Here is a 72,089-nt window from a genome sequence, read left to right on the forward strand (position 1 = left end):
TTCAAAGTGAGAGGGGAAAAGTTTAGGGGGGATATGCGTGGAAAGTTCTTTACGCAGAGCGTGGTGGGTACCTGGAACGTGTTGCCAGCGGAAATGGTAGACGTGGGCATGATAGCGTCTTTTAATATGTATCTGGACAGATACATGAATGGGCAGGAAGCAAAGAGATGCAGACCCTTATAAAATAGGCGACATGTTTAGATAGAGGATCTGGATCGGCGCAGGCTTGGAGGGCCGAAGGGCCTGTTCCTGTGCTGTACTTTTCTTTGTTCTTTGTTATTTGTTCAACTGATGGAATTCCAGTGGCTTATCCAGACCAGGAATTAATGTGAATTAAAGATTGCCGGGAATCAGAGCTACACCCAGGAAAGTGATGGAGGTTGTCATAACACAGGGGTTGGGGGTGGTGAGGTGCGGGCTGTTCACGGGAGAGCTGAAACAGGAGGGGAATTAGTAGAGTGGGGGCTTTTACAGGACAAAGAGCGTATTAAGAAAGGGGGGAGTGTTTACAGTGGGGGCTGGGGGGAGAATTAGAGGGGAATAATCAAAGAGAGAATAAGTTATGTTAAAAATATATATATATATATTCATTTTATAAAAAAGAAAAGAGGCACAGTGGCGCAGTGGTTAGCACCACAGCCTCACAGCTCCAGCGACCCGGGTTCGATTCCGGGTACTGCCTGTGTGGAGTTTGCAAGTTCTCCCTGTGTCTGCGTGGGTTTTCTCCGGGTGCTCCGGTTTCCTCCCACAAGCCAAAAGACTTGCAGGTTGATAGGTAAATTGGCCATTATAAATTGTCACTAGTATAGGTAGGTGGTAGGGAAATATAGGGACAGGTGGGGATGTTTGGTAGAAATATGGGATTAGTGTAGGATTAGTATAAATGGGTGGTTGATGTTCGGCACAGACTCGGTGGGCCGAAGGGCCTGTTTCAGTGCTGTACCTCTAATCTAATCTGCTGGTGTTCCTGACTCATTGCAGTTACTGCCCCCTCTCACAATCTCCATCTGCTGGTGTCCCTGTCTCACTGCAGTTGTTGTCCCCCCTCTCACCATCTCCATCTGCTGGTGTCCCCGGCTCATTGCATTTACTGTTCCCCTCTCACCATCTCCATCTGCTGTGTCCCTGTACCACTGCAGTTACTGTCCCCCTCCCCCCGCCTCACCATCTCCATCTGCTGGTGACCCTGTCTCACTGCAGCTATTGTCGCCCCTCTCATCATCTCCATCTTTTGGTGTCCCTGTCTCACTGTAGTTGCTGTCCCTCTCTCACCATCTCCATCTGCTGGTGCCCCTGCCTCACTGCAGCTACTGTCGCCCCTCTCATCATCTCCATCTGTTTGTGTCCCTGCATCACTGCAGTTACTGTCCCTCTCTCACCATCTCCATCTGGTGGTGTCCCTGTCTCACTGCAGTTACTGTCCCTCCTCTCACCACCTTCATCTGCTGGTGTCCCTGTCATGAGGGTGCGATGGCTCCCACAGTGGCATAGCCTGTTGGATGTTTAAAATGGAGGGTACTGTTTCTGGACGCTTCCAGTTGCATAGACGACCACATGTTCAGGGAGTGTCACCAGCTACAGAAAGTGATCTCCTGGGATTTGAACTTGTGCCATGGCAGGAGACACTGTTTCGCATCCGTGAGGCTCAGAACCATTTAGATAGCATGTTTAGAGATGCGTTCACACTGTAGGTGAAGAGAGTGCAGGCAGAGAGGGGATGGGTGACAACCAGAGAGACTAGGAGTACCAGGCAGGTAGTCCAGGTGTTCGCTGAGTCGATCTCGCTCACTGATAGATTTCCCACTTTGCATACAGGTGAAGATGATGGTTCCTCATGGTTTTGCAACCACAGCTAAGTCCGTGAAACCACGGACAGCTCAGCTGCACAGGACAGGAGGAAGAGAGGTGAAACAGTGGAAGTTGTAGGGGATTCAATAATTAGGTGAACAGACAGGCATGTCTGCGACCATAGATGTGACTCCAGGATGGTATGTTGTCTCCCTTGGTGACAGCATCAAGGATGTCACTGTGCAACTTCAGGGTGGGTGAACAGCCAGAGTTCATGGACCACATCTCTACGAAAGACAGATAGAAAGAGGAGTGAAGGCCTGGAAACAGATTTTAGGGAGATAGGAAAGCTATTAAAAAGCAAGACTTCAAAAGGAGTCAGTTCATGATTACTCCCAGTGCTGCATGCTAGTGAGTACAGAAATAGGAGTGTGGAGCAAATGAAGGTGTGGCTGGAAAGGTGGTTCAGGTGGGAGGACTTTAAATTCTTGAGGCATCAGTACTCGTTCTGGGCAGGTGGAAACTCGACAAGAAGGATGGATTATACCTTAGCAGGACTGAGACCAATATTCTCGCAGGACGATTTGCTGGTGATGCAGGCGAGGTTTGATACTAGCTTGGCAGAGGATGGGAACCTGAGAGGGATTTCAGATAGGAGAAGACGAAGCTGGTAATTGTAGTAACAAAGGAAGTAAGCGAAAGGGCAAGGCAGCAGAAACAAAGGGCAGCATCAAATCGGGTCAAAATATGGGGAAACAAGTTATAAAAGGCCAAATGTAAGGCACTCTGTCGACTGCATATAGCATTCGCATTAAGTTAGAATCTATGAATTGATGGTACATTAATTACCAAGGATGTTCTTTAACGGACATGTGGCTGCAGTTGACCAAAGCTGTGAACTGAAATTTCAATTTTATTTACCATTTAGGAAGGATAGGAAAAAGGAAAAGGATGTGGGGCTGTATTGGTAATGAAGGATGAGATGCTGCATTAGTTCAATTCTGCAATGCATAGTCACAAATAGCTATTTTAATCACTTAATTGAAAGTCCACAGTTAAAGAAGCAGCCATATCCCACAATGAAGAAAAGCAGCTTTGAGAGAGATTCTCCACAAAGTTAAAGGGGACATCCACAATCCACAGTGAAATAGAGCAGCCCTGAGGGAAACATCCACACATTGGGTGTTAAATTGCTGAATGGTCACAGTCGAGTGAAGGACATCACTGAAACAATATGAGACGAGAGAAATAATAGATGATGTTTGAAAGAACAACCTCATTGCTAGGAAAATAAGCTTCTAATTTCCATGAGTTAATTGATGTGATTAGAATAGTCCATTCTTAGCAGTTTTCCAGTTCAACTTCAGAAACATATGTATTTTATTAGAATAGGGATGGAACTCGATGTCGTAATCTGTTTGTTCAAATTTTTTTTAAAGTTGCAATTTCAATTTCCCCGTGGAGATCCCACAGGGTATAAATTATAGGCTCTGGGAATGTATCACCTCAGAGTTTAATATAGAGAGATTGCCTGCAGTACAAAGGGAGAGATCATTTCATACAGAAAATGCTTGAAACACTGACCAGTATCAGGAAAATATATTACCTGATCCTTGCCATCATTGGTGTTCCTGGTAAGTGATTATTATCATTGAAGTTGTGTAAAACTGTGTGTGAACTGGTCTATATTTCTTCTCTGATAAAGAATGTTATTTGGTGATCTAGTGGGCAGCGATATACAGACAACCGATCACTGATATCATTTTCTTATGTCAAATATCCTGCATTATCGCTGCGGTTTTATTGTAATCCCTCAACTGATAATAAAGCTCTGATTGTAACTGATAGGCTCTCTGAATTGTCAAGTTATTGCATTTAGTGGAAAATCGTGTAATGTTAACTTAGATATCACTGAAACCAAACATTTAAAAGAAGGTATTATTGGAACTATTAGTCACTGTAGAATTATACTGAGTGTGGGTCAATAACAGGAGCGAAACATCTGATTCCAGTGTTCATGTACTATTGGGAGTATCTGTCATTGTGGAATTGTGCGGAGTGTTGGTCATGAACTGGAGTGGGACACCTGATCCCAGTGAGCATGTTTTACTGTAATGACTGCAATTGTCCAATCCGTTTCAATTTTGAAATATTTGCTTCAGATGATAGATTTCTCTATGGAGATGCCTTTGGGTCTTGCGAATTGATTGCCAAGCGGAAGATGTTTACTGAGGTCTTCTAATCCATGTATAAATTTAAATGTATTGATATTTCTCTGTTTCCTTTTGAACTGTTCTGACTGAAACAGATTTAACTATTTACCGACAATTAAACCGCGGGTCAGCACTGATACAGCATTCTAATACTGTAATAATGAATTACTCACAAGCTGAGTATAGTTACTGTAAACACTATTTATTTTACTGCTGATAAATACCTTCACCGAACATAGTCCTGCGAAGCTGTGGGTCACGTGTGCTGAAGCCAATTACCTAATAATGGCACAGGATAAATATTGGGCTGTGTTTGATGAATCGTCCACTGCTGTAACAGATTAAGATTTGACGGATCAGTTCATATCTCAGTTTCAGAATCTCACCAGATGTAACCTGTACCAATCTCTGTCCTTGGTTCAGTGAGTTGTGTCCCTGTGAGGAAATACCTATAGCTAATGAACATACATATCCGGTTTTCATAATACAGAGATCAGAGCAAGGGAGGTAAATAATAACTTCGTAAAATATGAATGGTGAAATAAACAGTACACTTCTCTCAGCTCTGGTATTATCTGATTAAAAATAATTGCACCATCTCGAGTGCATCAGTATCCTTTTAGTAACATGGAGAATAGAACAACTCACAGTACGCTAAGTTTTGTAAAACCTTGGTTCTATTTCAGTATAAGATCAGCTCTTTGTTTTTTTTTAAATTCCAATCCTCTGGAATTGAGCTCCTGTGATTGTTTTGTATTTTACGGGCCCGGTAACATGTGTTGCTACTTTAAATGATTTGAGAATCTGTCCCCTGAACCTCTTTCCCCTTTGACCCCATTCAGACTCTTGTCGTCCAAACATTATTTCAGATGCTTATTTATCAGAACAAAATTAAGCAGCTCACACTTTGCACTCCTCAAAATAATTAGGCATTTAAATGCCCTTTGTGCAACTTTATCATTTCTTATTAATAATGTTTTTAGGTATTTGGTTGAATTCTTACTCGGTATTAACGGTACTCTGTATTTGGACTTGGCTGGAAACGGTGAAATTGTGCTTCTGCTTCCCACATCCATATGGTTTATTTAAATGTTGAAGGACAGTATTTGCAGTGCTGATCTTTGTGGAAAACCACTTCCCAACTTCTGCCAGTCTGACAAAATACCTTTAACCCTTATTCCATGTTTTCTGTTTTTGTAGTCAGATTGATGTCCATTCTGCTACTTGTCCCCTAAATTCACTTGCTCTCTGATTAGTCATCAGTCTGACACATGGTCCCTTATTGAAGACCTTTCGAAAATTAAAGGGCATTACATCAACTGTATTACATGCATCTAAACTTTCTGACATTATTCAAAAATCCAATAAGGTTGGTCAAGTATGACCTTCATTTTGGAATATGTGCTCTTTTTTATTCAGGTGTTTCCAGGTGTTTATCCGTTACATCTCGGAAAAGGGATTCCAGAAACCTCTGTGCCACTGACGCTAACTGTTATATTGTTATTTGGACATGATCTGCCGTACGTGTGAAATATAACAGCCACATTAACTGTCCACCAGTCCTCCGAGACTATTTCCTGACCTGATGATTATTAATGAGCCGATAATAATGCCTTTTGTGCTTCTTCCCTATCTTTTTAGTATGTTTGGACACAAAGAATCCGAACCATAGACTTTTCCCACTCTTTGATTACTTTATCGAATATTTACTACTTTCTAACTTAAATGTTGCGAGATTTATTTTATTGGAATTTATTCACTATTATTGGACAGTTATTTCTTCCCCTCAGAGACCTATCTTCCCCTTCTTCAGGCTCTGAATCCTCATTCACTGGCTCATGTTGCCCTGAGTGTCCCCAAAACACATGAGACTTCCGATCTTCTGAGATCACAGATGTGCTCCTGAAATCCATTTCCATGTTTGTCCATGTCAGTTTGTCCTGGCTGCTCCAAAGTCCAGTAAATGCGAGCTGTCCCTAAACTCAGTGGATGGGATCATTCCCGACAGACGCGATGGGCTGGGTCCTGTGCAGGAGGCAGGATTCCCGGATTCGGCCTGAAATGTCACCCCTCACTCCTCCCCCTCCCCCGCCGCCGCCCCCAGGACCGACCCTCCTGTCTTTTAGTGTAAAGTTTAACGAGACGGAATCCCCATCCCATTAAAGGCTTTACAGGGCCGTGGGTTGCATAATCACAGGGCTGGCAGCTCAGCAGTAACGGCAGCACCACCGGGAGCCGTGGCCACTACCGGTACTAGAAACAGAAGAGCAGCAGTAGGCCATTCGGCCCTTCGGGCCTTCCCCACCATTCAGTACGATCATGGCAGATAATCCACTTCAATGCCTTTTTTACACACTATCCCGATATCTCCTTATGTCATTCGTATTTCGAAATCCCACAATTTCTGCTTTAAACATACTCAATGACCAAGGTTCCACAGCCCTCTCAGGCAGGAAATTCCAAAGATTCACAACCTTCTGAGTAAAGGAATTTCGACTCATCTATCTCCTAAATGATGTCCTTCTTATTTTGAAATTGTGTCTCCTGGTTCTGGACTCCCCACCCCGGGGGAAAAAAACATTACTTGCAACTACCCTGTCTGTCCCTTTATGTATTTTTTTAGGTTTGAATGAGATCACCTCTCATTCCTCGAAACTCGAGAGAATACTCGCCCAGTTTCTGCAATTACTCTTCATAGGACAGTCCCGCCATCCTGGGAACAAGTCTGGTGAACCTTCGTTGCACTCCCCCTATGGCAATAAGATCCTTCCTCGGGTAAGTGGACCAAAGTGCACACAATAATATTGGTGCGGTCTAACCAAGGTTCTATACAATTGAAGCAAGACTTCACTATTCCTGCACTCAAATCCTCTTGTGATAAAGCCGAACATGCAATTAGCCTTCTTAATTGCGTGATGCACCTGCATGTTAGCTTTCAGTGACTTATTGACAAACATATGGAGGTCCCTTTGTACGTCTGCACTTTCGAATCTGTTGCCATTGAAGATAAACTCTGCACATCTGCTGCTCCTGCCAAAATGGAGAACCTCACACTTTTCCACATTATATTCTATCTGCCAATTTCTTGCCCACTCTGTAGGTCGGATCAAATCCCCTTCAAGCCAATTAGCACATTCCTCACAAAGCACATTCAAAACCTAGTTTTGTGTCATCCACCCACTTGAAAATATTACATTTGGCCCCCACATCCAAATCATTAAGATTCATTGTGAACAGCTGGAGCCCGAGTACTGATCCCTGTGGTACTTCACTATTTGCAGCCTGCCAATGGGAGCCTGCCAATGCCAATGACACGTTTATTCCGACTCTGTTTTCAGCCTGTTAACTAATCCTTAATCCATGTCAATATATTGCCTCCTATTCCACGTGCTTTAATTTTGCTATCAATCTGCTGTGGGTAACGTTTTCAAAAGCCTTCGGAAAATTCAAGTATACCAGGTCCACCGACTCCCATTTCTCAATTCTGCTGATAAACCGTTCAAAAAGCTCCAACCGGCTCGTCAAACATGATTTCCCATTCATGAAACCATGTTGACCATGCCCAATCAGATAATTATTATCCGAGTCTCCATTTATCACATCCTGTACAATAGATTTTTATATTTTCCCTAACTACTGATGTAAGGCTAACAGGTCTATAATTCCCTGTTTTCTGTCTCCCTCCCTTCGAAAATAGTGTTGTGACATTTGCGACCTTCAAATATGCAGGAACCTTCAGCCCCATTCATTTCTCCAATACAGCCGTCATACTCACACTAATTTCCATCATATTCCCTTTCTCCCGAGTCCCTTGGATCTCTAATTTTGGGAAATTTCTTATATCTTCCTCAGTGAAGAAAGGCACAAAGAAATCATTTAGCTTCTCTGCAATTTCTTTGTTCCAATGATAAATTTTGCTGACACGGCCTGCAATGGACCCACATTTGACTGAGACAAACGTTTCCTTTTTAAGGACATAGAGGCTTTTGCCGTGCATTACTTTGTTTGTTTTTTGACTATTATATTCATATTCTATTCCGTCTCTCTTTATTAGTTTTTGTTCCTACTTTTATGTATTCTCAAATCTTCCCATCCCACTGGTTTAATACTATTTCTGGCAACTTTATAGGCATTTTAGTTTAATCTTATACAACCATTAACTTCCTTTGTTAGCCACTGTTGACTGCCTTTACATTTGTTTTTATTTTGAACCTTGAAGGAATATACGGTTGCTATAAACTATGAAATATTTATTTGAAGACTATCCATTGCGTTTGTACTGTCAGACCTTTTAATGTATTTTCCCAAACCACGGCAGCCAATTTGCCCCTCATAGCTTCATAATTTCCTTTGTTCAAAATTAACACCCTGGCTTCAAGTTGTACTAACTCACTTTCAAACATAACGTAAAATTATATCATATATGGTCATTCATCGTGGAAGCATCTTTACCAACAAAATTATTAATTAGCCCTTTATGGTTACCTAATAATAGATCTAAAATAGCCTGTTCTCTGGTCTGTTCCACAACATATTGCTCTAGAAAACCATTCCTAACACTCCAACGACTCGTCCTCCACAGCATTAGTGTTCATTAGATTAACCCTGTCTATCTGCAGATTGAAGTCACCCATAATCACTGCATTACCCATGCTAGATATTTCTAGTCTCCTGATTAACACCTTGACTCACACTGTCACGACTGCCTGTTGGCCGATAAGCAACTTCTACCAATGTTTGCTACCTCTTTCTGTTTCGCAGCTCCACCCAAACACCACATTTTGTTTTGACGATCTGAGACCATCCCTTACTAAGATACTAATCCCATCCCATATTATCAGCGCTAAACCACCTCCTTTGCCTGCTTTCCTTTCCTTTCCAAATGTTGAATCTCTTTGAATCTTCAGTCCCTGGTCTTGGTCACCCGATAGCCACTAATGACAATGCGATCATACCCATTTACCTGTATCTGTGCCTTTAAATAACCTACCTTGTTTCGAATGCTGCTGGCATTCAGGTAGTGTGTCCTTAACCTTGGATTCTTAATATTATTCTGCATTCAAAAACTAGTTGAGGCTTGCCTTTGTTTCGCCTACCTTCTAATGCTCTGTTGTCTACTTTTCTACATCATGTTTTAAGCTCTAGTTTCTTCCAATTTGAGCTATGCCTCCGGTTCCCATCCCACTGACAAGATTGTTTAAACACTCCCCAGCAGCGCTGCCCAATCTCCCTGTCAGGATATTAGTTGCAGTCCTGTGAAGCTGTAGCCCCGTTAATAGGCCACTCAAGGACCTCAGTTGGCCTCTGGGTGTGAAGGCATCATTTGGCCTATCCAGCTCCCGGGAGAATCAGAACCTGCATTCCTGATTCTGCCTGGATTCTCCAAACCCGCGCAATGAAACCCGACCTCGGGAGGAGAACAGGCTCCAGCACAATGAGCCCGATTCCCACCTCGTTTCCTTCCAGCATCTTTTGCTAGTAGATTCCGAGGGTCCCATTTGAAATTGATTGGTTTTGTGTCATTCGCTCACCATTTCCACTGGGACTCCACTCGTTGTCAGTGACTCTGGCATGGGAATCAAAACCAACCCCGTTTTGTGATCCTGACCCCTGTGCAGGAACTCTGTCGTAAATTAATGGTGTGTGGACCTCGGGTGTAAAAATTCCTATATTGCACACTCAAATAATGTCTCTGGAAGACTGTAAGTGTAAAGCTGTGCTTCATTTGCTTAGAATACGGGGACCATTCTTTGTTCCCTTCCTTCACATTTTTCCCGTTAGTTTGCTGACTGTACTGCTGCCTTTTTACTTCCTTTGCCTTGAACTGGAACATTTGCGCAAATTTTTCTCACAATGCCAACTGTCCCTGGGCTTCTCATAGCCGTCTCTGACACTTCCCTTTCCTTCCTCGACCATACTGCCTCTATTTCATGGATTGCCTATCCACGAATATCTACAATAATCCCACTAACTCCCACAGCTACCTTGATTACCTTTCCTCCCATCCCACTTCCTAGAAAGACTCTGTGCCATTCTCCCAATTTCTCGATCTCTATTCCATCTGTTCCGAGGATGTTACCTTTCACACCAGTGCTTCAGAAATGTCGTCATTATTCGTCATCCAAGGATTACCCTCCACTGTGGTTAATAGGAACTTTCATCATGTTTATCCTATTTTCCGTGTTACTGCCTTCACCCATTCCCCTCCCAGCCAAAGCCATCATAATGTTCCCCTTGCCCTCACTTTCCTCCCCACTCGCCTCCGCAATGAACACACCATCCTCCAACATTTCCACCATATCCGGTTAAGTCCAGCACTAAACATATATTTCGCTCCCCTTCTACCACCATGTTCCCTGCACCCTGGTCCACTCCTCAATTACCCACAATATCAGATGATTTTCCCTGTCACATTCCCATGCAAGAGGTATCCAGGGCCCCACACAATCCTTCCCGGTGAAATAATGTGCTGAACTATTTACCATTTAGTAATAGTATTCAGTACGCATGGTGAAATCAACTGGACATTGGGACAGGAGCAAATGCAGATTGGATGATTGCATTGCATGACTACTCCGTTCAGTCTGCAAGTGTATCCCTGAGCTTCCAGTCACTTATCACTTTAATTCTACACCCTCCTCCACTCTGACCTCTCGACAGCTGACCCCCACCCCACCCACCCACCCCCCCGCCCCCCATCCTCTTCCACTGCAGCTCAAGTTCGAATAGGTGTTTTATCGCATCTCGAGTTCAACACTGAGATTAAAATATTCAGATAATAAACACTTTCTCGGACAGCCTGTGCTGTTATTGAGGGATGGTTACACCTGAGTCAGTCATAGTGAAGGTGATGTAGGGATTCTCTATTAATAAACAGCTGCTGGGTTTATCCACCATTCTGAGTCACTTTTTCTGGCTCGTCTTTGCCAGATTTTCGAGGTTCCTCCCTCCTCCTGTAATCTGCTGTAACCATTTAAGCCACCCACGTTTTAATCCTTTCCTTTTCCTTTGTCCCATTCGCCATATGTTTTTTTGCCATTGTATCATTCCTGCCCTCCAACTGATCACTGACCTTCCCCGTTGTTCTTTCCACTCCCATACCCGACTTTTCACAGACTCGATCATTTCTTTAAAACCGTTAATCTCTAATATCGGCCAGTACTGGAGAAAACCTATCAGTTTGAATCGTTAACTCCCTTGCTGTATCCACAAATGTTGTTTGCCCTGCTGAGTGTTTTATTTAATTCTTCCACGGGATGAGTGTGCTGCTGGTAAGGCCAGCATTGATTGGCCATCCCTTATTTCCTTTGACAACTGAGTTATTTGCCAGATCAGTTCAGAGGGAAGCTCAGAGTCAACTCGATTGCGCTTGGCCTGGAGTCATATGTAGTCCAGGCCAAGTAAGGATGGCAGATTTCCTTCCCTACAGGACATTGGTGAAGCAGATAATTTTGACAATAAAAATGCTGGTGTCACTATTACTGAGACTAACCTTCAATTCTTGCTTTTTGTTGATTTGCTGACTGTATTAATTAAATTGAATCTGAATTCAACTAACTGCCATGGTGGGATTTGTATCCGTGTCCCCGGGGCATTAGCCTGTTCCTCCTGATTACTAGCTTACTGGCACTACAACACATTTTCCTCTTCAATATTGTCCTATTTCCAATCAGATTTACAGCAGTGTCAATATTTTGTTTTTACTTTGGTATAGATATTAAAGAGTGAATGACGTAGGTGAGGTTAGGTGTTCTGAACTACATACCCTAACTTTTTAATCCTTGACAGTACACCACCTGATGTCACACCAACAGGCTTTGCTTCCAATTGGGCAGGAAGGAGTCTGGACCTGATCTTCGGAACAGGGTTGTTCAAATACTGACTCCGGGGAATGGGAGGAGCTGCCTGACATTGGGGTCTCCGAAGGTTAACTCTAGAGCGAGGTGGAGTCTTGAAATTTCCGATCACTGGGTTGCCAATACTGAAAGCAGGGGAGGGGACTCCTATCCTGAAGTGTGATCCCAGGCCAGGGAAGGATGGGTCCTGTAGATTATGTTATCCAAGAGACGACATATGGTCTGATCAAGAGAGAGGGGTCCAATCCTGGAGGGAATTCTGATCCTGGAAGGGCGGGTCTAATTCCAGGAGAGGGGTCTAATCTCGCCGTTCAGGGTCCAGCTCTGGTGGGGGTCGATTAGAATGGCCAAACCCGGCTTTCTTTGTACATGGGGTTCCACATGCAAATGTTCCCTTTGATAACAGGGAAAGCGGGCCAGCCAGAGTTAAACCTGTCAAACACAAAAAATCAGAAATTTCCAGCATGAGTAAAGTATTCCAATTGCTAACCTGCCTCCTTGGAACGTGGGTCTGCCCGTCCCCTGTCACAGCTTCATTAAAACCAGAAGTGGACGGGTCAGAGGTGGGTTGTGATCGGAGTTGAGATTTTTAAAATTTTAACCTCCAACACGCCAGCAACTCACTTATCTAAGGTGATAAAATCCTGCCCTTACTGTCTGAAAAATGTTAATCATTAATTTTCAGTCATTATTCCCTGGTCTCTCTTCCAGTTAATTTAGTGGCGATTGTGATCCTGGCTCGGGGAAAATGCCAACTCCTCCACCTGCACAACTCGCTACCTGGTGGCCTTGGGAACGGCAGATCTACTGGTCATTATCACTGAGGTCATACTGTTGTGGATCAGTACTTATTATTTCCCAAGTTCCTTCCTGAAAATCACCCCTGTGTGTAGTGTTAACATTGTCCTGTCAGGTGCAGCGCTGGACTGTTCTGTCTGTTTCACCGTCACTTTCACCTTTGATCGATTTGTGGCCATTTGTTGGCTGAAGCACAAAACAAAATATTGCAATGAGAAAACTGCGGCTGTGGTTCTAGCAACAACTTGCATTCTGCTCTCTTCACAAAACATCCCTACTACTTTATCCTTGAACGTCTATGGATAATGGAAAACGTACCGTGGTTCTGTGCTATAAAAGCAAGCTGTTATACTGAGCCCGGATGGGTGCGATTTGACTGGTTTAATACGCTTTTAACCCCATTGCTCCCATTCACTTTAATTGTGTTGCTCAATGCTCTGACAGTCAGACACATTTTAGTATTTAGCGGGGGTATCAGATGGGGATCTGTTCCCGGGGGTCGGGTGTGTATTAAGATGGTACCCTGTTCCTCGGGGATATTTGCATGGGGGTCTTTTAATAGGGGGGTATTTAGATGTGAGTCTGTTCCTGGGGTGGGGGGATGCAGATGGGGGTCTGTTCACGGTGAGTATTTAGATTGGGTTCTTTAACAGGGGATATTGAGATGGGGGCCTGGTCTGAGGGGGGATAATGGGGGTCTTTTGACAGGGGGTATTTAGCTGGGAGACTGTTCCCGGGGGGTATTCAGATATGAGCCTGTTTCCAGTGGGGTATTTAGATGGGAGTCTGTTTATGGGGTGTATTTAGATGGGGGTCTTTTAACAGGGGTGTATTTAGATGGGAGCCTGCTCCGGGGGGGTGGACACGGGGGGTCGACGGGTGTCTTTTAATAGGGGCTATTTAGCCGGGAGTCTGTTCCCGGGGGTTATTTAGATGGGAGCCTGTTCCCATGGGGTATGTAGATGGGGGATCTTTTAACAGTGGGGTATTTAGCTGGGAACGCGTTGCAGGGGGTATTTAGGTTGGGATCTTTTAACAAGTCTGTATTCAGACAGGAGCCTTTTCTCAGGTGGGTATATAGATGGGGGTCTTTTATCAGTGGGGTATTTAGATGGGAGCCTGCTCCCGGGGGGAATTTAGATGGGAGTCCATTCACTGGGAGTACTTAGATGGGGGTATTTTAACAGGGGGAATTTAAATGGGAGCCTGCTCCTGGGGGGGGGGGGGGGTGTTAATTGGATGGGGGTCTATTAACAGGGGGTATTTAGTTGGGATTTGTTCCCAGGAGGGTATTTGGAAGAGACTGTACTCCCAGGGGGCATTTCGATGGAAGTCTGTAATTGGGGGGCAGGGCGAGTAGTAATTAGATGGATTCTGTTTTTACGGGGGGGAGGTGGTATATAGACGGGAGTCTGTTCCTGGGGAGAGGTATTTAGAAGGGAGACTGCTCCCAGGGGGTAATTACATGGGAGTTTGCTCTTATGGCGTATTTATATGGGAGCATATACCCCAGGGGGGAATTAGGTGGGTGTATGTTCATGGGAGGTATTTAGATTGGCATCTTTTAACAGGGGGTATTTAGATGGAAACCTGTTTCCGGGCGGAATTTAGATGGGAATCTGTTCCGGGGTCGGGGGGTATTTAGATCGGGGTCTGTTTCTGGGGGTATTTGATCGGAGTCAGTTCACTGTGGGTTTTTAGATGGGGGTCTTTTCACAGAGGGTATTTAGATGGGAGACTGTTCTCTGGGGGAGGTATTTAGATGGGAGATGCTCCCAGAGGGTATTTAGTTGGGAGACTGTTCCTGGGGTGGGGGGGCGGGAGGCGGGGAGCAATTAGATGGGTTGTGTTTTACCAGGGGTGTATTTAGGTGGGAGTCTGTTCACAGTGGGGTATTTAGATGAGAGCCTGCTCCAGGGTGGGTAATTAGAAGGGAGCCTGTTCCTGGGGGGGACATGTACATGGGAGACTGCTCCTATGGGGTAATTAGATGGGAGTCTGTTCCTGGGGGGTGTTTAAATAGCAGTATGTTCACGGTGGTTATGAAGGTGCGGGTCTTTTAACAGAGTGTATTTAGCTGGAAGTCTGTTCCCGGGGTGGTATTTAGATGGGAGTTGTTCCAGGGGGGCGGGGGAATTACATCAGAGTCTGCACCGAGGGGGTATTTAGATGGCAGTCTGTTCTTGGGGGGGAAGCATTTAGATGGGAGTCTAATACCGTGCGGGTGTGGCGGGGGGTATTTAGATGTGAGCCTGTTCCCGGGGGGTAATTACATGTGAGCCTGTTCCCTGGGGTGGGGGCATTTAGATGGGAGTCTGCTTCCAGGGGGTAATTAGATGGGAGTCTGTTCCTGGGGGGGGAATATTTCGATGGGAGTCTGTTACCATGGTGGGGGGGAGTTATTAAGATGGGGACCTGTTCCCGGAGGGGGGGGAGTATTTAGATGGGAGTCTGCTCCCAGGCGGTAATTAGATGGGAGTCTGTTCCTGGGGGGGAATATTTAGATGGGAGTCTGTTACCTTGGGGAGGGGGGTGGGGGAGGTATTCAGATGGGAGACTGTTCCCGGGGGGTATTTAGATGGGAGTCTGTTCCCGGGAGGTATTTAGATGGCAGCCTGTTCCCAGGGTGGTACTCAGATGGGAGCTTGTTCCTGGGTTTTATTTTAGATGGGAGCCTGTTTCCTGGGGGGTATTTAGATGGGAGCCTGCTCCAGTGGGGTATTTAGATGGGAGCCTGTTCCTGGGGTTTATTTAGATGGGACTCTGTTCCCTTGGGGGTATTCAGAAGGGAGTCTGTTCCCAGGGGGTATTTTGATGGGAGTCTGTTCCTCGGTGGGAGTATTTAGATGGGTTGTCTTTTAACAGGGGTGTATTTATATGGTTTGTCTTGTAACAGGGGAGAGGGGATAATTAAATGGGAGTCTGTTCACCGGTAAGGTATTAGATGGCGGTCAGTTAACAGAGGATATCATATAGGTGTCTGCAGACAAGGATTACTTAGTTGGGTGGGGGTGGGTGTCTGTCCAAGGGGGGATGGTTCCCAGGAGGGAAAATATTGCAGGGAAAAACGTTTGTGTGGTGGATTAATATTGCAGGGCAGAGAATTTGCCGGAAGGGGGGGGGGGAATTTGGGGGCGGGTAAAAAAATTAGCATTAGGAAATTTGTGGTGGCAAATTTTGCATGGGGGAAATATGGCACCAAAGTTTTGCGGGGGGAAAATTCACGGGGCGGGGAAGTGTTGTGGGGCAAAAAATTTGCAGGGGTGCAAGTTTGTGGGGGAAGAATTTGCGGGGGGATATTTTGTGGGGTAAACAATTTGCCAGGGGGAAATTTTGTGGGGTAAAACATTTGTACGGTGGGGGTGGGGGGTAATTTTGAATGGGTAAAAAAGTTGGGGGGTGATATTTTGTGGTGTGAGGAAATATGCGGGGGGAGTAAATTTTGTGGGGTGAGGAAATTTGCATGAGGGATATTTTGTGTGGGTATAAATTGCAGGGGTATAAATTGAAGGGGGTATAAATTGCTGGGGGGTATAAATTGCGTGAGTGTATAAATTGCAGGGGGGAATTGCGGGTGGGAATTGCGGGGGTGGAATAAATTGCGGGGGAAAATTTGTGTGGTGGGGATAAATTGAGAGGGGGTATAAATTGTGGGGGTGATAGAGTTAGGAAAAGAACGAGGAAAAGAAAAAGTCGGAAAGAGATATAAAGAGCGAAAAAAGAGAGAAAGAGAGAAGACCGAAAGAGACAAATAAAGAGAGAAAAGAAAGAAAGAGACTAAGAAAACGAGACTAGATAGAAAGAGACAAAGAAAGAGAGAGAGAAAGAGAGAACAAATAGAAGGAAACAAAGAAAGAGAGGAAAGGAAAGAGAGAAGAGATAGAAAGACACAGACAAATAGAGAAAAGACAAAGTCAGAGAAATAGAGAAAAGACAGAACGTCACAGAAATGGAGAAAAGACAAAGTCAGTGGACAAAGTCCATCTGTCCTATTATCTCAGGAATCTGTGGACATTTAGTCCAAGGTCCCTCTGTTCCCAGACAGAGAGATTGTTCTGTTAGATTGAAATAGCAAATGTAAAACATAATATTTCGATGTAATCCTTCACTGCAGTATACAAAGACATATCAGAGAGTGTCACGGAGTGTGAAACATCGGGGTAGAGGGAGAACATAGATGAAGAGGGTAACAAATAGGAAAAGAATGATAGGCACGGAGGGAGAGGTAATCTCTGGTAATCTCTCCCTTAGTAATCTCCCTCCACCTTTATCTCTTTCATCCCCTCTTACACTCTCTGAAACCCAATTTCTTCTCTCTATTACTCACTTTCCAATTCTATCTCTCCGCTTTTCTCTCTCTAAATCCATCTACCTCTGTACACTATCTCAATCTCTACGTCTTGATCTGCGGATGAGAAGAGGGAGAAAGAGTGCAGAGAAAGAGTGTCGCAGGCAGTAAGAGATGAGGAGAAAGAGAAAGAGGAAAAGTGAGAGTTGCATTGGTAGATGGAACTTTACTTTGCATCCAACCTCTGCTGCAAATGCCCAGGGAGTGTTTGATGGAGACAGTGTAGAGGGAGCTTTACTCTGCATCTAACCCCCGTGCTGTACCTGTCCCGTGAGTGTTTTATGGGACAGTACAGAGGGAGTTTTACTCTGTATCTAACACTGCACTACACCTGTCCGGTGACTGTTTGATGGGGGCAATGCAGAGGGAGCTTTACTCTGTATCTAATACTGACCAAGACACAGAAAGCAGAGAATAGTTGCGAACGGATGTTTCTCCGACAGTGTAGAGATGTACAGCAGTACATCAAATTGTGCACAGCAAGATCCCACAAATAGAAATATGATCATGAGCAGAGCCTTATTTTAGTGATTTTGGCTGTGTGATAAATATTGGGCAGGACACCAGGGAGAACTTCACTGAGCCCACACGGGCACGATGGGTGACTGGCCTCTTGCTGTGCTGGAGCATTCTGTGATTCGGTGAGCTCACAGCGGACTGTCCTTGATCACATATAAAAAGTGTTTCCTATGGTTTGTGATTATCCCAGTTAGCTTAACACTTGGAGTCCAGGTATCATTCCAATCTGTTTAGACTATCCAATATTTCACACTCCTCATTGACCCTTAACCACAACGTCGGCATCGGCCCCCTCTTTTCTGTCTATTTCGCAATATTGTTGCTCCTGTGATTAAAGGGACAGTGACAGAGAACAACCAACAGAAGAACAAAGAAACTAACAGCACAGGAACAGGCCCTTCGGCGCTCCAAGCCTGCACCGATCCAGATCCTCTATCTAAACATGATGCCTATTTTCTAAGGGTCTGTATCTCTTTACTTCATGCCCATTCATGTATCTGTCCAGATACATCTGAAAAGACGCTATCGTGCCCGCGTCTATCACCTCCGCTGGCAACGTGTTCCAGGCACACACCACCCTCTGCGTAAAGAACTTTCCACGCATATCCCCCCTAAACTTTTCCCCTTTCACTTTGCACTCGTGACCCCGAGTAATTGAATCCCCCACTCTGGGAAAAAGCTTCTTGCTATCCAACTTGTCTATACCTTTCATGATTTTGTACACCTCAATCAGGTCCCCCCTCAACCTCCGTCTTTCTAATGAAAATAATCCTAATCTACTCAACCTCTCTTCATAGCTAGCGCCCTCCATACCAGGCAACATCCTGGTGAAACTCCTCTGCAACCTCTCCAAAGAATCTACATCCTTTTGGTAATGTGGCGGCCAGAACTGCACGCAGTATTCCAAATGTTGGCGAACCAAAGTCCTATACAACTGTAACATGACCTGCCAACTCTTGTACTCAATACCCCGTCCGATGAAGGAAAGCATGCCGTATGCCTTCTTGACCACTCTATTGACCTGCGTTGCCACCTTCAGGGAACAATGGACCTGAACACCCAAATCTCTCTGGACATCAATTTTCCCCAGGACCTTTCCATTTACTGTATAGTTCACTCTTGAATTGGGTCTTCCAAAATGCATCACCTCGCATTTCCCCTGATTGAACTCCATCTGCCATTTCTCTGCCCAACTCTCCAGTCTATCTATATTCTGTTGTATTCTCTGGCAGTCCCTTTCACTATCTGCTACTCCACCAATCTTAGTGTCGTCTGCAAACTTACTACTCAGACCACCTTTTCTTTCCTCCAAATCATTTATGTATATCACAAACAACAGTGGTCCCAGCACGGATCCCTGTGGAACACCACTGGTCACATGTCTCCATTTTGAGGAACTCCCTTCCACTGCTACTTTCTGTCTCCTGTTGCCCAGCCAGTTCTTTATCCATCTAGCTAGTACACCTTGGACCCCATGCGCCTTCACTTTCTCCATCAGCCTACCATGGGGAACCTTATCAAACGCCTTACTGAAGTCAATGTATATGCCATCTACAGTCCTTCCCTCATCAATCAACTTTGTCACTTCCTCAAAGAATTCTATTAAGTTGGTAAGACATGACCTTCCCTGCACAAAACCATGTGGCCCATCACTGATAAGCCCATTTTCTTCCAAATGGGAATAGATCCTATCCCTCAGTAACTTCTCCAGCAGCTTCCCTACCACTGACGTCAGGCTCACCGTTCTATAATTACCTGGATTATCCCTGCTACCCTTCTTAAACAAGGGGACAACATTAGCAATTCTCCAGTCCTCCAGGACCTCACCCGTGTTTACGGGTGCTGCAAAGATATCTGTTAAGGCCCCAGCTATTTCCTCTCTCGCTTCCCACAGTAACCTGGGATAGATCCCATCCGGACCTGGGGACTTGTCCACCTTAATGCCTTTTAGAATACCCAACACGTCCTCCCTCCTGATGCCGACTTGGCCTAGAGCAATCAAACATCTGTTCCTAACCTCAACGTCCTTCATGTCCCTCTCCTCGGTGAATAACGATGCAAAGTACTCGTTCCGAATCTCACCCATTTTCTCTGACTCCAAGCATAACTTTTCTCCTTTGTCCTTGAGTGGGCCAATCCTTTCTCTAGTTAGGATCTTGCTCCTTTTATATGAATAAAAGGCTTTGGGATTTTCCTTAACCCTGTTTGCTAAAGATATTTCATGACCCCTTTTAGGCCTGTTAATTCCTCATTTCAGATTGGTCCTACATTCCCGATATTCTTTCAAAGCGTTAGAGTTAGGGTTAGGGTTAGGGTTAGGTTTAGGGTCTTTCTTCAGCCACCTAGACCTTATGTATGCTTCCTTTTTCCTCTTAGCTAGACTCACAATTTCACCTGCCATCCATGGTTCCCTAATCTTGCCATTTCTATTCCTCATTTTCACAGGAACATGTCTCTCCTGCACGCTAATCAACCTCTCTTTAAAAGCCTCCCACATATCACATGTGGATTTACCTTCAAACAGCTGCTCCCAATCTACATTCCCCAGTTTCTGCCGAATCTTGGTATAGTTGGCCTTCCCCCAATTTAGCACTCTTCCTTTCGGACCACTCTCGTCTTTGTCAATGAGTATTTTAAAGCTCACGGAATTGTGATCACTATTCCCAAAGTAGTCCCCTACTGAAACTTCAACCACCTGGCCGGGCTCATTCCCCAACACCAGGTCCAGTATGGCCCCTTCCCGAGTTGGACTATTTACATACTGCTCTAGAAAACCCTCCTGGATGCCCCTGACAAATTGTGCTCCATCTAGACCTCTAACACTAAGTGAATCCCAGTCAATGTTGGGAAAATTAAAATCTCCTATCACAACCACCCTGTTGCTCCTACATATTTCCATAATCTGTATACATATTTGTACCTCTATCTCACGCTCGCTGTTGGGAGGCCTGCAGTACAGCCCCAACATTGTTACCGCACCCTTCCTATCTCTGAGTTCTGCCCATATTGCCTCACTGCTCGAGTCCTCCACAGTGCCTTCCTTCAGGACAGCTGGGATATCCTCTTTGACCAGTTATGCAACTCCTCCACCCCTTTTACCTCCCTCTATATCCAGCCTGAAGCATCGATATCCTGGGATATTTAGTTGCCAACCATGCCCTTTTCTCAACCAAGTCTCTGTAATAGCAATAACATCATACTCCCATGTACTAATCCAAGCCCTAAGTTCATCTGCCTTACCTACTACACTTCTTGCATTAAAACAAATGCAGCTCAGACCACCACTCCCTTTGCCTTCATCATCTGCTCCCTGCCTACTCTTCCCCTTAGTCACGCTGACTTCATTATCTAGTTCCTTACAGGCTTTCGTTACTACCTCCTTACTGTCCACTGACCTCCTCATTTGGTTCCCATCCCCCTGCCACATTAGTTTAAACCCTCCCCAACAGCATTAGCAAAAGCACCCCCCAAGGACATTGGTTCCAGTCTGGCCCAGGTGTAGACCGTCCAAGTTGTAATCGTCCCACTTCCCCCAGAACCGGTCCCAATGTCCCAGAAAACTGAACCCTTCCTTCCTGCACCATCACTCAAGCCACGCATTCATCCTGACTATTCTTTCATTTCTACTCTGACTATCACGTGGCACTGGTAGCAATCCTGAGATTACTACCTCTGAGGTCCTACTTTTTAACTTGGCTCCTAACTCCCTAAATTCTGCTTGTAGGACCTCATCCCGTTTTTTACCTATATCATTGGTGCCTATGTGCACAATGACAACTGGCTGTTCACCCTCCCCCTTCAGAATGGTCTGCAGCCGATCTGAGACATCCCTGACCCGTGCACCTGGGAGGCAACATACCATTCGGGAGTCTCGTTTTCGACCACAGAACCGCCTATCTACTCCCCTTACAATCGAATCCCCAATGACTGTAGCCCTTCCACTCTTTTTCCCGCCCTTCCAAAAAGCAGAGCCAGCCACGGTGCCATGAATCTAGCTACTGCTGCCTTCCCCTGGTGAGCCATCTCCCTCAACAGTATCCAAAATGGTATGCTTGCTTTGGAGGGAGATGACTGCAGGGGACTCCTGCGCTGCCTTCCTGCTCTTTCCCTGCCTTTTGGTCACCCAATCCCTTTCTCTCTCAGCAATCCTAATCTGCGGTGTGACCAATTCAGAAACGGCCCAAATATATAGGGTTTTACTTACCCAGCAGTCCCCTTGTCTCCGCCGACAACAAAAGGATATTAAGTTTACTTTGAAACTGACCTTCCCAGCTGATCACTCGCTCGCACTCTCTGCTCCCGTATAAGCTGCTGCAATGAAAGGCAAGTTATTTTAAACGGCCCAAATATATAGGGTTTTACTTACCCAGCTGCCACCTGGTCTCCGCCGAAAACAAAAGGAAATTAAGTTTACTTTGAAACTGACCTTCCCAGCTGATCACTTGCTCACACTCTCTGCTCCCGAATAAGCTGCTGCAAAGGGGTCACGACATTGGGGAAGAGACAGAACACAGAGAGTAGTGGTGAACGGTTGTTTCAGACTGGGTGGCGGGTGCAGAGTGGTGTCACCCAGAGGTTTACATTGGCACCTCTGCTCTTTTTGATGTTTATGAATGACCTGACTTGGGTTGCCAGAGCAGAACTTCAAAGTTTGCAGTTGACACAAAACTTTGAAAATGTCGTAAAGAGGGAAGAGAATAGTAGCGGATTTCAGGAAGCTATTGGCAGCCGGGTGAATTGGACAGACACATGGCAGGTTAACTTCAATGTTGAGAAATGTGAAGTGATGGATTTTGGAAGGAAGACTGGGAGAGGCAACAAAATGGGACAATGTTAAAATGGGTGCAGGAACAGAGAGACTTTACACATGCAAGAGCTAACAGACTCTCTCTCACTCTCTCTCTCTCTTTCTCCCCATTTCACTCACTCTCTTTCTCTTTCAATACCGATCCTGGCTTTTCTCGGAATCCTTCTTGGTTGAATAGTACCCTGGAATGTTTCAATCTCCCTGTTGCAAAGAACAAGTCACATTTCTGTGGTATTTTCTATATCTTAATGATTCAATTTGGAGCTTGGATTGTGTCAGGTAAATGTAGTTTCTCATTAGGACATTCCTGCATTGTGGAACTGTCAGTTATCTGTGCAAGGACAGGATATCGGGGTGTTTGAATGGAGTTGAAGATTTTGTTTGCTTGAATAGGGTGTGAATTAGCTTGTGGATTGTGTTCCTGAAGGTCTTTTAGCCGATGTCCTGAGAGAATGAAGTGGTTTACCATTGTCTGAATAAAATCAAAGTCTTTAGACACATGAAAGAACAGGATTGGGGACAATATGCAAAAGCTGAGACAGGAGGAAGGTGAATGTCTTTTGCAGTTTGTAATTAGAAAGCCTGTGCTAATGATTGAAAAAGCACGAGTTCAAATCCCATTTTGGGCTCTTGTGAATTTAAATTTCACTGAAAATAAAAAACAGCTAAATTTGGAATAATAAATTCTGCAAGATAAAATGATTCATTATCACTGCTTTGACACTGATTTACCTTCAATAAGCTTTTTCCAGTCCAGCTTTGCTAAATCGCCTTCCACCGGCCCATCATTATTCCTTAAAACTAAGTGATCATCTCTTGTTGGCCTTGCTACATACTGGCCTAAAAAAGTTCCAGTGAATACATATTTAGAATTCTGTATTCTCGATACCTTTTACACAGTTATCAATGCATTAGTTAGGTCTGCATTAGACACCTTCCCTATTTATATTACATATAGCCTTATCTCTGCCATAAAAGTGGTTTAAAAAGTGGAGAGAACACTCTCCATTTTTTACACAAGATCATAAGAAATCGGAGAAGGAGTAGGCCATTCATCCCCTCGAGCCTGTTCTGCCATTCAATACGATCATGACTGATCTGATTGTGGCTTTATCTCCACTTTCCTCTCTGCCCCCCACCCCCACCCCATAACTCTTGACTCCCTTGTCGATTATCAATCGGTCTCACTCAGCCTTGAATATATTCAATGACCCAACCTCCTCTGTTCACTGGGGAAGAGAATTCCGAAGTCAAACCACCAACTGAGAGAAATAAATTCCTCCTCATCTTTGTCATAAATGGGAGACCCTTTATTTTTAAACTCTGCCGTATATTTCTCGACTCTGCCACAAGGAGGGACATCCTCCCATCATCCATCCTGTAACGTCTCCTCAGAATCGTGTATATTTCAATAAGATCACTTCTCATTCTTCTAAACTCCAATGAGTATAGTCCCAACCTTTTCAACCATTCCTCATAAGACAAACCCTCCATCCCAGGAATCAGCCTAGTGAACCTTCTCTGAATTGATTCCAATGCCTTCAGGCCTGACCATTTATCCAATTTCAAAGAAGCCAAACACCTAATATTTCCCCTCTCATTCTGTTTATCCCATTCAATATTTCACACGCCTCCTCTTTAGCTACAATATCTTCATCGTTCCCACTCTTTTATGAATAAAGGCACAAGGTATTCATTAAGAACCATGCCCACATCTCCCACCTCCAAACACACATTTCCTATTTGGTCAATAATACTCTATCATTAGTTATCCACTTGCTCTTTGCGTTTTCCTTGATTTTACTTGGTAATATTTTTCTAGCCATCTCTTTGCTTTCCTAATTTAATTTTTAATTTGACCCCTGCACTTTCTTCACTCCTCTCAGCTTACTGTGGTATTGAGCTCTCGGTATCTGACATAAGCTTCCCTTTTGTGCCTTATCCTACCCTGTTTTCTCCTTGACATTCGAGGCGCTCTAAATTTGGGAGTCCCACCCTGTTTGTCTTTGTTTGAACATATTTGTTTTCAAGCCTCACTACATCTCACTGCTCTGACACACATTTACATTCAGGTAGCTGTTTCCAATCCACTTTGTTAAAATCCCACGTCCCTGGAACTACCATCTCCTCAGATGCCCACCTGTGTTGAGTGTTTCTTTGTACAAATGAATTGGCCATTTAATATTTTAACTTATTTAACCCTTCTAGTCACACCAAGTTCAAGCTATGAAATTTAGCAGTGTCCAATGTGACTTGCTAGCATCGTGGCAATTTTACATGTACAGGATGGCAGGTACAACTGTCGTCATAGGATTTCAGTCCATATTTACAGTGCACACGGTTCCTTACTGTTGTAATTAGGACATATAGTATCAATCAATCCCACTGGGGCAAAATTTCCCCTAACCCTGTCTCTCCCTCTCTCTCTCCCTAACCCTGTCTCTCTCTCTCTGTCCCTCACCCTGTCTCTTTCTCTCTCTAGCACCCTTACACTGTCTCCGTCTCTCTCCCTCACCCTGTCTCTCTCCTCTCTCCCACTTCCTCGCCCTATCTCTCTCACTCTGTCTCTCTCCCTCACCCAATTTCTCCCGTTATCTCATTCTCCCTCACGCTGTCTCTCCCAATCTCTCCCGCTTCCTCAGCCTGTTTCTCACTTTCCCTCTCTCTCCCTCGCCCTGTGCCTCTCTCTCTCACCCTCACCCTCTCTCTCTTTCTCTCTCTCTCTCTTCCCACCCCTCTCTCTCTCTTTCTTTCTCTCTCTCTCTCTCCCTCACACTGCCCCCTCTCTCCATCACACTGCCTCACTCTCTCTAGCTCCCCTACCCTCTCTCTCTCACTCTCACTCACCCTCTCACGCTCTGCCCATCACCTTCTCTCACTTCTTCACTCTTTCTCCCCCTCACCTTATCTCTCTTTCTCTCTCTCTCCACATCCTCGCACTCTTTCTCTCTTCCCTCACCCTGTCTCTCTCTCTCGCTCTCTCTCCCCCTGTTTCTCTCTCCCCCCACACCCTGCAACTCTTTCGCTCTCTCACTCACCCTGTCACGCTCTCTCGCTCTCTCACTCTGTCTCTCACCCTCTCTTTCGTTTCCTCACTCTGGCGCTCACATTCTGTCGCTCCCTCCCTCATCCTGTCACTCTCTCTCTCTCTCTCTCTCTCTCTCTCTCTCTCTCTCTCTCTCTCTCTCTCTTCACCATTTCGCTCTCTCTTTCTGACTCTCTCCCTCACCGTGTTTCTCTCTCTTCCTCACGCTGTGTTTCCCTCTACCTCCCTCAACCCCTGTCTCTCTCTCTCTCCTTCGCCCTCTCCCAGTCTCTCTCTCTCTCCCTCTCACTCACCCTGTCTTTCTCTCTTTAATTCCCTCACCATGTCTTTTTCTTTCTCCATTTCTCACTCTCACCATGTCTCTTTCTATTTCTCTCTCCCTCACCCTGTCTCTCTCTCTGCCTCACCCTATCTCTCTTTCTGTCCCTTACCCTCTCCCTCTCCTCCACTCTGTCTCTCTGTATCTGTCTGTCTCTCGCTCTCTCAACTTGTCTTTCTCTTTCTCCCTCTTTCCCCTCACCCTGTCCCTCCCTCCCTCTCTGTCACTGTGTGTGCGTCTCTCTCTCACCCTCACCGTCTCTCTCTCTTTATCCTTCACCCTTTCTCTCTCTCATTCAGTCTGACTTCCTCTCCCCCTCTCTCTCTGTCTCTATTCTTCACAATCTCTCTGTCTTTCACCCTCACCCTGTCTTTCTCTTTCTCACCTCTTTCCACCTCACCATGTCTCTCTCTCACTCTGTCTGTGTCTCTGTCTCTCCCTCACCCTTTCTCTGTCTCTCTCCCTCACCCAGTCTCTCTCCCTCTCTCCAGCTTCCCCATCATGCCTCTCTCTTTTTTTCTCTCTCTCTATCCTTCATCCTGTCTCTATCATTCTCTCTCTCTCTCCTTCATCCTGTCTCTATCATTCTCTTTCGCTTTCGCCCTCACCCTGGCTCTCTCTCCCTCTTTCTTTCTCCCTGTCCCTAATCTGATTGCTTGCTCTCTCTCCCTCACCATCACTTTAGACGTCGAGTGGGAGCTCCCTCCATTTAATACATAGAGAGGGAACTCCCTCCACTTTATACACGGATAGGCTGCTCTCTCCATTTCATACGTAGAGAGGAAGCTCCCGCCACTTTATACATAGTGTGGGAGTTCACTTCATTTTATACAGCTGTCATGCTGAGATTTGAGCCCCTGTCCCCAGACCTTTAGGTTGGCCGTCTGGATTACTAACCCAGTGATAATATCACTCTGCGACTGCCTTCCTAATGGACGTGGAAAGTGTCTGTCACCTGATATCACCCACAGTAGTTGTTAGCCTGTAGCCCTGAACATGGTCCTGAATCAGGGACTCAGAGTTCGCATTTTAACTGGGAAAAGGCAGAAACACGGGATCGCTTCTGTTCCTGGATTCAGTGGCTGCTGCAGACAGATCAGTTACATTTACAACAGAAACGTCAGGAGTGAACAGGATCAAGACAATAATATGGAAAATGTTCATGACGCCACTCATAATTGTAGCATCTATCCCGAATGAGTACAGATTTCAGGTTTATTCCCGAGAGAGGTCTTACAAAGAAAATGTCATTGAAATTGAAATGATTGTGTTTTATCCACCACATTATTTACACAATTTCAAAGATGCTGATGTCATGTTGTTGTTCAGGTGATTATAACTAATAGCAATGATCAGCTGTATAACCGTGTCAGTGGAGACTTACCCCTGTATAAATCAGGACCCATTGGAGTGGATCAGCTCAGAGTGCCAGCTGGAGCTGTGGATTCCAGGCTAACAGACGTCTCAGCTTCTCACAGAAATGGGACATCCAGTAATGTATCAGATAGCAAGAATTTATTATCCAGTAATTACAGCAATTGGAGTTCCTGGTAAGCCAGTATCTCACCTGTTAATGGTGTAAATCGATGTTAACTGTGCTGCTGTAATCGGTATTATTTCTCACGGTGTGTGTTACTCAGCCACCTGTTCTTTTCCTGCAATTTACTGATGGAAACTCCTCATTGTCTATTCTTTCAGTCTTGCAGGAGTTGTATTATGTCTTTGATGGCATTGGTTTCAGTAACTGTGACATTGTTATTGGATTATTCTGTGTATTGACTGCATTCAAATCAAGAATCTCGGTTAGGGTCAATAATTAGATCATCAGGAGCTTTTAACAGTTTCATAATGTGGATCTAACCGGTCCTGGTATATTTTTATGAACATTTTTTTTCTTTGATTGATAATGAGACATCACACGGTCTCAATGTTAAAATGGAACAGCGCGATGTCCTCCCTCCCCAATGACATGGTTCAGTTTAACGGGAATTTCAATGTATTTATTGGTTATCACTGTTATCAAACAGTATTTCTCGATGTCTGGTGTCTGACGTTGCTTCAGAGGTCTGTCTACTGAGCTGAGTTTACTGCTGACATATTCGCATCTCCTTCTCTGCTTCACTGTGGACCTTCACTGTCACTGGACTACATTGTAAAATAGAAAGAATTGATTTGTAATTCCAGGAGAAGGAATTTCAATAATTGTGATTTTTGTCTGGAAGACGCTTTTTATCTTGTTTATTCCAGGCATTGTAGATGAAGTGAAGAGTCTAGGTGTACATGTGGAGACTTGGGTGTTCTGTAGATGCATTAAATTATTCACAGAGGTTTCACCATTGAACAAACTGACCCTGAAAATAGAATCATTGCGCCAGGGACTGGTGAACAGAACACAGGCGCAAAATGTTAGGAATAAACTGTCTGTGGAAAGTAGCATTAAGTAACAGTTTGCAGAGTGTGAGTACTCCAGAGAGATAGGGAAGCAGAAAAAGAGCAGAGAGAACGGAACCGAGGGAACGAGATAAGTAGAAGTAAAGACAAAGAGAGAAAAGCAGCAGTGTGAAAAATTCACCATCATAAAGTGCTGGAATGTCCAGAATAATTAGTGAGAGAAACTGTGAGTTGAAGTTTCTGTTGTCAGATTGTGTTCATTTTCCTGTTGAACTTGATCCTCTGTATTGATTTCGGTCAGGTCCACATTTTGTTTTGGAGAACGTTCCTATTCCTTACTTAGTGACTGAATAAACAGAATAGAATCAGTTCTTCACTGATGGCAATTCATTATTTAAATACTGCACTTTAAAATCTCTGTGACTGCTGAATTAAATAAGGAGCGAGGGTGGTATCAGAAATATATTTAAATTTATATTTAATAGCCTGTACAAATTAAATACATGGACTAAATTCAACAAGCAATGAACTGTTCTCCAACACCAATAACCATTGGGATAATTGTTCGAATGTATGCATTGAGTTGTATTACCGGGATCTATGGATTATATTTCTCTAACACTCTGTCTCTCCCTGTGAATCTCAGCCTCTCCTCTCACTGCATTGAATCTTCAGTCTCCTCATTCATTGCTTCAGTTTATCGAAATTCCCAAACCATCTGCTCTAGTCTCCCCTCCTGCTCCAACATGTCCTTCTCTCTCCCCCAATCTCACTCACTGGCTCCAGCTCCAGCTGCCTTGTCCAACCTGATAGGAAAATAGGAGCAGAAAGAGGCCATTCAGTCCTTCGAGCCTGCTCCGCCTTTCTAGATCATGGTTGATACGCATACTCAGCGCTGCAGTTTTCAGTTTTTTCCCATTTGGTAACAGTCCCTGTCGGTTGCCCGCCCCCAGAACAACAAACCAGCTATACTTCCCGTTCTCCCCAAACCTTCGCAAACAACAGACTGGAGAAAAACGACACAATTAACCCATTGGATTACATCTGTGCAAAACCCCTTCCCACAGCACTGCATCCTCACTCAATACTTGCAGTGGATCCGGTGCTCACTTTATTCACTTTCTGTATCAATTTCCCAATTCATGATTAATAATTGTATTTTCAAACATTTCACTGCGGAAAAGCACTGCCCAGGTCAATTAATCAGTTTTGACTCCTCGATGCTGCAACAAATCTGGAAATTTCAGCCCAGATGCTGTCAAACTGTTGTTTTATCTCCAGGTCTGATCAGTAACTTCTCTGCTTCCTTTTCTCCCTCTTCCAGTTAACTTGATGGCGATTGTGATCCTGTCCCGAGGAAAGTGCGGTCTTTCCAAATGTATCACTGTCTACCTGATGGGAATGGCAGTGTCTGATTTCCTGGTCCTTATCACTGGTCCCATATTGACAGCAATTGTTTTAATTTATTTCCCAGATTCATTCCTCTTTATTACTCCTGTGTGTTCTCTCATTAACACTCTGCTTTGTGCGTCAATAGATGTTTCTATCTGGCTCACAGTCACTTTCACCTTTGATCGATTTGTGGCCATTTGTTGTGAGAAGCTAAAAACAAAATATTGCGGTGAGAAAACGGCGGCTGTGGTTGTCGGAACAGTGAGTGTGCTGGGCTGTTTAGAGTCTCTACCCTGGTACTTTACACGGGAACAAGATTACATTGTTGATAATGTTCCCATGGGTTGTGATTATAAACTGAGCTTCTATACTTCCCCCATATGGGGGGGGATTTTGAATTGATTCAACTTATTTTATCCCCTTGTGTCCCGGTTTTTCTGAATTTTCTCCTCAATGTTCTGACTATCAGACAGATTTTATTCTCCAGTAATGTCCGCAGGGGATTCTGGCATCACAGCAATGGAGAGAATCACAAGGACCCAGAGATGGAGAATCGCAGAAAATCAATAATTTTACTTTTCACTATATCCGGCAGTTTTCCATTGTTATGGTTGACACTGATTGTGTTTATCATTTATATGCGAATTGCAGATATTCAATATCATTCTTCTTGCACTGACCATTTCTGTATCATAAATCACACATCAGAAATGCTGCAGCTTCTCAGTTCATGTACCAACACATGTATTGACACTGTGACCCAGACGAAATTCAGACAGGAGGTTAAGAGTGGGGTGAAATACCCTCTCAATCTCTTTGTTAAATTAGTGAAATCATAGAAAGAGCTGAATGGTTTCAAATACTGGAATGGTGGTGGTGGGGGGCAGTAACTGCAGTGAGAAATGGGCACCAGCAGATGAAGATGGTGAGGGGGTCAGTAACTGCAGTGTGACAGGGACACCAGCAGATGGAGATGGTGAGAGGGGATATTAACTGCAGTGAGACAGCGACGCCAGCAGAGGAGATCGTGACGGGGTCAGTTACTGCAGTGTGACAGGGACACCAGCAGATGGCGATGGTGAGTGGGGGACAGTAATTGCTGTGAGAGACAGTCCCACCAGCAGATGGAGTAGGTGAGCAAGAGTCAGTTAGTGCAGTTTGTCACGGACAATAGCAGATGGAGATGATGATAGTGGGACAGTATCTGCAGTGAGACAGGGACACCAGCAGATGGAGATGGTGAGAGGGGGCAGTAACTGCAGTGAGACGGGGACACCAGCAGATGGAGATGGAGAGAGGGAGCAGAAACTGCAGTGAGACAGGGAGATTCTGGGTCACTGAGTTTGTTGGTTTTCACAAGTTTGAGGAATTTACTTTCTGTAAACATGAGATGCTTAGTAAAATAATTTCAATGTAATTTGCCTAAAATGGCTATTTTCCAACTATGTGAACACTTGTAACATTAAACTCGGTCATGTTTAGAAAATTATTGTGAGTGATTAAAGTTAATGCATAAATTAAAAAAACAGCATAAAATAAAAGTCAGACAAACATTTATAAATAAAAACGTTCTAAATAAGTTGTGTTGAGTTCTTCATCAATAATGTGATGACATCCCTCTATCTCTCACCTGTCTTTCTATGCTGGTATCTGGTCTGGAGTTGAAAAGTGTAAGATCTTTCGTATAATTTGTGTTAAGTGGCCATTTTGCAGCTTTGTAAAGCCTTGTAACATTAAAGTGGTAAATGTTAAGAAAGTTTTTTTTCCAATGATGACAGGGTAATGCATAAATACAGCAGCATCAAATAAACTACAAACAATCATTGACAAATATAACTGTAAGTATGGGTGAGAATTGTTGTGTTAAATGTCACCAGTTGTTAAAGTTTTCTTGGCTGCATCATTAACCTGGCTCTAGCTTCAGCCTTTGTCACACGGTGGAATTGAAAATCCGAATAAAAACTGCCTGTTTATATTTCAGTCAAACCGGCCTCTCCAGCAAAAACTCGTTACCAGAATTTCAAGGTAACTGCAGTGAGACATTTTCAGTCATTATCTGAACTTTCTGTAAACTGGTGGTGAAAAGTGAAAAACATTTAATACAATTTGAGTTCAATGGCCATTATCCAAACCGGCCCCTCCAGGTTTTAAAATAACAATAGCTTTTCTGCACTGTTAATGAGTTTTTGGGGAGGGGGAAAGAGCGACACACACACACACACATGTTTTTGTCAGGGACGGTCCATTTGGGATATGGTTGGAATATCCCTCTCTCCCCCATTCCCAGTTTACACAGCGACTGACCTTGGACTGTACCATACCTGGGAGGGAGTGTCCAGATGGAGGATGCTGAGAGATGGTTGGATGAGCTGTATTTTGGGTGGACTGGCGACTTTGAGTGACAGGTTCTGGGATATATTAGGACAACATCAGCCTCCATTCTTTCTTTCCATGCGGCTGGTCTGTGAAGGTGAATTTCTGTGTCTCAGTCTCAGTGCCCAGGTGAATTGGAGCTGAATACAGTGTGTATGAGTGAGAGAGTCCAGTCTGAATCCCCCTCTCTCTGTCCATGTCCTGATCTTTTTCTCCTATTCCCACCCCAATGCCCCTGCTCAGGATCTTTTCTCCATGGGCGAGCTGACAGAGGGAAGATGTTAGAGTCCAACGATGGAGTGCAGACTGTATTGGATGGTGAGTAACACATCTTTATTGTTTCTCTCTACCTTTCTCCCTCCTTCTGCCTCAGTCTCTCTCACTCAATCTCTCTCTCTCTCTCTCAATCTCTTTCTTTCTGACTTTCTCAGTCTTTCTTTTTCTCTTTCTCTTCTTTCTCCATTGTTTTTCTTTCTCTGCATTCTCTCTCTTTCTTTGTCTCCCCCCTCACCTGGCAAATATTTTTCTCACCCCCACCCTTTGCAAATATTGCCCGCCCTCAGAAAATTCTCCCCCAGGCTAATTATTTGCTCCCATCAATTCGTTGACACTGTAATATTTCCCCGACTGGAAAACACTCCCCCCACCCCGTGAAGAGACCACCATAGCTGCAGATCCTTATCTGATATCCCTCTGTTGACTGACGCTTACTGTGAACAGACCGTCATCCCAATACCCCTCCTGTGAACAGACCCCCATGTAATTAGACCCCCACCCTCGCCGTGAACAGGGCAACATCTAAAACCGCAACGAACGGAATGGAGAATCCTCTACCGCTCCCATTTTAAACCTGGAGAATCCCCCCCACACCCCCCTACTCCCATTTTAGAGTCATAGAGTCGTACAGCATCGAAATAGACCATTAGGCCCTCCGCATCCATGCCGACCATGATGCCTATCTGTACTAATCCCACCTGCCTGCATCAATTCCATATCCCTCTATGCCTTGCTCATTCAAGTACCTGTCCAGATGCCTCTTAAATGTCGCTACTGTTACTGCCTCCACCACCTCCTCAGGCAGCTCATTCCAGATTCCCACTATTCTTCGTGTGACAAATTTACCCATTTGTTCCTTTTTAAACCTCCCCCCTCCCACCTTAAATCTATGCCTTCTAGTTTTAGTCACCCCTACAATGGGAAACAGGCTGTGGATATCCAGCCTATCTATGCCTCTCATAATTTTGTATACCTCTATCATGCCCCCTCTCAGCCTTCTTCCCTCCAGGGAAGACAGGCACAGCCCATTCAATCTCTCTTTTAACTCAAGCCCTCCAACCGAGGCAACATCCTTGTGCCCCTTTTCTGCACCCTCTCTAGCTTAATCACATCTTTCCTGTAGTGCGGCGATCAGAACTGCACACAGTATTCAAAATGTGGCCTAACCAACGTTATGTGCAACTGTAACATGACATCCCAACTCTAGTACTCAGTGCCCCGGCCGATGAAGGCAAGCATGCCATACGCCTACTTCACCACCCTGTCTACCTGTGTTGCCACTTGCAAGGAACTATGGACTTGCACCCCAAGGTCTTTCTGCTCAACAACACTCTCCAGGGCCCTGTCATTCACTGCATATGTCCTGCCCTGGTTTAATTTCCCAAAATGCATCACTTCACTCTTGTGTGCGATAACTTCCATTTGCCACTCCCTTGGCCACTTCCCCAGTTGATCTATATCCTGTTGTAGCATCAGAAAACCTATTCACTAGCCACTATACGACCAATTTCCTGGTCATCTGAAAACTTACTAATCATGCCCTTTACATTCACATCCAAGTCACTAATATATATGACTAACAACAGAGGACCCAAATCCGATCCCTGCAGCAAACCACTGGTCACCAGCCTCCAATCTGAAAAACAACGCTCCACTACCACTCTCTGCATCCTATCACCAAGCCAATTTTGTACCCAATTTGCTAGCTCACCATGTATCCCATGTGTTTGAATTTCCTGGACCAGCCTACAGTGTGGGACTTTGTCAAAGTTCTTGCTAAAGTTCATATAGACAACGTCCATTGCCCTGCACTCGTCAATCCTCTTGGTCACCTCCTCGAAAAACTCCACCAAATTCGTGAGACATGACTTCCCACGCACAAAGCCATGCTGACTGTTCCTAATCACACCATGCCTTTCCAAATGAATATAAATCCTGTCTCTCAGAATCTCTTCCAATAACATTCCCACCACTGATGTAAGGCTCGCTGACCTGTAGATCCCTGGCTTATCCCTACTGCGCTACTTAAATAAAGGCACAACATTAGCTATCCTCCAGTCTTTGGGTCCCTCACCCGTGGTTAACGATGATACAAAAAGCTCTGCCAGGGCTCCAGCAATCTCCTCCATTGCTTCCCAGAGCATCCTAGGATACACCTGGTCAGGCCCTGGGGATTTTCCACCTTAGCCAATGTTGTTCCTTTGTTTATGAAGGGTATAAGGATAATCCTGGAAATTATAGGCCCGTGAGCCTTACGTCAGTGGCAGGGAAACTATTAGAGCGGATGGTTCGGGATAGGATTTACTCCCATTTGGAAACAAACGAACTTATTCGTGAGAGACAGCATGGTTTTGTAAAGGGGACGTGGTGTCTTACTAATTTGATTGAGTTTTTTGAGGCAGTGACGAAGATGATTGATGAAGGATGTTGTCTATATGGACTTTAGTAAAGCCTTTTACAAGGTCCGCATGGTAGGCTGGTGCAAAAGGTGAAGTCACACGGGATTAGAGGTGAGCTGGCAGGATGGATACAGAACTGGCTCAGTCACAGAAGACAGAGGGGAACAATGGGTGGGTGATTTTTCTGAATGGAGGGATGTGACTAGTGGTGTTCCGCAGGGATCAGTGCTGGGACCTTTGCTTTTTGTAGTATATATAAATGATTTGGACGAAAATGTAGCTGGTCTGATGAGTAAGTTTGTGGATGACACAAAGGTTGGTGGAGTTGCGGATAATGATGAGGATTGTCAGAGGATACAGCAGGATATAGATCGGTTGGAGACTTGGGCGGAGAAATGGCAGATGGAGTTTAATCCAGACAAATGTGAGGTAATGCATTTTGGAAGGACTAATGCAGGTGGGATGTATACAGTAAATGGCAGAACCCTTAGGAGTATTGACAGGCAGAGAGATCTGAGCATACAGGTCCGCAGGTCACTGAAAGTGGCAACGCAGGTGGATAAGGTAGTCAAGAAGGTATACGGCATACTTGCTTTCATCGGTCGGGGCATAGAGCATACCAGTTGGTAAATCATGTTGCAGCTACACAGAAACTTAGTTAGGCCACACTTAGAATACTGCGTGTAATTCTGGTCGTCACACTACCAGAAGGACGTGGGGGCTTTGGAGAGGTTTACCAGGATGTTGCCTGGTCTGGTGGGTATTAGCTATGAGGAGAGGTTGGAAAATCTCGGATTGTTTTCACTGGAAGGACGGAGGTGGAGGGGTGACACGATGGAGATTTACAAAGTTAAGAGCGGCATGGACAGAGTGGATAGTCAGTAGTTTTTTTTCCCAGGGTGGAAGAGTCAGTTACTAGGGGGCATAGGTTCAAGGTGCGAGGGGCAACGTTTAGAGGGGATGTTCGAGGCAAGTTTTTTACACAGAGAGTGGTGAGTGCCTGGAACTTGCTGCCAGGGGAGGTGGTGGAAGCAGATACGATAGCGACGTTTAAGAGACATCTTGACAAACATATGAATTGGAAGGGAATAGAGGGATATGGGCCCCGGAATGCAGAAGGTGTTAGCTTAGGTAGGTATCAAGATCGGCGAAGGCTTGGAGGGCCTAATGGCCTGTTCCTGTGCTGTACTCTTCTTTGTTCTTGTTCTTAATGCGCTTCAAAGCCTCCAACACCTCCTCCTTTGTAATGTTGATATGCTCCAGGATATCCTTTGATCTCACTAGCTTCCATGACCTTCTCCACGGTAAATATGGACGAGAAATGTTCATTTAAGATCTCGCCCATTTCCCGTGGCTCCACGCATTGATTGCCACACTGATTCTTGAGAGGACCTACTCTCTCCCTAGCTACCCTTTTACTATTAACATACTTATAGAATCTTTTAGGATTCGCTTTTATCTTATCTGCCAGGGAAATCTCATGGCCCCTTCTCGCCCTCCTAATTTCCTTCTTAAGTGTAATCCTACATCCCCTCTACTCGTCGAGGGACTCGCTTGATCCCAGCTGCCTATACCTGACATATGTCTCCTTCTTTGTCCTAAACAGACCCTCAATATCCCTCATCAACTAAGTTTCTCTAAACTTGCCAGCCTTGCCCTTCCATCCAACAGAACATGCCGGCTCTGAATTCCTCCGATCTCACTTTTAAAAGCCTCCCACTTGCCAGATGTCCCTTTGTACATGTAAACTGCCTCTCCCATTCAACTTTTGAGAATTCCTGCCTGATGCCATCGAAATTATCCTTACCCCAATTTAGGAATTCAACCTGAGGACCAGTCCTTTCCTTTTCCTTAACTATCTTGAAGCTAATAGAGTTATGGTCACTGGTACCAAAGTGCTCCCCCACTGACACATCAACCACCTGCCCATCCGTATTTCCTAAGAGGAGTTCGAGTGTAGCTCCTACAGAAAACTATCCTGGTCACACTTAACAAATTCTTCCCCATCTGATCCCTGAGCACTAAGGCAGTCCCAGTCAATATTAGAGAAGTTAAAATCACCGACAATTACGACCCTATAATTCCAACACCGATCTCTGATTTCCCTAAATATATGCTCCTCCAATTCCCTCTGACTATTGTGGAGCCGATAGTACAATCCCATCAAAGTGATCACCCCTTTATTGTTGCTATGTTCTACCGATATGGCCTCGCTGGACATTTCCCCAAGGATATCCTCGCTGAGTACTGCCGTGATGTCCACCCTAATCAATAGTGAAACTCGCCCTCCTCTCTTACCTCACCTCTGTCACGCCAGAAAGATGGGTATCCCGGAACATTGAGCTGCCAGTCCTGCCAATCCATCAAGAACGTTTCTGTAATAGCTATAATATCACAATCCAAAGTACCTTTGCATGCTCTGAGTTCATCTGCCTTACCTGCAAGACATCTTGCAGGAAAGTAAATGCAGTTTAGCCTACCAGACCTTCCACGCTCCCTCTTCTGTCCCCGCCCGGCCTGTCTACTGGACTTGCTTGCTTTAACCTCTGCATTTGCCTCAATTATCTCATTGGCGAGACTACTACATTGGGTCCCACCCCACTGCATGATGAGTTTCATCCCTCCCGAGTAGAAAAGGCAAACCTCCCCGGAAGGGTTCTGGTCCACCTGCTGTTTGGATGTAACCCGCCCTTCTTGTACAGGTCACTCTGCACCAGAAGAGATCCCAATGATCCAACTAGCTGAAACTCTTCCTCTGTCTCTGTCTCACTGCAGTTACTGCTCCCCCGCTCACCATCTCCATCTGCTGGAGTTCCTGGTCTCACCGCAGTTACTGCCCACTCTCACCATCTCTCTCTGCTAGTATCCCTGTCTCACTGTAGTTACTGTTCCCCTCCCACCATCTCCATTTGCTGCTGTCCTTGTCTCACTGCACTTACTGGGCCCCTCTCCCCATCTTCCTCTGCTGGTGTTCCTGTCTCACTGCAGTTAACGTCCCCCTCGCACCATCTCCATCTGCTGGTGTCTCTGTCGCACTGCAGTTAATGTGTTCTCTCAGCATCTCCATCTGCTGGTGTCCCTGTCACACTGCGGTTATTGCCCCCTCTCAGCATCTGTATCTGCTGGTGTACCTGTCTCACTGCAGTTACTGTCCCCCACGCAACATCTCCATCTGCTGGTGCCCCTGTCTCACTACAGTTACTGCCCCCTCTCACCATTACAGTGTTTGAAATCCTTCAGCTCTTTCTATGATTTGATTCATTTAACAATGAGATTGAGACGGTATTTGACCGCCTTCTTCAGCTCCTGTCTGAATTTAGTCTGTGTCGCAGTGTAAATACATGTGTTGGTGCAGGAACCGAGACGCTGCAGCATCTTTGATGTGTGATATGTGATAAGGATAGGGTCAGTGTAGGAGGAATAATCCTGAATGCTTGTGATTCGCCTATAAAGGATAACCACAACCCAGGTCATACATAACAGAATAAAACTGCCAGATATACTGAAGATTTCTTTTGGGTGCGAGAACAAAGCCCTGTTTCACACCACTCAGGATAGGAAAGGGCTCTGATGAGGAGCCACCATGTAGAATTGTGCCTTTCATATTGTCATGGAATGAGGTGATGATACTTAGTAGCTTTGGTGGACATCCGATCTTTTCTAGTAGTCTGAAGAGACCACGTCTGCTGACGAGGTCAAAGGCTTTGGTGAGGTCAATGAAAGCAATGTAGAGGGGCATCTGTTGTTCACGGCATTTCTCCTGTATCTGACGAAGGGAGAACAGCATGTCAATAGTCGATCTCTCTGCACGAAAGCCACACTGTGCCTCAGGGTAGATGCGCACGGCCAGCTTCTGGAGCCTGTTCAGAGCGACTCGAGCAAAGACTTTCCCCACTATGCTGAGCAGGGAGATTCCACGGTAGTTGTTGCAGTCACCGCGGTCACCTTTGTTTTTATAGAGGGTGATGATGTTGGCATCGCGCATGTCCTGGGGTACTGCTCCCTCGTCCCAGCACAGGCATAGCAGTTCATGTAGTGCTGAGAGTATAGCAGGCTTGGCACTCTTGATTATTTCAGGGGTAATGCTGTCCTTCCCAGGGGCTTTTCCGCTGGCTAGGGAATCAATGGCATCACTGAGTTCCGATTTGGTTGGCTGTATGTCCAGCTCATCCATGACTGGCAGAGGCTGGGCTGCATTGAGGGCAGTCTCAGTGACAGCATTCTCCCTGGAGTACAGTTCTAGGTAGTGCTCAACCCAGCGGTCCATCTGTTTGCGTTGGTCAGTGATTATGTCCCCCGATTTAGATTTGAGGGGGGTGATCTTCTTGATGGTTGGCCCAAGAGCTCTCTTCATGCCATCATACATTCCTCTGATGTTTCCGGTGTCTGAGGCCAGCTGAATATGGCTGCATAGGTGTTGCCAGTAGTCGTTTGCGCAACGCCTAGCTGTTCTTTGTGCAGTACTTCTGGCTGCTTTAAGTGCTGCGGATGTTAAATCGCTGGGGGCTTTCTTGTAGTTCAAAAGTGCAATGCGCTTAGCGGCTATGACAGGTTCCAGCTCTTCATTATGAGATTGAAACCAGTCTGCATTTCTCTTCGCACTTTTGCCGTAGGTGGTCAAAGCTGACTCAAAGATGGCGTCTCTGATGTGGGCCCACTTGGTCTCAGCATCCCCTGTGGGAGTGTTTTGAAGGGCTGTTACAAGTGAATTTAGAAATTTTTGTAACAGCTGTGGGTGAGAAATTCTGCTCGTGTTGATGCGCGGGTGGCCCTTCTGCTTGGAATGATGCAACTTCTTTGGTCTGAGTCTAACCTTGCTGCACACCAGGGAGTGGTCGGTGTCGCAGTCCGCACTGTGGAAGCTGCGTGTGATTTGAACACTGTTTAAGGCGGCTCGCCTTGTGACAATGAGGTCTAGCTGGTGCCAACGACGTGATCTTGGGTGCCTCCATGAAACCTGGTGACAGGGTTTAGTGTGAAAGAACGAGTTGGTGATGCAGAGGTTATGATAGGTACACAACTCAAGCAGTCTCTGCCCGTTCTCATTCATCCTTCCAACGCCATAGCGCCCAAGGCAGGAGGGCCATGAGTCATGGTCGGCCCCAACCCTGGCATTAAAGTCCCCCAGCAGGAATAGGTGTTCGGTGTTGGGGATGCTGCTAATGATGTTATGGAGTTGTTCATAGAACTGGTCTTTAGCTTCAGGTGCGGAGCAGAGTGTTGGAGCATAGATGCTGAGTAGGTGTACTGGACCAGAGGTGGTGAGCAGTCGGATGGACAGTATGCGTTCCGAGCCATTTGAGGGAGGCTCTATCATGCTGAGCAAGGAGTTTCTGATGGCGAAGCCCACTCCATGCTGTCTTGGTTCTTCAGGATCCCTGCCCTGCCAGAAGAAGGTGTAATCTTGCTCTGCTAGAGAGCCACTCGCAGGGAGGCGAGTCTCCTGAAGTGCTGCAATGTCCACATTGAATCTACTGAGCTCGTTGTTAATGATGGCGGTCTTCCGAGAATCGTTGATTTGTGTAAGGTCTTCCAACAGGCCAGGACACATAGTTCTGACGTTCCAGCTTGCAAAGCGAAGGGCTGGTACCTTCTTTCCTTTTTTCATGTTGTTTGGTGCGGTGTATCAGTCCACCTTTCGGGCAATGACCCTGAGCTCCAAGCACCCATTGAAGCAGGCAGACTGTGGCGGGACAGAACCTTATTGACCGGGGGCTGCCCGGTTTGAGGCGGGCGGTAGCTGCCCAGTGAGGTGCAATGACCTCTCCCACCGACAAAGGCAACCCGTGGCGCCCAGTTTCTACGCCAATTTATCTGGACTTATAACCCGTAACTGCTGCCTTCCGTGTTGTTTTAGTCGCTGTGAGGCAACTATGGAGTGACCTCTCCATGGCGCATGCCTGGGCAAATTTATGGAGGTTGAGAGTTGCCCAGTCGTCAAAACCCCCCTCTCGGCCTTTCTGGTGAGGTCCAAAGGAGTGCAGGACACGACGTTTGGCACCAGTATGGATGCAGGAACTGCCGGAAACATGCCAAAGGTGACACATGACCGCCTACGGGGTTCCGCTCCGGATTTTCTGTTAGGGTTTACTCCCTTAGCCTTGGTCTCTCCCGAGACGCCCACAAGGCAGTGGGGTTGTTGGGGACCCTACACAGGTGTAGGATGGTGCCGGTGGGAGGAGGGGATGCAAGGGGGAGGGGTAGAGGGAGGGGGTGGGGGGGGTGCAGGGGAAGGGGGTGCGGGGTGAAGATGGTGCGAGGGGGGTGCGGGCTGGGACGGGGTTGTGAGCAGGTGAGCTGAGAGGGTGGAGCAGGGAAGGGGACGGGGGTGGGGGGGGTGGAAGGGGGGTAAAGGGGGGGGAGGGGGGGTGGAATCTGGTGCAGGTAATAAGCCATTTCCTCAGTGCCCACCATCGACGTCCGGAAAGCTCATCCACGTCCTTCGAGAGGTGAAGCATCATTTGGCAGACTTAGAGGTGATTACATTTGCTAAGGGTTTTTTTTTTTTTGCAGTGGTTTAAATAAAGGCATGCAGCATTGCCGACAGTGCGCTGCAGATGCTCTCCGAGCCATCTCCCGCGGGCGCTTTGAAGTTGCGGCCGGGGGTGCCGTTCGTGGATGTTTTGGGTGTTCGGGGCACCTTTTCACAGGACTTCTCTCGGGTCCCGCAGCTCCTTCTTCACCTCAATGGACTTACCGCATGCCGTGGCTGCAGACACTCTGGACTGTGAAGACAGCAGGATCGGAGATTGAAGTATCGGCAGCTGTGCTCGTCAGTTTCATCCGGATCAATTTCATTGAGAAAACAAAGAGCAGGTGTGGCTGGGGGAGGGCAGTGGGCCCAGGTAACATACACTAAACTAACTGTTAACTTTTAGATAGGGCTAAAATGAACTGATTTAAAGAGCCAGGGGAATTTAAACAGTTTAAGAGGGCAGATTGGGGGAGAAAACGTTAGGGATGGGAGCAGATGACCATGGATAGAGTTGAACAGCAAGGGAGCTTCCTAGGGAGCTTCCAGCCCAGGAGCCATCTTGAACCTTTTTTACTGAAGAGTAAAGTAATTGATTTCCTGTGATTCTCCATCTTTGGTTCCTTGTGATTTTCTCCATTGCTGCGGCGCCGGAATTCCCTGCGGACTTGACTGGAGAATTGGACGGCACACTGGTGCAGTGGTTAGCACCGCAGCCTCAGAGCTCCAGTGACCCGGGTTCAATTCTGGGTGCTGCCTGTGTGGAGTTTGCAAGTTCTCCCTGTGTCTGCTTGGGTTTACGCCGGGTACTCCGGTTTCCTCCCACCACCAAAGACTTGCATGTTGATAGGTAAATTGGTCATTTTAAATTGCCCCTAGGTATGTGGTAGGGGAATATAGGGACAGGTGGGGATGTGGTAGAAATATGGGATTGGTGTCGGATTAGTATAAATGGCTGGTTGATGGTAGGCACAGACTCGGTGGGCCGAAGGGCCTGTTTCAGTTCTGTATCTCTAAATGTAAATAATATAATATAAAATCTGTCTGACAGTCAGAACATTGAGCAGTAAGATCACAAAGTCCGGGCCACAAGGGGTTAAATTCAACTGCCCCCCATATGGGGGAGGTATCGAAGCTCAGTTTATTAACACAACCCATGGGAACATTATCAATAATGTAAATTGTTCCAATGTAAAGTACCAGGTGAGAGACTCTGAACAGCCCAGCACACTCACTGTTCCTGCAACCACAGCCGCCGTTTTCTCGCTGCAATATTTTGTTCTCACTTTCTCACAACAAATGGCCACAGATCGATCAAAGGTGAAAGTGACTGTGAGCCAGCCAGAAACAACTGTGGCTGCAGAAAGCAGAACGGCAATGAGAGAACACACAGGAGTAATTCTCAGGAATGAATCTGGGAAATAAATTGAAACAATTCAAGTCAATATGGGTTCAGTGACAACGATCAGGAGATCAGACACTGCCATTCCCACCAGGTCGACGGTGATACTTTTCGCGAGACCGAACTTTCCTCGAGACAATTTCACTATCGCCACCAATCGAACTGGAAGAGAGAGAAAAGGAAGCAGAGGAATTACTGATCAGACCTGAAGACAAATCAGCAGTTTGACAGGATCTGGGCTGAAATTTCCAGCTTTGTTGCTGCATCGAGCAGTGAAACTGATTCATTGACCTGGGCAGTGCTTTGTCACAGTGAAATGTTTGAAAATACAATTATTAATAATGAATTGGGAAATTGATACAGGAAGTGAATAAAGTGAGCACCGGATCTACTGGAAGTACTGAGTGAGGATGCAGTGCCAGTGGGGAAATGAGAAGGGATTTTACAGAGATGGAATCCAATGGGTTAATTGGGAATTTGTCTCCAGACTGTTGGTTGGTAAGGTTTGTGGAGAGCGGGATAGCTGGTTTGTTACTCTGGGTTCAGGGATCTGACAGAGACTATTACCAAATGGGAAATGACTGAAAGCTGCAGCGCTGAGTTTGACTCTCAGCCATGATAAAGAATGGCGGAGCAGGATCGCAGTGCTGAATGGCCTCCTCCTGCTTCTATGTTCCTGTATCCCGATCAGGTTGGACGAGGAAGCTGGAGGTGGAGCCACTGTGTGAGATTGGGAAGGAGAGATGGCAAAGGACATGTTGGAACAGTAGGGGACACTGCAGCAGATGGTTTGGGAAAGAGGATAAAGTGAAGCAATGGATGAGGAGACTGAGGATTCAATACACTGAAAGGAGAGGCTGAGATTCACAGAGAGAGACTGCAGCAGAGTGTTAGAGGAAATCTAATCTGTAGATCCCAGTAAGACAACTCAACTAACATGTTCAAACATGAATCCCTGTGGTTACTAGTGTTGGAGAACAGTTCATTGTTTAGACAATATAGTCGATATATTTAGATTGTACAGGCAATTAAATATAAACTTAAATATATTTCTGATGTCAGCCTCGCTCTTTATTGAATTCAGCAGTCACTGAGATTTTAAAGTGCAGTATTTAAATAATGAATTACCATCAGTGATGAACTGATTCTATTGTTTATTCAGTCACGAAGTAAGGATTATGAACTTTCTCCAAAACAAAATGAGGACCTGACAGAAATCAACACAGAGGATCAAGTCCAACATGAAAATGAGCACAATCTGACAACAGACAACTTCAACTCCCAGTTTCTCTCACTAATTGTTCTGGACATTCCAGCACTTTTTCACAGTGAATTATTCACACTGCCGTTTTTCTCTTTCTCTTTACTTCTGCTTATCTCTTTCCCTCGGTTTTGTTCTCCCTGCTCCTTTTCTCCTCCCCCATCTCTCTGGAGTATTCACACTCTGCAAACTGTTATAAAATGCTGCTTTTCACATATGATTTATTCCTAACATTCGGTGCCTGTGTTCTGTTCACCAGCAGCAGGTTCAATGATTTTATTTTCAAAGTCAGTTTGTTCAACTGTGAAACTTCTGTGAATAATTTAAAGTATCTACAGAACACTCAAGTCACCACCTGTTCACCTACACTCTTCACTTCAGGAAAGTTCCAGATTCAATTTGCATTCTGTGCTATGTTAGTTAATCTCAGCTGGCATGGTGGTGGGATTGCCATAATTGGCCTCACCTACTCTTTAATTAGGGTGAACAAAATGATCATGGCCCTTGCTCCTGATTGCTATTTAGTAACATCCATGTGTGTGTATGACACGAGTTTGGTGTCAGTTGGGTTGGTGATCTTTGTCTTGCTTCTCCCCTCTGCTCTCAGTGTGGTCAGTTAGGCTGCGAGCATTCACTGTCCTGGCTCAAACGAAAATGGCTGCTTTGGAGAAGTGCCACAAAGCTACAGGTACATGGAACCGTGCCAAAGAAGGAGTTAATCCTTTCTTTGAGTGGAGGGAGGAAAATGGGCAGGAATGGAAGAGAAACAATCTATTATCAAAGTGTTGAAATGGATTTCTTCTACTTTTGAAAATGACTTCCCTACAGTAGACGTTTGTATGACAATTAAAAGTCACCTTCATGTTACTGGTACAGGTAGAATAATCGTGATAAAGAGCTGGCATCATGTTGGGATTGTCCTCCTCCTCACCTCACCCCCCCACTCCCACCCACAACCTACCCTGACCCCACCACCAAGCGCTCGCTGCTCTCCATCCACACATGACTCACCTAAAGGTAATGCACCTCCAGTTTTGTTGGAATCAGACAGAGCAGGAAGAGGACATTCGGCCCATCGGAACATTGCCAGCTTTTTGAGCGAAATATCCAATTGGTCTAATTCCCTGTTCTTTCCCCGTAGACCTGCAGATTTTTCCTTTTCAAGCGTACAGCCAATTCCCCTTTAAATGTTATGACTGTATCGGCTCCCGCCAATCCTGGACAGTAGATTCCAGATCATAACCTGCAACGTTTGTTCAAAAAATTCTCATTCTCCGTCATGCCCACTGCAACCCGGCCCCAACACCCCAGAATTTTTGCCAATTAACTTACATCTGTGCCATCTGTTTCGCATCATTATTTACTCCATCAAAACCCACCAAAGAAGAACAATCCTAGCCTCTCCAGTCAAACTAATTTGAAAGATATTTAAATTGACACACTCACATGCGAGATATTCCAATACATATTTATGTCTCGGCGGCAAAAGAGGTAATTTCCACTCAATCCTTCATGTTTGCTTTTGGCAATTGCATCAAAACTCTTGGTCATATTGAATGTCATTATCTAGTAAAACATAGGGTTCTCTAACTGAACATTGGCACAGGTGCTCTGTCAAATGCAATCGGTGATGAAAGGTGAAATATTCCATCAACTTCACAGCATATAACTGTTCAAGTATATTTCATTTCTTTGCTACCAATGTTTATATTTAAATGCAATAAGTTTTGGTCCTGAGCATTGTGCAGCTGACCTCACAATGGTCTGGCTATGACAGCATAAACCAGTAACCATGTCAACACAGTTTATACCTAAGGATAGCTGTGAAGTGCCTTCATATCATCCAGAGTCAACGTGTGGAAACATCGTCGACTTCAGTGCTGCTTTATTTAAGCGTCCATCACTTTTTTGTCGGAATAGTTGTTGGTGTGATTTGCACTGGCACCCATTTTAACATTGTACCATTTCCTTTATATCGCTTCTCCTCAGCCTTCCTTCCAAAATGCATCATTCTACATTTCTCAGCATTGAAGTTAACCTACCATGCGTATGACCATTTCACCCGACTGCTTTTATCCTCCTGAAGTCTACTACTATTCAATTCCCTGTGTATAACACTGCAGATGGCACAATGTTGAAGTTATGCCCTGTAAACCCAAGTCCAAGTCATTAATATATATCAAAAAGATCAGTGGTCCTAATTCAAAGCCCTGGGAAATACCCCTGTACCACAATGTGCTCTGTATACAGTGAGTACAAAGGCAGGGAGGGTATGCTGAACATTTATAAAGCTCTGGTTAGGCCCCAACTGGAGGATTGTGTCCAGTTCTGGTCACCACACTTTAGGAAAGAGGTGAGGGTCCTTGAGAGGGTGCAGAGATTTACCAGAAGGGTTTCAGGGATGAGGGATTTTAGCTGCAAGGTTAGGTTGGAAAAGTTGGGTTTGGTCACCTTAGCAGAAAGCAGATTGAGGGGAGATTGAATAGGAGTGTATAATATTCTGTCAGGCAAAGATACCGTCCTCCAGTCTGAACCAACCATTCACCATTACTCTCGGTGTTCTGTCCCTAAGCCAATGTTGTATCCACTCTGTCCCTGTCCCGTTCATTCCATGAGCATTCATTTTGCGAATATGAGGCACCATGATGACGTTCCCATGAGTAAACTGGTCCCAGAGCACAGAAAAACACACACACACATAAAAGACACACAGACAGGCAATTAGCAACTGCAACAAGAGATAATCCAACAAACTTCCCTTGGCATTCAAAGCATTATCCCATCGCTGAATCTCCCAGCATCAACATCCTGGGGAAACATTGACCAGGAACTGAACTGAAGAAATCACATCAAAACTGTGGCTACAAGTGACACACCCCCTGATCCCCCAAAGCATTTACACCACCTGCAAGATACAAGTCAGGTGTGTGATGGTATCACTCGACTTGATCGGATGAATGCAGCACCTACAACGCTCCATATAAACTGGAGGGAGCTCCCCCTCTACCTATAAAATGGAGGGATATACCCCTCTACGTATAAAATGAAGGGAGATACTCCTCTAAGCATAAAATGGAGGGATCTCCCCCTCTTGTATAAAGTGGAGGGAGACACATCTCTACGTATAAAATGGAGGGATATACCTCTTTACATATAAGTTGGAGGGAGATGCCCTTCTGTGTATAATTTGGAGGGAGATGCAGGTCTACATATAACGTTGAGGAATGTGCCCTTCTGTGTATAAAATGGAGGGAGATCCCTGTCTATATAACATATGGAGGGAGCTCCCTCTCTGTATACAAAATGTTGGGAGTGCCACCTGTACAATTAAAATGGAGGGAATCCCATTTAAAAAAAAAAACGTTTTAACCATTTTTATACCAGAGACAGAGCCAAGTATAATATGTACACCCTCTCTATGTATAAAGAGGAGGGATTTCCCTCTATATGCATAAAACGGAGGGAGCACCCTCTCTATGTATAAAGTGGAGGGAGCTCCCTCTCTCTGTATAAAGTGGGGGGAGCTCCGTCTCTCTGTATAAACTGGAGGGAGCTCCCTCTCTCTGTATAAAGTGGAGGGAGCTCCATCTCTCTGTATCAAGGGGAGGGAGCTCCCTCTCTATGTATGAAGTATAGGGAGCTCCCTCTCTATGTATAAAGTGGAGGGAGCTCCCTCTCTCTGTATAAAGTGGGGGGAGCTCCGTCTCTCTGTATAAAGTGGAGGGAGCTCCCTCTCTCTGTATAAAGTGGAGGGAACTCCCTCTCTCTGTATCAAGGGGAGGGAGCTCCCTCTCTATGTATGAAGTATAGGGAGCTCCCTCTCTATGTATAAAGTGAAGGGAGCTCCCTCTCTATGTATAAAGTGGAGGCAGCACCCTCTCCATGTATAACGTGGAGGGAGCACCCTCTCTACATATAAAGTGGAAGGAGCTCTGTCTCTATGTATGAAGTCGATGGAGCTCTGTCTCTGTGTGTAAAGTGAAGGGAGCTCCCCTTTTATGCATTAAGTGGATGGAGCACCCTCTCTCTAAAGAAAGTGGAGGGAGCTCTGTCTCTATGTATAAAGTCGATGGAGCTCTGTCTCTGTGTGTAAAGTGAAGGGAGCTCCCCCTCTATGCATTAAGTGGATGGAGCACCCTCTCTCTAAATAAAGTGGAGGGAGCTCTGTCTCTATGTTTAAATTGCAGGAAGCTCCCTCTCTCTGTATAAAGTGGAGCAAGCTCCCTCTCTATGTATAAAGTGGAGGGAGCTCCCGCTCTCTGTATAAACTGGAGGGAGCTCCATCTCTCTGTATAAAGTGGAGGGAGCTCCCTCTCTCTGTATAAAGTGGAGGGAGGTCCCTCTCTTTGTATAAATTGGAGGGAACTCCCTCTCTGCGTAGAAAGTGGAGGGAGCTCTCTCTCTATGTATGAAGCGCAGGAAGGTCCCTCTCTATGAATAAAGTGGAGGGAGCTTGCTCTCTATGTATAAAGTGGATGGAGCTCTGACTCTACTTACAAAGTGGAGGGAGCTCTCTCTCTGTGTATAAATGGAGGGAGCTGCATCTCTACTTATAAATTGGAGGGAGCTCCCTCTCGATATATGAAGTGGAGCGAGCTCCCTCTCTCTGTATATAAAGTGGAAGTGGCACCCTCTGTATAAATAAAGTGGAGGGAGCTCCTTCTCTACGTAGAAAGTGGAGGGAGCTTCCTCTCTATGTATAAAGTGGAGGGAGCTCCCTCTCTATGTATAAAGTGGAGGGAGCTCACTCACTATGAAAATGTGGAGGGAGCTCCCTCTCTATGCATAAATTGGAGGGAACTCCCTGTCTGTTCATAAAGTGGAGGGAGCTCACTCACTCTGTGTAAAGTGGAAGGAGTTCCCTCTCTATGAAAACGTTGAGGGAGCTCCCTGGAGTGTCAGATTAACCCGGGTCACTCACTGTGCCCGGCTCAGCCTCAAGACTGACCTGCTTCAGTCACTGAGATGCTCCTCTATCACTTGCCTTAATGTAAGCAGATGCCGGGTTTCGGAGCAGGACAGGCACACGGGATTAGGACGACTGCTCATGTGGAGGATAAGCATCAGTACTCCCTCAGAGAATCAGAACAGACGAGCAAGACTCAGAAAAGGAAACTTGTGTTGAATTTGTGAGCCTTGTATTGTGGAATGTTTTGGTGTTGGGTGAGCATGTTAGCCAGTGAAATCTTGCCCCAGTGGGATGAATCGATATTATATGACTTTATTACAACAGTAAGGTATCGTATGTTCTGTAAATATGGACTGCAATGACTGAAATAACAATGTAACTGATCAATTTTCAGCTGAATACTATGACGACAGTTAGAGTCATGGAGTCATAGTATTATACAGCACAGAAATAGGCCCGTCGGCCCATCGTGTCAGTGCTGGCCATCCACCAGCTACCTATTCTAGTCCCATTTTACAGCACTTGGCCCGTCGCCTTGTATGTAATTGCATTTCAAGTGCTCATCTAAAGACTTCTTAACTGTTTTGATGGTTCCTGCCTCTGCCACCTCTTCAGGCAGTGTGTTGCAGTTGCCAACCACCCTCTGGGTGAAGAATATTTTCCTCAAATCCCCTCTAAACCTCCTGACCTTTACCTTAAATCTATGCCCGCCTTTTATTGACCCCTCCGCTAAGGGAAATCGTTTGTTCCTATCTAACCTGTCACGTCCCCTCATAATTTTGTACACCTCAATCAGGTCTCCCCTCAGCCTTCTCTGCTCTAAGGAAAACAACCCTAGCCTTTCCAGTATCTCTTCATAGCTGAAATGCTCCAGCCCAGGCAGCATCCTGGTGAATCTCCTCTGCACCCTCTCCAGTGCAATCACATCCTTCCTATAGTGTGGTGCCCAGAACTGTACACAGTACTCCAGCTGTTTTATACAGCTCCATCATAACTTCCCTGCTCTTATATTCTATGGCTCGGCTAATAAAGGCAAGTATCCTATACGCCTTTCGAACCACCCTATCTATCTTTGCTGCTGCGTTCAGTGATCTATGGACAAGTACACCAAGGTCCCTCTGACACTCTGTACTTCCGAGGGTCCTATTATCCATTGTTTATTCCCTTGCCTTGTTAGTCCTCCCAAAGTGCATCACCTCACAATTATCAGGATTGAATACCATTTGCCACTGCTCTGCCCATCCTACCAGCCCATCTACATCGTTCTGCAATCTAAAGCTTTCCTCCTCACTATTTATGACACCACTAATTTTCGAGTCATCTGCAAACTTAATGATCATGCCTCCTATATTCACATCTAAATCATTAATGTACACTATTAACAGCAAGGGTCCCAGCACCAATCCCTGCACTCCAACACTGGTCAGTTATACCTGCTAACATGTGAGACTGTACATCAGACACGATGTGATGAAGTGGACTTTGTTGAATTTGCTAACTTGATCTTTGTGGGAACACAAGGGTTAAGTAGTTAAAAATATTAAATGGTCAGTTCACTTGTACAAATAAACACTCAACAGAAATGGGTCTGGAATGTCCTATGTGCTGCATTCCTCGGACAAGATATGGACAGTAAATGACCAAAGACCTGGAATTACAAGAAGGCAGGATATGGATAATAAAACGGAGTCTTTTAATGACAAGAAATAAGGTACGGGTGAGGCTTGGAATGTAGAAGCAAATGCAATATGTGTGTGGGGTGATCCAGGCAGTAAAGAAAAAGATCACACACAGTGATTGATCATGCAGGGAAAGACCCTAACACTGAGCCCAGTGACACGGTGCACGAGGGGAGAGCGAGTGTCAGTCCCGGATATAAAGGGGTCCCTTTCCTTTATCTGACACTGCAGTCCGGATAGCCAGGCCAGCTATTGGAAGAAGATCCCTCCTGGTCATCGATCAGTGGGAACTTGGTGATATTAAAGACACAGACAAGGTGAGAGTCTGTGGGGATCATTTGCAGCATTGATTTTTCCAGGAATATTCACTCGGATTTTAGTGTTATTTTACTGGGATTCTATGTAACCTAACCAAAGTGTAATCTTTAATCTTGTAGTGCATGTGTAATGTTTAATTTCTGAAATCCACACAGAGTAAAGCTTAAGGTACTCCAACAAACTCAAGAGTGTTGGCATTTATTACCTTATCGGGTCGAATCTGCTGTTAAGTTGGACTAGACTTGTGAATAATTGTTTTGAAGTTGTTTGTCCTAACGTACTAGTGTAAATTGATTTGCAGCATCCCGTCAGATAACATACTTTGCTGTCTATGTTGTCCGAATACAAACATAAAATAGCCACAAATATTGCTGTTCATTTCGGGTCAGAAAGGTGAAGTGTTTATTTTGTCTGTGAATTAACTCGACCCCTAATGATAACCCGGTCAGAACACAAAACCTAGGCAGATGCCACCCAACAGAAAATCAGAACAGACCAGCCAGACTCAGAAAAGGAAACTTGTGTTAAATTTGTGATCCTCGCACTTTGGAATGTTTTAGTGTTTGAGTAAATTTTTAATATTTACTGATGATCTCAAACTTGGGAGGAGATGTAAAGAGTGAGGATGATACCAATCGACTGCAACAGGACAGAGATAGTTGAGCAGAATGGACAGGCAACTGGCAGTTGGAATTTAATACTGGGAGATGTGAGGTCCTTTATTTTGGCAGAAGTGATTGGGAGAGAAAATATAGACTTAATGGCACAGTTCTAGAGAGTGTTCAGGGACAGAGGGACCTGGGGGTACAAGTAAATACATCTTTGACGGTGGCAGGACATATTGAGGAAGTATTCAGTCAAGCCAATGGGATCCTGGGCTTCATAAATAGAGGTGTTGAGCACAAAATCACGGAAGTTTTGCTGAACATTTACAAAGCTCTGGTTAGGCCACAACAAGAATATAGCATCCAGTTCTGGTCACCACACATTTGGAAGGATGTGAGGGTCCTTCAGGGGATCAGAGAAGATGGTAGTTTCAGGGAGGAGAGGGTGAAGCAAAGTGGACTGGAAACAGCTACCTGAAGGTAAATGAATGTCAGAGCAGTGAGAGTTAGTTAGGGTTGAGAACAAATATTTTCACACAAATACAAACAGGGTGAGACTCCCAAATCTAGAGCCCTTTGGATGTCAAGGATCAAACCGGGTGGGATCAGGCACAACAGGCAAGCTTATGTCAGATACCGAGAGCGCAATACCACAGAATGCCGAGAGGAGTGAAAAAAGTGCAGGGGTGAAATTAAAAAGCAAATTAGGAAAGCAAAGATATAGCCAGAAAATAATATTCCCAAGTGAAATCAAGGAAAACACACAGATGTTTGATAAATACATGAAGAACAAGAGGATAACTAAGGATAGAGTATTAGGGATCAAAAAGGAAATGTGGGTATGGAGGTGGGATTTGTGGGCACGGTTCCCCTTAAAATCACAACAACTTTGATCAAATCACCTTGATCCTCCTTAATTCCAGGGAATACATCCCTAGTTTGTGTAATATCAACACATAATTTCACCCTTGGAGTCCAGTTATCATACTGGTAAATCTACACTGCACTCAAATGGACATGGAACCCCCCACCCCCCACCCCCCAAGTCTCTTTGGACCTCCAGTGTTTGTAGTTTTTCACCATTTATAAAGTACTCTGTTCTACTCTTTTTTTACTGACATTGAAATCTATCTACCACAGTTTTGTCCATTTGTTTAAGACATGAATATCTCTTTGTAATTTGATGCCTCCAGCTACACTGCTTACAATGTTGCCTATTTTTGTGTCATTGGCAAACTTGGGTATGTGGCATTCTACCCCAGCATCTTAAATCGTTAATAAATACAGCAAAACTGAGACACACACGGACTTTGCACTCGTAGACAGGAGTGAATCAGTCCATCCTAGAGGTTTTTTAATCCCAGATTTATGTTTTTCTTTTAAGAAAATAACAGAATTCAAATGCACAACAGCCCAGTGTGGGATTTGAACTCCTGGATTTTCAATCATCAGCTCAGGCCTTCAAATTAAAACCCATAAAAAGAGATTCATTTTCCTACTGCTGTTGTCTGACCATCTCGGGTTTTGTATATTGTTCCCTTCTCCTCTTCTTCCATGTGTCTGAAATCTTTGAAGTTTGTCAGACATTGACAAATTACTTCATGTGGTGTTCTGTAAATACCTTCAATTCTGTGTATCTGCAAGGGACACAATTAAAATTCTCACCTTGTTGCATCAACCAAAAGCTGCAGGTCCATTCAAACATCCCTATTTCCTGTCTCTGCAAAGATAGCTCACACTTCCACAATGCAGGAATGTCTGAATGGAAACAGCTTTTGACACATTTCCCAACACGTTTACTAACACTTTTCAGGATGAAACTAAATTCAACTGACAAGATTCCAACCCCCAAATTGAATCTTTCAGATATAAAAAGTGACACAAATGCAATCCCAGATTTCTCTGTCCTGGCACCTATGTTAACATTGTACAATTTCCTTAATGTCACGTCTCCTCAGCCTTCCTTCCAAAATGCATCATTTTACATTTCTCAGCATTGAAGTTAACCTGCCATGTGTCTGACCATTTCACCAGACTGCCTCTATCCTCCTGAAGTCTACTACTATTCCCTTCCCTGTTTATTGCATTGCAGATGGCACAATGTTGAAGTTATGCCCTGTAAGCTCAAGTCCAAGTCATTAATATATATCAAAAAGATCAGTGGTCCCAATCCAAACCCCTGGGGAATATCGCAGTCTCACAATGTACACTGTATACAGTGAGTTAAAAAGCAGGGAGGTTATGATGAACATTTAGAAAGCTCTAATTAGGCCCCAACTGGAGAATTGTGTCCAGTTCTGGTCACCACACTTTAGGAAGGAGGTGCGGGTCCTTGAGAGGGTGCAGAGGAGATTTACCAGAATGGTTCCAGAGATGAGGGATTTTAGCTACATAGTTAGGTTGGAAAAGCTGGGTTTTGTCTCCTTATAACAAAGCAGATTGAGGGGAGATTGAATAGAAGTGTATAATATTCTGTCAGGCATAGGTACCGTCCTCCAGTCTGAACCAACCATTCACCACTACTCTCTGTGTTCTGTCCCTTATCCAATGTCGTATCTACTCTGTCCCTGTCCCGTTCATTCCATGAGCATTCATTTTGCTAACTGGTCAATTATGAGGCACCATTATGACGTCCCCATGAGAAAATTGCTCCCAGAGCACAGAAGAACACAGACATATAAAAAGAAACACACAGACAGGCAATGAGCATCTGCAGCAAGAGAGAATCCAACCACCGCCCCTTGGCCTTCAAAGCATTATCCCATCGCTGAATCCCCCAGAATCAACATCCTGGGGAGACATTGACCAGGAACTGAACTGAAAAAATTACATCAATACTGTGGATACAAGTGACTCTCCCCTTGATTCCCCAAAGCCTTTCCACCACCTGCAAGACACGAGTCATGTGTGTAACGGTGTCTCTCCACTTGCCGAGATGAATGCAGCACCAGATGCTCGACACCATTTAGGACAAAGCAGCCCACTTGATTGGCACCCCATCCACCACTTTAAACTTTGATCAGATCACCCCTTAACCTTCTAAATTCCAGGGATACAGAGTAAAGCTCCATCGACAATGTCCCATCAAATGCTGCCAAGGTATTAGTGAGCTACTGAGTAAATCTCTGTCTTCTCTGTTCCATCAGACACTCCCAGGGCAGGTACAGTGTGGGATTAGATACAGAGTAAAGCTGACTCCATATGTGCTTTTTCTATTCCTCCATCCAGATGGAGAGAGTAACAGTCAGAGAGACAGGGATAGATATAGAGAGAGTATAACAGAGAGAGGGAAGGATAGCAATGGGGAGACAGTACCAGTGAGAAAGGGGAAAATATTGGGATGGAGAGTGTCGGTCAGTGTTCCTGCAAATCTGTGTGCAGCAGACTGTAAGGTATGACACAGCGGGAGATTGGGATAGAGAGAGTAGAGAGTGACATAGAGATAGAGAGAGAAGAGGAATTTGATAAACATGGAGATAGTAGCAGAAAGGGGAACTAGTGATTGTGTGAGTAAGAGAGAGGGGAAGACGGAGATGGAGAGAGATTACCAGTAAGAGTCGCTCTCCACTTCTCTCTCCACGCCTTTCTCTCCCTTTCTCACTGTTACCCTCTCGTCATCTATATTTTCCTTCTCTCCTGATATTTCACACTCTATGCCTATGTCTGTGTATACAGGATTACATCAAACTATGATTATATTTGACATTTGCCCTTTCGATCTAACCTAACAACGTGACCGTCTCCAACATTATCTCTGTGTCTGTGAACAGAGGAGTGAATGTTCACTGATTCCTGAGGCTGACAGGACAGGTGGATAAGCTGGTTAGGAAGGGATAAGGGAGACTTTCAGTTCCCGACCAGCGGAAATAAACTCTCAGTGTCGACCCTATCCCGTCCCTTTAGAATCTAATATGTTTCAATGCGATCACCGCTCATTCTTCTAAACTCCAGAGAATACAGGTCCAATTTACTCAGCCTCTCATCATAGGACAATGACTGAGAAACTAAACAAATACTTTGTGTCTGTCTTCACAGAGGAAAATACAAAAAACCTCCCAGAAATAATGGAGAATCAAGGATCTAGTGTAAATGAGGAACTGCAAAATATAAATATCAGTCAAAAGAAGTACTAGACAAATGAATGGGACTTAAAGTAAATAAATCCTCTGGACCTGATGATCTACATCCCAGAGTGTTGAAAGAGGTGGCTGTCGAGATAGTTGATGCATTGCTGGTCATCCTTGAAAATTCGATAGACTCTGGAATGGTTCCTGCAGATTGGAAGGTAGCAAATGTAACCCCACTATTTACAAAAGGAGGGAGAGAGAAAATAGGGTCCTACGGACCTGTTCGTCTAACATCAGTCAAAGGGAAAATGCTCGAATCAATAATAAAAGATGTGATTACCGGACACTTGCAAAATAATGGTCGGATTGGGCAGAGTAAACATGGATTAATGAAAGGGAAATCATCCTTAACAAAGCTGTTGGAGTGTTTTGAGGATCAACTGGCGAAATAGATAAGGGGGAACCGGTGGATGTGGTAGATATAGATTTTCAAAAAGCTTTTGTTAAAGTCCCACACAAGAGATTAGTAATCAAAATTAGAGCACATGGGATTGGGGGGTATATACTGGCATGGATTGAGAACTGGTTAATTGACAGGAAACAGAGGGTAGGACTAAATGGGTCATTTTCAGGTTGGCAAGATGTGGTTAGTGGGGCATTGCAAAGAGAGAGCAAAAGAGATTGAGAGAGGGGAGAGAATCACAGACAGAGGCAGAGATAGAGAGAGACAGTGATAGAGGAAGAGACAGAGACAAACAGAGAGACAGAGAGAGAGAGCAAAAGGGAGAGAGATGGAGAGACAGAGAGAGAGGGAGAGTTGGCGTTAGAGAGACACAGAGTAATGTACAGAGGCAAAGAAAGAGAGAGGGAGATACAGAGAGAGAGAGACAGAAACAGAGAGGGAGGGAGGGAGATAGAGAGAAACAGATAGGGAGAGTCAGAGAGAGAAAGAGAGAGAGAGAGAGATAGACAGAGAAGGAAGGAGAGTGAGGCAAAGAGAGGGAGTGTGAGAGAGATGGAGAGACCAGTGAGAATTAAAGAAGGAAAGGACTGGAGGACTGCTAACGTTGTACCATTGATTAAAAAGGGAGAAAGGGATAGACAGTAATACCGTCACTCAGCCTAACCTCAGTGGAGGGCAAATGATTGGGATAAATTCTGAGAAACAGTAGCAATGGTCATTTAGAAAGATGCAGATTAATCAAGCATAGTCAGCATGGATTTGATAAGTGAAGATCGTGTCAGACTAGCTTGACTGTATTTTTTGTGGGGGTAACTAGGAGGGTCGATGAGGGGCGCAGCTCATCACCACATTCTCAGGGAAATCAGACAATAAATGCTGGTCTTGTCAGTGATGCCCAGATCCCAGGAATTAATTTAATACAGTGTCAGCGCCTGTACACATACAGTTCACAATAGGTACAAGGGACTGATTCACTCATTTCTGATTCTGTGTGTCTCAGTGTCTCCATGTCTGTGTCTCTGTCACGTTTAAAGCACTAACAGTACATTGTTGAGGAATCAGTCTCTGAAATAAATGTCCCAGTGCTGTGGTAACATAAAATGGCCACCGTGAACAAACCTAAAATGGCTGACTGTTGTTTGTGGATTTCTAAAGATGTTCTGAGAGAAGAGGGAGAGAGAGAGAGAGAGACAGATGGAAAGAGAAACAAAGAGGGAGACACAAACCGAGACGGTGACCCAGACACAGAGATTGATAGCAGGATATTTGTCGGAGGACATTGGAAGAGGAGGAGGCCATTTGGCCCCTCAACCCTGTCCTGTCATTCAAAACGATCATGGCTGATCTGCGATCGAACTCCATATACCCGTGTTGGCCCTATATCTCTTCATACCTTGAACAAAAAAAAAATCTAAAAATTAACAAGTGTATCAGCAGTAATTGTTGCTTGTGGAAGAGAGTTCCAAACTGATACCACACCTGGCGTGTTGAAGTGTTTCTTCATTTCACTCCTGAATGGTTTTAGACTATGTTTAAATTTTTAGAATATGCCCACAAGATCTAGACTCCGCAGCCAGTGCGAATTGTTACTCTCTGTTTCACAAAGAGTCCTTGAATCCAATGTTGGACATTCCATGCTGTCACTTCCCCTTATTATTCTGAAAACTTTGATCAAATCACCCCTTAACGTTCTAAATTCCAGGGATTCAGAGTAAAGCTCCAACTACACTGTCCCAATTTACAATTCCAAGCCAAGAACACTGTGAGGTTAGACACACACTAAGTTTCCCTCTGCACTGTCCCATCACACACTCCCAGGGCAGGGGCAGCATGGGGTTAGATACAGAGTAAAGGCAGGGCCCATTATATTAAAAACAGAGAAATAGCGTTGTGCTGTACAAACTGAGACCGGATGAAACGCAGCAGAAGCAAAGACGACTCCCAGGGCAGGAACATCATGAGGTGGATACAGAGTGAATCTCACTCTACACTGTCCGAAACAGAGAGAGAAAGACAGAGAGAACGACAGCGAGCCAGGCAGGATGCCTGGGAGTGAAAGAAGGATATTTAACATCGGACATAGGAAAATGTGGAGGCAATTCAACCCCTCAACCCTGTTCCAGCATTCAACGAGATCAGGGCTGATCTGTGATCTAACTAATGCCATCTATCCCACGTTTGTCCCTTATCTCTTAATCCCTTTGGTTAACAAGAATCTATCAATCACAGATTTAAAAATTAACAATTAAGCCAGCATGAATTCCTGTTAGCAGAAGAGCGTTCCAAAAATGCAAAGAAATCCAAAGGAATGATTGGACAGGCTGGGGGTTGTTTTTTTGGAAGAGAGGAGGCTGAGGGGAAATTGAGTTGAGGCGTATAAAATTTTGAGGGGCGTCGATAGATTGGGTAGGAAGGACTTATTTCCCGTAGCACAGAGGTTCATAAGCAGGGACATAGATTTCAAAATTTCCACAACCGATATCATGGTGGGATGATGGCTCCCACAGTAGAATAGCTTGATGGATGTTTAAAATGGAGGATATTTCCTCTGAGTCTCTCCTGATGTTTCACTCTCCGTACCTATCTCCTATATGTTTGTGCACACAGCAGTGAAGGATTATATCAAATTAATAGATCTTACATTCTCCCTTTCAATCCACCCCAACAATCTCTCTCGCCAACCCTGTCCCTCTCCGCAGCAGTCTCTCTGTCTGCATATCTAACCCTCTCTCCCTCTGTCTCACTCCTAGTGTCAGAGATAGCAGAGGGAGAGACAGAGGGAGGAAGTTTAGATAGAATGTTAAAGGAACTGTACTCTGTTCCGAAGCTGTGCTGAACCTGCTCTCGGAGTGTTTGATGGGCTACATTAATCGGCTGTGTACAGTCCTGGATCAGGCTGTGAAGAGGCAGAGCATGTTCAGTACACAACGGGTCAAAGGGAACGATTCACTCCAGTCTGCTACTGGGAAGAGAGACTGACCTTAACATCAAGGCAGCGTTTGACTGAGTGTCGCATCGAGGAGCCCGAGTAAAAATGAAGCCAGTAGGAATCCGCTGTTTGGAGTCATACCGAGCACGGAGGAAGATGGTTGTGTTTGTTGGAGGTTAATCATCTCAGTCCCAGGACATCACTGCAGGAGTTCCTCAGGGTAGTGTCCTCAGCCCAAGCATCTGCAGCTGCTTCCTCAATGACCTGCCCTTCATCGTAAGGTCAGAAGTAGGGATGTTCAGTGATGATTGCACAGTGTTCAACTCCATTCACACCTCCTCAGATAATGAAATCCCAGCAGGAAATGCTGGAAATACTGAACAGGTCAGGCAGCATCTGTGGAGGGAGAAATAGAGTTAGTGATTCAGCTCGATGGTTTCTAGATTTACAGCATCCACTTTGCCTCAGATAATGAAACAATCCATAGCCACAAGCACAAGACCTGGACAACATTCAGGCTTGGGCCGACCAGTGACAAGTAACATTCACGTCACACAAGTGCCAGGCAATGACCATCTACAAAAAGAGAGAATCCAACCACCTCCCCTTGGCATTCCAAGCATTATCCTATCGCTGAATCCCCCAGCATCAACATCCTGGGGAAACATTGACATCAAACTTAACTGAACGAAGCACATCAATAGTTTCTTCACCCAGTGGCTGGTGGGTGTCTGGAACTCACTGCCTGAAAGGATTAGTATAAAATGGGTGGTTGATGGCCTGCACAGACTGAGTGGGCCGAAGGGCCTGTTTCAGTGCTGTATCTCTCTGTGGCTCTATGACTCTAAACGGTGGTCGAGGCAGAAACCCTCACCACATTTAAAACAATCTCTTGAATATGTACTTGAAAGAATAACTTCTCCATATTTAAAGTGGTTAAGGAATAACTCTCCTCACTTGCACTGCCCCATCGAACAATCTCAGAGAAGGTACAGCACGGGTTAGGTACGGAGTACAGCTCCGTTTAAACATTCCCTGGAGTGCCGGATTAACCCGGGTTACTCACTGTGCCCGGCTCAGGCTCAGGACTCACCTGCTTCAGTCACTGAGACGCTCCTGTATCACTTGCCTTAATGTAAGCAGATAACGGGTTTGGGAGCAGGGCAGGCACACGGGATTAGGACGAATGCTCATGTGGAGGATAAGCATCAGTAATCCCTCAGAGAATCAGAACAGACCAGCGAGACTCAGAAAAGGATACTTGTGTTGAATTTGTGAGCTTTGTATTGTGGAATGTTTTAGTGTTTGTTGAGAATGTTGAACCAGTGAAATTTTGCCCCAGTGGGATGAATAGATACTATATGACTTTATTACAACAGTGAGGTACCGTGGGTACTGTAAATATGGATTGCAATGACTGAAATCAGAATGTAACTGATCAATTTTCAGCTGAATACTATGACTACAGTTATACCTGCTGTCCTGTGAGAATGTACAGAAGACACGATGGGGTGAAGTCAAAGTGGACACTGCTGAATTTGCTAGCTTTATCTTTCTGGGAACACAAGGGTTAAGTAAGTTAAAAATATTAAATTGTCAATTTACTTGTACAAGTAAGCACTGAACAGAAATGCGTCTGGAATGTCCTATGTGTTGTATTTCTACTCCGACATCTACTCTGTCCAGACCCCTCATGATTTTAAACACCTCTATCAAATCTAATCTCAGTTTCTCTTCTCCATGGAGAACAACCCCAGCTTCTCCAATCTAGCCACGTAACTGAAGTCCCTCATCCCTGGAACCTTGCTCGTGAATCTTTTCTGCACCCTCTCTAATGCCCCCACATCCTTCCTAAAGTACCTTGTCCAGAATTGGACACAATATTAGTTGAGGATGAACCAGTGCTTTCTGAAGCTTCATCATAACCTCCTTGCTTTTATACTCTAAGCCTTCATCTAGAAAGCCGTCTTCAAAGATTCTTCAAATATTTAAAGGCACAACACACGAAAAAATAACTGGCCCTGCACAACAACTGAATTTTCTGGGAACATTGGAGACAGCTGTGGCTCCGTGGGTAATAATCCTGCCTCTGAGTTATGCGTTTTTGGGTTCAGGTCAGAACACAAAACACAATCTGATGCCACCCAACAGAAAATCAGAACAGACCAGCGAGACTCAGAAAAGGAAACTTGTGTTAAATTTGTGAGCCTCGCATTTTGGAATGTTTTAGTGTTTGAGTACATTTTCAATATTTAGCGATGATTTCAAACTTGGAGGAGATGCAAAGAGTGAGGGCGATACCAATCGACTGCAACAGGACATAGATAGTTGAGCAGAATGGGCAGACAAGTGGCAGATGGAATTTAATACAGGAAAATGTGAGCTATTGTATTTTGGCAGAAGTGATTGGGAGAGGCAGTGTAGACGTAATGGCACAGTTCTAGAGAGTGTGTAGGGACAGAGGGACCTGAGTGTACATGTACATACATCTTTGAAGGTGGCAGGACATATTGAGAGAGTAGTCAGTAAAGCCAATGGGATCCTGGCTTCATAAATAGAGGTGTTGAGCACAAAATCACGGAAGTTATGCTGAACCTTTGCAAAGCTCTGGTTAGGCCACAACTAGAATATTGCATCCAGTTCTGGTCACCACACATTGGGAAGCATGTGAGGGTGCTTCAGGGGGATCAGAGGAGATGGTAGTTTCAGGGAGGGGAGGGTTAAGCAAAGTGGACTGGAAACAGCTACCTGAAGGTAAATGAGTGTCAGAACAGTGAGAGTTAGTGAGAGTTGAGAACAAATATTTTCACACAAATGCAAACAGGGTGAGACTCCCAAATCTGGAGCCCCTTGGATGTCAAGGATCAAACCGGGTGCATTCAGGCACAACAGGGAAGCTGATGTCAGATACCGAGAGCGCAATACCACAGAATGCCGAGAGGAGTGAAAAAAGTGCAGGGGTGAAATTAAAAAGCAAATTAGGAAAGCAAAGAGACAGTCAGAAAATAATATTCCCAAGTAAAATCAAGGAAAACACAAAGATGTTTTCTCAATACATGAAGAACAAGAGGATAACTAAGGATAAAGTATTAGGGATCAAAAAGGGAATGTCAGTATGGAGCTGGGATTTGTGGGCACGTTTCCCCTTAAAATCTCAACATCTTTGAGCAAATCACCTTGATCCTCCTCATTCCAGGGAATACATCCCTAGTTTGTGTAATATCACCTCTTAATTTAACCCTTGGAGTCCAGTTATCATTCTGGTACATCTACACTGCACTCAAATGGACATGGACCCTCAAGTCTCTTTGGACCTCCAGTGTTTGTAGTTTTCCGCCATTTATAAAGTATTCTGTTCTACTCTTTTTTGTACTGACATTGAAATCTATCTATCACAGTTTTGCCCATTTATTTAAGACATTAATATCTCTTTGTAATTTGATGCCTCCAGCTACACTGGTACATTGCTGCCTATTTTTGTGTTATTGAGAGGGTATTTAGATGGGAGTTTGTTCCTGGAGGGGGGTGTATTTCGATGGGAGTTTGTTCCCGGGAGGTATTTGGATGGGTGTTTGTTTTTTGGGCGTGTATTTAGATGAGAGTTTGATCCTGGGGGGGGGAGGTATTTAGATGGGAGCTTGATCCTGGGGGTTATTCAGGTGGGAGTTTGTTCCAGGGGGGTATTTAGATGGGAGTTTCTTCCCGGGGGTATTTAAATGGGCGTTTGTTCCTGGGCGGTTATTCAGATGGGAGTTATTCCCTGGGGGTGTCGAGCTGGGAGTTTGTTCCCGGGGGTATTTAGATGGGAACTTGTTCCTGGGGTGGGCTATTTATATGGGAGTTTGTTCCTGGGGGGTATTTAGATGGGAGTTTGTTCCTGGGGTTGTTTAGATGGGAATCTGTTCCTGGGGGAGCGGCATTTAGATGGGAGTTTATTCCGGAGGGGAGGTTATTTCGATGTGAGTCTGTTCCTGGGGGTATTTAGATTGTGGTCTGTTCCGGGGGTGGGGGTTGTATTTAGATGGGAGTTGTTCCTGGGGGGGGGGGTATTCAGATGGGAGTCTGTTCCCGGAGGGTATTTAGATCGGAGTTTGATCACGGGGGAGGGGTATTTAGATGGGAGTCTGTTCACGGGGGATATTTAGATGGGGGTCTGTTCAGGGAGATATTTAGATGGGAGTCTGTTCCTGGGGGATATTTGGATGGGAGTTTGTTCCCGGAGGGTAATTAGATGGGACTCTGTTCCTGGGGCTTATTTAGATGGGAGCTTGTTCCGGGGTGGGGGGGACATTTAGATGGGAGTCTGTTCACCGGGGGTATTTAGATCGGGATTTGTTCCAGGGGGATATTTAGATGGGAGTCTGTTCCTGGGAGGGTATTTAGATGGGAGTTTGTTCCCGGGGGTGTATTTCGACGGGTTGCCTTGCAACAGGGGGAAGGCAATAATTAGATGGGAGTCAGTTCATAGTGAGGGTATTAGATGGGGGTCAGTTAACAGGAGATATCAGATAGGGGTCTGCAGACGAGGAGGATTTAGATTGGGGAGGTCTGTACAAGGGGGGTATGTTTTCCGGGGGGGAAACATTGCAGGGATAAAAATTGCGGCGGGGGGTGGGGTGGGGGGGATATAAATTGCGGGGGGTTGGGGGATAATTTGCGGGGGGAGGGATAAATTGAGGGAGAGAAACACAAAGTAGGGCGGCACAGTGGCGCAGTGGCTAGCACCGCAGCCTCACAGCTCCAGGGACCCGGGTTCGATTCCGGGTACTGCCTGTGTGGAGTTTGCAAGTTCTTCCTGTGTCTGCGTGGGTTTTCGCCGGGTTCTCCGGTTTCCTCCCACAAGCCAAAAGACTTGCAGGTAGGTAAATTGGCCATTATAAATTGTCACTAGTATAGGTAGGTGGTTGGGAAATATAGGGACAGGTGTGGATGTTTGCTAGGAATATGGGATTAGTGTAGGATTAGTATAAATGGGTGGTTGATGTTCGGCACAGACTCGGTGGGCCGAAGGGCCTGTTTCAGTGCTGTATCTCTAATCTAAAAAAAGTGTGAGAGAGAGAGAGAGAGAGATGAAGGAACACAGAGGGAGAGAGATAAAAAAAACAGAGAGATAGAAACACAGAGAGGGAGAAAGAGAGAAAAAAACAGAGAGAGAGAAACACACAGAAAGAGAGAAAAAACAAAGAGAGAGAAAGATGGAGAGAAACAGAGAAACAGAGATAGAGAAAGAGAGAGAGCGAAAAAAAGCAGAGATAGAGAGAGAGAGAGATAAAGAGAGACAGGGAGAAAAACAGAGAGACAGAAAAATACAGAGAGAGAGATTGAGGAACAGAGAGAAAGACTGGAGATTGAGAAAGAGATTGAGAGAGAGAAGTAGAGAGAGAGAAACAAAGAGAAATAGACACAGAGATTGAGGGAGAGAGATTGAGAGAGAAGAAAAGAGAGAGAGTGAGGGCGAGAGATTCAGTCAGAAGGAGAGAGAAAGGCAGAGAGAGAGACAATAAAGATGTAATCCTCACCATCCCACACGGTCTGCACTCAATCGGTGGACTCTAACGCCTTCCCTCCATCAGCTCGTCCACGGGGAAAGGATCCTGGAGTGGGAGATTGCGGTGGGAATTGGAGAAAAGGGTCAGGACGGGGACAGAGAGAGGTGGATTCAGACTGGACTCTCTATCACAGATACACACTGTAATCAGCTTGAAATTTACCTGGGCACAGAGACTGCGACACAGAAGCTCACCTTCACAAACCAGCTGCATGGAAAGAAGGAATGGAGGCTGATGCTGTCCTCATATATCTCAGAACCTGTCACTCAAAACAGACAGTCCTCCGAAAATACAGTTCTCCCAACCAGCTCTCAGCTTCCTCCATCTGGACACTGCCTCCCAGGTGGAGGACAGTCCAAGGTGAAGCTCTGTGTAAACAGGGAGGGGGGGAGAGAGGGATATTCCAGCCATATCCAAAATGGACCATTCCGGACAGAAACCTGACAGTCTGTCTGTCTGTCTCTCTCTCTCTCACTCTCTCCCAAAACCTTATTCACAGAGCGGAAAAGCTGCTGTTATTTCAAACATGGAGGGGCCGTTTTGGATAACGGCCAATTAACACTAATTGTATTAAATGTCTTTCACTATTCATCTCCAAGAACAAAGAACAGGACAGCACAGGAACAGGCCATTCGGCCCTCCAAGCGTGCGCCGATCTTGATGCCTGCCTGAACTAGCACCTTCTGCACTTCCGGGGCCCATATCCCTCTATTCCGCTCCTATTGTTAAATATATATTCATATATTTAAGATGCCTCTTAAACGTCGCTATCGTATCTGCTTCCACCACCTCCCCTGACAGCAAGTTCCAGGCACTCACCACCCTCTGTGCAAAAAACTTGCTTCGCACATCCCCTCTAAACTTTGCCCCTCGCACCTGAAGCCGATGTCCCCTAGTCACTGACACTTCCACCCTGGGAAAAAGCTTCTGACTATCCACTCAGTCCATGCCGCTCATAACTTTGTAAACCTCTATCATGTCGCCCCTCCACCTCCGCCTCTCCTCATAGCTAATGCCCTCCAGACCAGGCAACATCCTGGTAAACTCCTCTGTACCCTCTCCAAAGCCTTCTGGTAGTGTGGCAACCAGAATTGCATGCAATATTCGAATTGTAGCCTAACTAAGGTTCTGTACAGCCGCAACATGACTTGCCAATTTTTATACTCTGTGCCCTGACCGATGAAGGCATGCATGCTGTATGCCTTCTTGACTACCTTATCCACCTGCGTTGCCACTTTCAGTGACCTGTGGACCTGTACGCCCAGATCTCTCTGCCTGTCAATACTCCTACGGGTTCTGCCATTTACTGTATACATCCCTCCTGCATTAGACCTTCAGAAATGAATTACCCTCACATTTGTCCAGATTAAACTCCATCTGCCATCTCTCCGCCCAAGTCTCCAACCGATCAATATCCTGCTGTATCCTCTGACAATCCTCATCATTATCCGCAAATCCACCAACCTTTGTGTCGTCTGCAAACTTACTCATCAGACCAGCTACATTTTCCTCCAAATCATTTATATCTACTACAAACAGCAAAGGTCCCAGCACTGATCCCTGCAGAACACCACTAGTCACATCCCTCCATTCTGAAATGCACCCATCCACTGATACACTCTGTCTTCTATGACCGAGGCAGTTCTGTATCCATCATGCCAGCTCACCTCCGATCCCGTGTGACTTCACATTTTGTACCAATCTGCCATGCGGGAACTTGTCAAAGGCGTTACTAAAGTCCATATAGGTAACATGCACTGTCCTTCCTACACTAATCATCTTCGTCACATCCTCAAAAAACTCAATCAAATTAGTAGGACATGACCTTCCCTTCACAAAACCATGCTGTCTCTCGTCAAAACGTTCGTTTGTTTCCAAATGAGAGTAAATCCCCTCCCGAATAATCCTCTCCAACAGTTTCCCTACCACTGACGAAAGGCTCACCGGCCTATAATTTCCTGGATTATCCTTGCCACCCTTCTTCAACAAAGGCACAACATTGGCTATTCTCCAGTCATCTGGGACCTCACCTACAGCAAATGAGAATGCAAAGATTTCTGTCAAAGCTTCAGCAATTTCTTCCCTTGCCTCCCTCAGTATTCTAGGGTAGATCCCATCAGGTCCTGGGGACGTATCTACCTTAATGCTTTGCAAGACACCCGACACCTCCACCTTTTTGATAATGAGATGACTGAGACTATCTGCACACCCTTCCCTAGGCTCATCATCCACCAAGTTCTTCTCTTTGGTGAATACTGATGCAAAGTACTCATTTAGCACCTCGTCCATTTCCTCTGGCTCCACGCATAGATTCCCATCTCTGTCCTTAAGGGGTCAACCCTTTCCCTGGTTACCCTCTTGCTCTTTGTATGCGTATTAAAAGCCTTGGGATTTTCCTTAATCCTGTTTGCCAATGACTTTTCATGACCCCTTTTAGCCCTCCTAATTCCTTGCTTAATTTCCTTCCTACTGTCTTTATATTCCTCAAGGGATTCATCTGATCCTAGCCTTCCAGCCCTTACAAATGCATCCTTTTGCTTTTTGACTAGGCTCACAATATCCCTTGTTATCCAAGCATCCCGAAACTTGCCAAACATGTGTTTCTTCCTCAATGGAACATGCTGGTCCTGGATTCTAATCAGCTGACGCCTAAAAGAATCCCACATGTCTGATGTTGATTTACCCTCAAACAGCCGCCCCCAATCTAAACTCTTCAGTTCCTGCCCAATATTGTTATAATTAGCCTTCCCCCAATTTAGCACCTTCACCCAAGGACTACACTTATCCTTATCCACAAGTACCTTAAAACTTATGGAATTATGGTCACTGGTCCCGAAATGCTCCCCCACTGAAACTTCGAATACCTGGCCGGGCTCATTCCCCAATACCAGGTCCAGAAGGGCCCCATCCCTAGTTGAACTATCTACATACTGTTTCAAGAAGCCGTCCCGGATGCTCCTCACAAATGCTGCCCCATCCAAGCCCATAGCACTAAGTGAGTCCCAGTCAATATTGGGGAAGTTAAAATCACCCACCACCACAACCCTGTTACCTTTACATCTTTCCAAACTCTGTCTGCATGTTTGCTCTTCTACCTCCCGCTGGCTGTTGGGATGCCTGCAGTAAACACCTAACATCGTGACTGCACCCTTCCTATTCCTGAGCTCCACCCATATTGCCTCGTTGCATCACCCCTCTGAGGTGTCCTCTCGCAGTACAGCTGTGATATTCTCCTTAACCAGCAATGCACCTCCCCCACCCCTTTTACATCCCCCTCTATCCCGCCTGAAGCTTGTAAAGCCTGGAACATTTCGCTGCCAATCCTGCCCTTCCCTCAACCAAGTCTCTGTACTAGCAACAACATCATATTTCCAAGTACTAATCCAAGCTCTAAGTTCATCTGCCTTCCCTGTTACACATCTCGCATTGAAACAAATGCACTTCAGACCACCAGTCCCGCTGTGCTGAGCAACATCTCCCTGCCTGCTCTTTCTCTTAGTCCTACTGTCCTTATTTACTATGTCCTCCTCATTTATTTCACTAGCTGTCCTTACGCTCTGGTTCCTACCGCCCTGCCACAATAGTTTAAACCCTCCCGAGTGACGCCAGCAAACCTTGCAGCCAGGATATTAGTGCCCTTCCAGTTTAGATGCAACCCGTCCTTCTTGTACAGGTCCCATCTGTCCCTGAAGAGAGCCCAATGGTCCAGATATCTGAAACCCTCTATTCTACACCAGCTGCTCAGCCACGTGTTTAGCTGCAGTATCTTCCTATTTCTTGCCTCACTGGCACGTGGCACAGGGAGCAATGCAGAGATTACATGCCTAGAGGTCCTGATTTTTTTTAACTTACTCCTAAGTCCCTGAACTCCCCCTGCAGGACCTCATCACTCTTCCTGCCTATGGCATTGGTACCGATGTGTACCACAACCTCTGGCTGTTCACCCTCCCCCTTCAGAATGCCCCCTGTCCGTTCATAAACATCCTTGACCCTGGCACCAGAGAGGCAACATACCATCCTGGAGTCTCTTTCACGCCCACAGATGCGCCTATCTGTGCCCCTGACTATAGAGTCCACTATAATTATTGCTCTTCTGCGTTTTGTCCCTCCCTGCTGAACAACAGTGCCATGCGTGGTGCCACTGCTCTGGCTGCTGCTGTTGTTTTCCCCTGATAGGCTATCCCCCCAACAGTATCCAAAACTGTATACTTGTTAGAGAGGGGTATAGGCACAGGGGATTCCTGCACTGACTGCCTGCCCCTTCTAGCGGTCACCCATCTCTCTGCCTGCACCTTGGGTATAACCATTTCTCTAAAACTCGTGTCTATGACACTTTCCGCCACATCCATGCTCCGAAGTGCATCCAGTTGCCGCTCCAACCGATCCATGCGGTCTGTGATGAGCTGCAACTGGGTACACTTCCTGCAGATGTGGTCGGCCGGAACGCTGGAAGCGTCGCGGACCTCCCACATCTCACAGGTGAAGGACTTCACCCCTCTAACAGTTATTTCTAGCACTAATTAGTTAATTAATATAAAATAAATGAATACTTATTAAATCCTTACTAAATTATGATACACTTACCTGGATGGTCCCTCGTGCTAGATTTCTACAATAAATACTGAATTGGAACTAAATACATTAACCTCCTCCATCTGGTTTAGTTGCTCTCCTTACTAATTAGTTAATTAGTGTTTTAATCATTTTTTATCAGTTAACAGAAAGTTCAGAAAATGACTCACTGCAGTTATCTTGAAATTCTGAGTTTGTGCTGGAGAGGCCGGTTTGACTGCAGTAGAAACGGGCGGTTTTTATTCAGATTTTCAATTCCACTGTGTGACAAAGACTGAAATTAGATCCAGGTTAATGATGCAGCCAAGAAAATTTTAACAACTGGTGACATTTCACACAACAATTCTCACCTATATTTACAGTTATATTTCTCAGTGATCCTTTGTACTTTATATGCTGCTGCTGTATTTATGCATTATCCTGTATTCAATCCAAAAAACCATCTTCACATTCACCAGTGTATATATCTGTGAAACTATATCGAGTACTTTAGATGAGTCTGTTTTTGTCCAGTGTGTGCAGGAGGATTTTCAGACACAGTATGTACACAAGCCAAACAGGGGCGATGCCACATTGGATTTGGTACTGGGTAATGAACCCGGCCAGGTGTTAGATTTAGAAGTTGGTGAGCACTTTGGTGATAGTGATCACAATTCGGTTAGGTTTACCTTAGCGATGGGCAGGGACAGGCATTTCCCGCAGGGCAAGAATTATAGCTGGGGGAAAGGAAATTATGATGCGATCAGACAAAATTTAGGATGCGTAGGATGGGGAAGGAAACTGCAGGGGATGGGCACAATCGAAATGTGGAGCTTATTCAAGGAGCAACTACTGCGTGTCCTTGATAAGTATGTACCTGTCAGGCAGGGAGGAAGTTGTCGAGCAAGGGAGCCGTGGTTTACTAAAGAAGTTGAAGAGCTTGTCAAGAGGAAGAAGAAGGCTTATGTTAGGATGCGACGTGAAGGCTCAGTTAGGGCGCTTGAGAGTTACAAGCTAGCCAGGAAGGATCTAAAGGGAGAGATAAGAAGAGCAAAGAGAGGACACGAGAAGACATTGGCGGATAGGATCAAAGAAAACCCTAAGGCTTTCTATAGGTATATCAGGAATAAAAGAATGACAAGTGTTAGAACAGGGCCAATCAAGGATAGTAGTGGGAAGTTGTGTGTGGAATCGGAGGAGATAGGGGAAGCGTTAAATGAATATTTTTCGTCAGTATTTACAGTAGAGAAAGAAAATGTTGTCGAGGAGTATACTGAGATACAGACTACTATGCTAGATGGGATTGAGGTTCACAAGGAGGGGGTGTTAGCAATTTTGGAAAATGTGAAAATAGATAAGTCTCCTGGGCCAGATGTGATTTACCCCAGGATTCACTGGGAAGCCAGGGAGGAGATTGCAGAGCCTTTGTCCGTGATTTTTAAGTCGTCATTGTCGACAGTAATTGTGCCGTAAGACTGGAGGATATCAAATGTTGTCCCCTTGTTCAAGAAGGGGAGTGGAGACAGCCCTGGTAATTATAGACCTGTGAGCCTTACTTCGGTTGTGGGTAAAATGTTGGAAAAGGTTATAAGAGATAGGATTTATAATCATCTTGAAAAGAGCAAGTTCATTAGAGATAGTCAGCACGATTTTGTGAAGGGCAGGTCGTGCCTTACAAACCTTATTGAGTTTTTTGACAAGGTGACCAAATAGGTGGAAGAGGGTAAAGCCGTGGATGTGGTCTATATGGATTTCAGTAAGGCGTTCGATAACGTTCCCCACGGTAGGCTATTGCAGAAAATAAAGAAGTATGGGATTGAAGGTGAATCAGTGCTTTGGATAAGAAATTGGCTAGCTGAAAGAAGACAGAGTGTGGTGGTTGATGGTAAATGTTCATCCTGGAGTATAGTTTCTAGTGGTGTTCCGCAAGCATCTGTTTTGGGGCCACAGCTGTTTGTCATTTTTATAAATGACCTGGATGAGGGTGTAGAAGGGTGGATTAGTAAATTTGCGGATGACACTAAGGTCGGTGGAGCTGTGGATAGTGCCGAAGGATGTTGTAGGTTACAGAGGGACATAGATAGGCTGCAGAGCTGGGCTGAGAGATGGCAAATGGAGTTCAATGCGAAAAAGTGTGAGGTGATTCACTTCGGAAGGAGTAACAGGATTGGGCTAATGGGAAGATTCTTGGTAGTGTAGATGAGCAGAGAGATCTTGGTGTCCAGGTACATAAATCCCTGAAAGTTGCCACCCAGGTTAATAGAGCTGTTAAGAAGGCATATGGTGTGTTAGCTTTTATTAGTAGGGGGATCGAGTTTAGGAGCCACGAGGTCATGCTGCAGCTGTACAGAACTCTGGTGCGGCCGCACCTGGAGTATTGCGTGCAGTTCTGGTCACCGCATTATAGGAAGGATGTGGAAGCTTTGGAAAAGGTGCAGAGGAGATTTACTAGGATGTTGCCTGGTATGGAGGGAAGGTCTTACGAGGAAAGCCTGAGGGACTTGAGGTTGTTTTCGTTAGAGAGAGGAAGGAGAAGAGGTGATTTAATAGAGACATATAAGATAATCAGAGGGTTGGACAGGGTGGATAGTGAGAGCCTTTTTCCTCGGATGGTGATGGCAAATACGAGGGGACATAGCTTTAAGTTGAGGGGTGATAGATATAGGACAGATGTCAGAGGTAGTTTCTTTACACAAAGAGTAGTAGGGGCGTGGAACGCCCTGCCTGCAACAGTAGTAGACTCGCCAACTTTAAGGGCATTTAAGTGCTCATTGGATAGACATATGGATGAAAATGGAATAGTGTAGGACAGACGGTTACACAGGTCGGCGCAACATCGAGGGCTGAAGGGCCTGTACTGTGCTGTAATGTTCTATGTTCTATAAAAAGTTAACCCCTTCTGTGGCACGGTTCCATGTACCTGTAGCTTTGAGGCACTTCTCCAAAGCAGCCATTTGTGTTTGAGCCAGGACAGTGAATGCTTGCAGCCTAACTGACCGCACCGAGAGCAGAGGGGAGAAGCAAGAGAGAGATCAGCAACCCAACCGAACCCAAACTCGTGTCATACAAACATCAGAGAGCAATCATTTACCTCTCCCTAATTAAAGAGTAGGTGAGGCCAATTGTGGTAATCCCACCAACATGCCAGCTGAGATTAACTAACATAGCACAGAATGCAAATTGAATCTTGAATCTTCCTGGTCTGCACTGAGTACTGCTGGAGGGCACAGAGTGTGAAGAAGTGAGTTCGGAAAGGAGGGGAACTATAAATTAATTGAGAAAAAATAAATTAAAGTAACACAGTCCAAGTCACGGATATAGTATGTGGAAGCTACGGAATGCCACGGCAATCCATAGCA

Source organism: Heterodontus francisci, unplaced genomic scaffold (assembly GCF_036365525.1).
Source record: "Heterodontus francisci isolate sHetFra1 unplaced genomic scaffold, sHetFra1.hap1 HAP1_SCAFFOLD_537, whole genome shotgun sequence".
NCBI classification, from domain to species: Eukaryota; Metazoa; Chordata; class Chondrichthyes; order Heterodontiformes; family Heterodontidae; genus Heterodontus; species Heterodontus francisci.